Source organism: Lolium rigidum, chromosome 1 (assembly GCF_022539505.1).
Source record: "Lolium rigidum isolate FL_2022 chromosome 1, APGP_CSIRO_Lrig_0.1, whole genome shotgun sequence".
Classification (NCBI taxonomy): domain Eukaryota; kingdom Viridiplantae; phylum Streptophyta; class Magnoliopsida; order Poales; family Poaceae; genus Lolium; species Lolium rigidum.
In genome coordinates this window covers 25,674,896-25,745,718 of record NC_061508.1, presented here as the reverse complement: position 1 = coordinate 25,745,718, position 70,823 = coordinate 25,674,896, and the positions used below count along the sequence as shown (strand labels likewise).

General features: G+C 46.2%; 5 protein-coding genes and 2 pseudogenes across 6 annotated transcripts in view; 4 read left to right on the top strand and 3 right to left on the bottom strand.

The window, feature by feature from the left end:
• Window positions 1-4,785: 4,785 nt before the first annotated feature.
• On the top strand, window positions 4,786-8,934 carry LOC124705709 (probable cinnamyl alcohol dehydrogenase 8D). Its single transcript, XM_047237418.1, has 4 exons — window positions 4,786-4,868; window positions 4,957-5,070; window positions 5,167-5,176; window positions 8,044-8,934. The coding sequence occupies exons 1-4, from the start codon at window positions 4,786-4,788 to the stop codon at window positions 8,932-8,934; spliced, it is 1,098 nt and encodes a 365-aa protein (XP_047093374.1).
• Window positions 8,935-14,975: 6,041 nt separating this feature from the next.
• LOC124685097 (glycerol-3-phosphate dehydrogenase [NAD(+)], chloroplastic) lies at window positions 14,976-20,600 on the top strand. Of its 2 annotated transcripts, XM_047219405.1 has the most exons (9): window positions 14,976-15,271; window positions 15,353-15,489; window positions 17,227-17,332; window positions 17,412-17,613; window positions 17,813-17,900; window positions 18,660-18,807; window positions 18,950-19,099; window positions 19,178-19,327; window positions 20,136-20,600. In XM_047219405.1, the coding sequence occupies exons 1-9, from the start codon at window positions 15,017-15,019 to the stop codon at window positions 20,148-20,150; spliced, it is 1,251 nt and encodes a 416-aa protein (XP_047075361.1). In that variant the 5' UTR covers window positions 14,976-15,016; the 3' UTR covers window positions 20,151-20,600. The 2 variants fall into 2 exon arrangements, with proteins under 2 accessions (XP_047075361.1, XP_047075360.1); XM_047219404.1 differs by lacking the exons at window positions 14,976-15,271; window positions 20,136-20,600 and adding an exon at window positions 19,747-19,946 and having other exon boundaries at window positions 15,357-15,489.
• A 14,741-nt stretch (window positions 20,601-35,341) lies between these two features.
• On the top strand, window positions 35,342-39,607 carry LOC124669862 (putative receptor protein kinase ZmPK1). The gene is made up of 2 exons (XM_047206403.1): window positions 35,342-35,457; window positions 37,143-39,607. Exons 1-2 carry the CDS (start codon window positions 35,360-35,362, stop codon window positions 39,487-39,489), a joined length of 2,445 nt encoding a protein of 814 aa, XP_047062359.1. The 5' UTR covers window positions 35,342-35,359; the 3' UTR covers window positions 39,490-39,607.
• Window positions 39,608-48,150: 8,543 nt separating this feature from the next.
• Window positions 48,151-52,019, top strand: LOC124669851 (annotated as a pseudogene).
• A 308-nt stretch (window positions 52,020-52,327) lies between these two features.
• Window positions 52,328-54,113, bottom strand: LOC124705698 (protein ALP1-like). Its single transcript, XM_047237408.1, has 2 exons — window positions 54,106-54,113; window positions 52,328-53,718 (listed from the first exon to the last, which is right to left on the bottom strand). The coding sequence occupies exons 1-2, from the start codon at window positions 54,111-54,113 to the stop codon at window positions 52,479-52,481; spliced, it is 1,248 nt and encodes a 415-aa protein (XP_047093364.1). The 3' UTR covers window positions 52,328-52,478.
• A 4,558-nt stretch (window positions 54,114-58,671) lies between these two features.
• On the bottom strand, window positions 58,672-63,063 carry LOC124669843 (annotated as a pseudogene).
• Window positions 63,064-66,315: 3,252 nt separating this feature from the next.
• Window positions 66,316-70,823, bottom strand: part of LOC124669833 (sulfite exporter TauE/SafE family protein 3-like) — an 8,470-nt gene continuing 3,962 nt past the window's right edge. The window contains exons 8-12 of the mRNA XM_047206376.1: window positions 67,608-67,658; window positions 66,963-67,184; window positions 66,718-66,811; window positions 66,499-66,639; window positions 66,316-66,401 (exon numbers count right to left, since the gene is read on the bottom strand). Of these exons, the coding sequence (XP_047062332.1) occupies window positions 66,316-66,401; window positions 66,499-66,639; window positions 66,718-66,811; window positions 66,963-67,184; window positions 67,608-67,658 (594 nt within the window). The remainder of the gene's footprint in view (window positions 66,402-66,498; window positions 66,640-66,717; window positions 66,812-66,962; window positions 67,185-67,607; window positions 67,659-70,823) is intronic.

The window sequence follows — 70,823 nt, the reverse complement described above, 5'->3', positions numbered from 1 at the left end:
GAATTCAGGTTGAGCTTGAGATCGCATGAAAGCTTGTTGGGCACAATCATGTGCCACTCTGTTGATGTCCCTGGAAATGTGGTAGATGGTTGCCTCTAGCCGAGTTGAAAGATGGAAGAACTCAGCTATAGAAGCTCTTATGTCCCAGTTGAGATGGTTAAGCGAAGAGCAACGTACTGCTGCTGCCTTAGCAAGGAGCAGGCTATCCGTCATGAAGGTTGGCCGGCTAAGTTGGACAGAATCTGCAATGAGGGCAGCAAAGTGGAGAGCCTTTGCTTCCGCTTGCAATGGCGACGATGCCGTAGGAGTAGAGGCCTGCACCATCAGGTTATGGTCGACTCCACTTATGTTGAATTGCATGAAAACACCTATTCCCGTTGCCGGTTGTGCTGCAGCTCCTGATAACTTGGAAGTTTTCCATGATGCATCGACAAAGACTTTTGAACCTGCAATCAACATATCAGATTTAATTGTACAACCTGGTGCAGGGAGGTGGTGGTCTTGTTCCTGTTGTTCATTATGCTTCTCATTCGGGGTGATACAGTTGGTCACCCTGTCTTGAAGGGTCTGACCCTGAATAATTGCCTCCGCAGCGTGTTTAATCTGCAATGGTGAACCTGGTTTTCTGTTGAAGAGGCAATCATTTCTAGATTTCCATAAGCACCATAAAAAAGTAAAAATATTTTGCAAAGAAGCATGAGGGTGATTCATTGTGAGTAGAGACTCAATAATTTCTGTAATGGAAGTGATGTTACGGACAAGACCTTCGGATCTAATACACCACGGATCAGCAAACCAAGCAGCCCGGGCAAAAGGGCATAAAAAGAGCGAGATGAATGTCGTCTTCTTCAGCTCGACACCTACAGCAAAATTTTGAGATGTGTGTTGAATACCTGCCAGCTCTAGAACCCGAAGGAATGGCACGTCTCAGAATACGCCATGCAAAAGTCTGGACTCTAGGTGCCATAGTCTTGCACTTCCAAACCCGCATCAACATGTTTTTGGTTCTTGTGGAAACTTGATGAGGAGTCGGCTCTCCCTGATCCTGTAACTTTTGTAGACACAAAAAATATGCACTTTTGGTACTGCAATTACCCAAGGGTGAGAGATCCCAACATAAAATATCTGGTTCATCTGAAGGGATAATAGGAGTATTGACAATAATAGTAGCCATGTGGTGATCAAAGAGAGTGTGGATTAGATTGACATTCCATTTCTTTTGGTGTGGCAGCCACAAATCTTGAACAACAGCTGGGTAAATAAAATTTTGTTGTTGAATGACCATATGATCATAGATGTTGATCCAGTCAGGGCACCAAGGAGTGCTCCAGATAGAAACGTTTCCTTGAGTGAGCTGATAAAAGGAGTGTTGTACAACCAGAGGCATTACTTTGATGACAGAGGTCCAGAAGGCAGATTTGGGAACACTGGGTTTGGCTCGCCAAATCGAAGTGTCGTGGAAGTATTTGGATTTCAGAATGTTGTAAAGCTGACTATTTGGGTCTTGTGCTATTCTCCAGGCTGTTGAGAGTATGAGACTTTGGTTTGTGGCTTGGAGATTTCGGATACCTAGCCCCCTTCATTTTTTGGAGTACAAATATCCTTCCAAGCTCTAAGACAAAGAGCTTTGGTTGTAGGCTCCTCTCTAACACCTGTCCACCAAAAAGTTCGGATGATAGCAGTGAGCTTGGAAAGGAATTTTTTGGTGAAAATTATGTTAGACATATAATAGACTGGGATGGAGGCAAAAACAGATTTGATAAGCGTGAGCCTAGCAGCATGTGAAAGTTGCCCAGCCTTGTACGTACTGAGTTTTGACCTAAACTTGTCGAGTATAAAGTTGTAAGCCGAGGATCTGTCCTTGGAAGGCATAATGAGAGGGTGGCCGAGGTGAACTGAGTTACTGTCAATGTTAGACACCGGAAATATGTTTTTAATGTCAGCTATAACATTGGGTTGCACGTGAGAGCTAAACATAATGGCTGATTTTGCCCAATTTGGAGTCTGGCCAGATTTTATACAAAATTGTTGAATGATTTGGCTCATAAGCGTAGCTTCCTGAAATGTCGCCTGGCCGCAAACAAGCAGATCGTCAGCAAACATAACTGAATGAATTGGAGGGCAGTTTGGTCCAAGCTGGATACCTGTCAAGGTGGAGTTGCACATGACATCTTGGAGTGCTAATGAGAGTTCATTGATTGCAAGGACAAAAAGATATGGAGAGAGAGGACATCCTTGTCGAATTCCTCTATCGCCATGAAAGCGAGCAAAAGATTGACCATTAATGATGACCGAGAAAATTGGCGAAGAAATGCAAGCATGGATGAGATTAATGAAATGACCATGTAAACCTTGATGAGTGAGCGCGTCCGTGATGAAGTTCCATTCTAACCGATCGAAAGCCTTTGCGAGATCAATTTTTACCATAAAAGCTGGTTGGCGCCATGAATTGAGAACAAAAGAGTGAGTTATTTCCTGGGCAATGATGATGTTATTGTTGATCCTTCTACCTTCGATAAAAGCTTGTTGGGAGGGGTGGATATAATCGGGGAGGTGAGGCTTGAGTCTATTCGCAAGAGTTTTGGCGATGATTTTGTATATGACATTGCAAAGACTTATTGGTCTGTAGTCAGCCGGAATAGCAGGAACCAACTTTTTAGGTATTAAGGCAATGTTAGTATCGCTAATGTGGGGAGGGAGGATACCTGTTTCATAAAAATTCCTTACCAGCATGGCAACATCATCACCAATCCAGGACCATGTTGCAAGGTAAAATTCGACGTTAAAACCATCTGGTCCCGGGGAGGCTCTTTTTTTCATCCCCTTGAGTGTTTGCCATATCTCCTGTTTATCTGGGATAGAGTATGTGAAGTCCTGCTCCTGCGGGGGCATGTGTGTATTTATATATGGTCTGCCATTGTTAGCATTTGTAGAGGAAAAAAGATGGCGAAAATAATTCACGAAAGTATGAGCAATGCCATCAGGATTAAAGTGCATAACATTATGCTCGTCTCTAATAGAAACAATATTGTTTTTCCGTCTACGTTTGAGGACAGCTTGGTGAAAGAAAGTAGTGTTCCTGTCTCCATCTCCGGCCCAATGTTTTTTGGCTCTTTGAGAATAAAATTCGGTAAGCTTAGTCATACCTTCTTCATACCTGTTTACAAGAGCAGCTTCCTGTGCATGATCCTGCATGTGGAGTGGTTTCATCTGAATTTGTTTTATTTGTTCTTCGAGCGTGTTTATTTCCTGCTCGTATAGGTTTCTTCTTCCTGCACCACGTCTTAAGCGCCCTGCAAGGTTTTTAGTTCTAGCGATAAAAGGCCTATTGGCCGAGTTTGTCCAAACAGATTTAGCATGGGTATGAAAGTCAGATTCCATGAGCCACCAATTTTCAAACTTGAAACTTTGCTTAGGTTTCCTATAGGTGCCATCAGTAGAAATTAAGATTGGAGCATGATCACTTAAAATGATAGGCAAGTTGAAAACATTGGTATTTGGATAGATGGCACACCATTCTGGATTTACAAGACCACGATCTAGGCGTTCAAAAAGAGGATTAGAGGAGTATCGTCTATTCGTCCACGTATAGGCCGGACCACTAAAACCTAGATCAAAGAAACCACATTGCTTTACAAGGGAACGAAAAGCATGCAAACGGTGATAATTTATATAAGGGGAGCTTTTGTCCATATCATACAAGAGTTCATTCATGTCTCCCATACGAGCATAGGCTTACCCAAATTATCATACACAAAAGTGGCTACCTGATCCCATATCTCGTTTGTTTGCCGGTGATAGGGATCTCCATAGATGCAAATTAAACCAAACTCCTGACCAGAGGCAATATTTACCACCAACGCTAAGATAACATGAAAACTTTCTACATAGACAGTGACTCGGAGGTCGGCATTCCACATGAGCCAGAGGCCTCCCGACCGTCCCCGAGAAGGCACAATAATACTATCATGCATATCAAAGCGCTGAATTAAATCAGAAGATTTTACCTTTGAGGATTTGATTTCGGAAATGAAGATGATCTGAGCCTTTGTGGAGAAGACGAGGTTGGCAAGGTAGCACATCTTTGCGCTACCGAGGTCCCTTCCCTTGCCTTGGCAGTTCCATCCTATGGCCTTCATGCCGGCCCTGTCGCCGTTGCCGTCAGCGTCGGCCACGACACACCACCACTCAGTCTGCACTCACTTCCACATCCTTATCTCCCTCAACTCCTGTTCGAATAGTCCTTTCCACCGATGCCTTAATCCAGCCAATGAACCACCGTAACCTCCTCTAGAAGTTCGACTGGAAGGAAAAGCTGATAGTTGGGGCACTTTCTTGAATCAAAACAGGTCCCCAATCAACACCGAGCCGCAGGTCAGAGTCAAGGATCAGACAAACCAGAGAAATCCCGCCGGTCTTGGAGGTGTAGATCAAGGGTTCGAGGCGATCTGGGAGGAGGCTTGGCTGAAGGTGATGGATTTTGATAGGAAGAAGATGGAGAAGTCAAACGAGAATTGGAAGATTAGGATTGAGAAAAGAGAAAGGATTTGGGGATCACAAAGAGGAAAAGGGGATTAAACTTGGGGATATGAGTAGACCCTGGGGATGGATTGAGAAGGAGAAGAAGCTTCAAGAAAACGGATCTGGGGCATGGAGTAGAGGAGGCGGAAGATTGACGGGGAGAGGAGATCGGCATCACGCCATTCGCCGGCATATCGCCAAAGTCGCCATGGAGGCAGTCGCTCGGATATTGAACCTCTCACAGGACACTTAATTGAGTCACCCATGGAGAAAGAAGGGTTGCCAGCGCTGGGCTGGGCCGCGAGAGACACCTCCGGCCACCTCTCACCGTACAGCTTCTCGAGAAGGTCTGCATTATCATATTTTTTCCCCGATAAAAGAATAGCTAGTCCTGATAGTACATACAGTAGTGATGAATTCCCGTATGCACGATAGGGTTCAGGAGGACGACGATGTGACCATCAAGGTGCTCTTCTGCGGGATCTGCCACACCGACCTCCACATCGCCAAGAACGACTGGGGCAACACCCTGTACCCCGTCGTTCCCGGGTGAGTAGTAGACGAATTTATAAGCAATTAAGCACCCGTCGATCCGCGCGCACCTATGCAAACCAGTATGATACATCAGTCACTGCGCGCATGCAGGCACGAGATCGTCGGATCCTTAAAAAAGAGAAGGCTCGCTTATCAAATGTAATTGATGAGCTTGAGGCTGTTGCGGAGGTTAGACCGTTGTCTACGCAAGAGATTGAACTTAAAAATCAATCAAATGCGCAGATGGCGAGTCTTCTTCGCGAGGAGGAAATCAAATGGTATCAACGTTCCAAAGCTCAATTCATATTGGAAGGAGATTCAAATACGCGATATTTCCATGGCTTAGCCAATGGGAGACATCGGAAAAAACGTATTCATTCTCTTTTTCAAGATGAAGGGTTGATTGAAGGCCATGAGCAACTCAAATCTTACATTACTAATTATTATAAAGGTCTGTTTGGTCCTCCGGAGGAAAGCACCTTCTCTCTTAATGAGGACTTAACGGACGATATACCCCAAGTTTCTATGGAAGAAAATGGTCTACTAACCGCACCTTATACTGAGGAAGAGGTTCGAAGGCAATTTTCCAAATGGAATGCAACAAAGCACCGGGTCCCGATGGTTTTCCAAGCGGAGTTTTATCAAACTTTCCGGGATACGATTAAATCGGACCTTCTAGATTTGTTCGAGTGACCTACACATTGGACAACTAGAATTATTTCGTCTAAATTTTGGTGAAGTAATCTTGTTACCGAAAGTTAATGAGGCAGAAAGGATTCAACAATATAGACCTATTTGCCTCTTAAATGTAAGTTTCAAGATTTTCACGAAAGTGGCCACCATTAGACTTAATACGGTTGCGGATCATGTTGTCCAGCCATCACGAGACAGCCTTTATGCAAGGAAGGAACATCCTTGATGGAGTGGCGGTCTTGCATGAGACGGTACATGAGATGCATTCTAAGAAATTACATGGGGTTATTTTAAAACTAGATTTTGAAAAGGCGTATGATAAAGTTAAGTGGTCTTTCCTACGACGGACACCCATGATGAAAGGTTTTTCTCCAGAGTGGCGCGCTCTAATAAATGATTTTGTGTATGGAGGTAGTGTCGCAATCCGGGTTAATGATGACACCGGCCACTATTTCCAAACACGAAAAGGGTTACGCCAAGGGGATCCGTTATCACCGATGTTGTTTAACATTGTAGCGGATATGCTGGCTATACTCATAGAGCGGGCCAAGGCTGATGGCCAGATTGAAGGAGTGATTCCACATCCGGTTGATGGTGGTTTATCTATACTTCAATATGCCGACGATACAATTCTGTTTATGGATCATGATCTTGAAAAAGCTCAAAATCTGAAATTAATTTTGGCGGCTTTTGAGCAGTTGTCGGGATTGAAAATCAATTTCCATAAAAGCGAATTGTTCTCGTTTCGGTGATGCCCAAAACGATACGGCTCTGTATACAGAGTTGTTTGGTTGCAGGCAAGGCCAATTTCCTATTCATTATTTGGGTATTCCGATTCATTATCGGAGACTTACAATCGCGGAATGGAAATTAGTGGAAGAAAGATTACAAAAACGCCTTAGTAGTTGGAAGGGTAAATTGTTGTCCCTGGGAGGAAGATTGGTACTCATTAATTCGGTACTCACAAATATGGTACTGTATATGTTATCATTCTTCATCCTACCGAAAGGAATTCTACATAAACTCGATTACTATCGATCCGCATTCTTTTGGCAAGGGGACAACGAGAAAAGAAATATCGACTGGTTAAGTGGAGTATAGTTTGTAGTCCCAAAGATCAAGGATGGCTTGGAGTTCATGACCCGGAGGTCAAGAATTCAGCTCTTCTGGGTAAATGGTTGTTTAAGCTACTTACAGAGGATGGGACTTGGCAAACTATTCTTCGGAGAAAGTATATCGGTTCGAAGACATTATCCCAAGTGGTTTGGAAACCTGGGGATTCTCACTTCTGGGCTGGTCTTATGGCGACAAAAAATGTATTCTTTCGCCATGGTACTTTCTCAATCAGGAATGGAGCACAGATACGGTTCGGGAAGATGCTTGGCTAGACAATACACCCTTAAGTGAACAGTATCCCGCTCTGTATAGGATTGCTCGTCGCCAAGGTGATACCATTGCTACCGTAATGGCTACCTCACCTCCGAATGTGACGTTCGGACGGGTTTTACTTGGACAAAGACTTGTGGCATGGAATACCCTAATTCAACGGCTCGGAGATATTCATTTATCACTCGAACCGGACGAATTTAGATGGAACCTTCATGTAGATGGTACCTTTTCCGTAAAATCTTTCTACAATGTGATCCTTCTTTCTGACTTACCAGTTGACAACAATAAGAAGATTTGGAAGATGAAGATACCATTAAAAATTAAATTTTTTGGATGGTATCTTCGTTGTGGGGTTATTCTCACCAAAGACAATCTTGTTAAGCGGAATTGGCATGGAAGTACACGGTGTGTTTTTTGTCATCAGGACGAAACAATCAAACACTTATTCTTCCAGTGCCGTTCGCGAGATCTATATGGTCTGTCATCCAAGTAGCGTCTACCTTGTATCCTCCGACTAGTGTCGCCAATGTCTTTGGCAATTGGCTTCATGGTATAGATTCAAGGTTTAAGTTGCTTCTTAGGGTGGGGGCGCTAGCAGTTATCTGGGCGTTTTGGCTATGTAGAAATGACAAGATCTTTAATGACAAAAATTGTTCTTTGTTGCAGGTCATCTACAGATGTACAAGTATTCTCCGTTCATGGTTACCTCTACAACGAGTGGAGAACCGACAGCTATTTACGGAGGTCTGTACACGGTTGGAGGCTACGGCGAGGGATACTTTTTCCCTACATGGGTGGCAGCATAGTCTACGGATAGATGCCCCACCTACACTTTAGGCGTTATATGATTCATCGTTCCGATATGTATCTCGCCTAGTTTTTATTATTTATCCTTTTGGACTTGAGACAACAAAACGGCTCGTCGGCGTCGTCACCGACATTGGCCGCGGCGTCGACGGCTTCAAGATCGGCGAGACGGTGGGCGTGGGGTACTTCGTCGGCTCCTGCCGAACGCGCATCAGCTGCAGCAAAGGCTACGAGAACTACTGCGCCAAGCTGGAGATCACCTCCAACGGCGTGGGCCGCGACGGCGAAAACACACGCGGTGGGTTCTCTGACGTCCTCGTCGTCAACCAGGACTACGTCCTCCGCGTGCCGGACACCCTGCCCATGGACGGGGCGGCGCCTCTGCTCTGCGCCGGCGTCACGATGTATACCCCGATGATGCGGCACGGGCTCAACGCTCCCGGCAAGCACCTCGGCGTCGTCGGCCTCGGCGGCCTCGGCCACCTGGCCATCAAGTTTGGGAAGGCGTTTGGGATGACCGTCACAGTGATAAGCTCATCGCCCGCAAAGCGCCAAGAGGCGCTCGACCGCCTCGGCGCCGACGCCTTCCTGCTCAGCAGCGACCCCGAGGAGATGAAGGCTGCGGCCGGCACCATGGACGGCATCATCGACACGGTGTCGGCGGGGCACCCCATCGTGCCGCTGCTGGACGTGCTGAGCCCGATGGGGCAGATAGTGCTGGTGGGCGGGCCTAGCGAGCCGCTGGAGCTGCCGGCCTATGCCATCGTGCCGGGCGGGAAGGGCATCGTCGGGAACCTCGTCGGCAGCATCAGGGACTGCCAGGCCATGCTGGACTTCGCGGGGAAGCACGGCATCACGGCCGACGTCGAGGTCGTCAAGATGGACTACGTCAACACGGCCGTCCAGCGGCTCCAGAGGAACGACGTCAGGTACCGCTTCGTCATCGACGTCGCCGGAAGCCAGCCGCCGCGTCGGTTATCTCGTGTGTGAACCTCTAGCGTATGTCTTCGATTCATTTTGTTCTTATTTACTTGGCATTTGGGTTGCTGTAAAAAAAAATAGCATTTGGGTTTTGTTAAAGTTTTTTTAGAAGGTAGACTTAAGATGAGTCCAGCTTTAAATTAATAAAGTCACAACATGGCAGAGTTCATACAAACCAAACGACATACAAAAAGATAGTACTCAACACTTGAAGAGACCACTGTTAGTCCAAGCAACACACGATAGACGCCTTGGGTCCCCCAACACCAGGCGACACACACTCACAAACAAAGGATACACCGCGTATGACTAGCTCTCTCGCTGCTCTGCATGAAGCACCCGGATTCGGCAAATCGTCACGTCCAACACCACATAATCTCCACACCTACAAATACATGGATAGTTTATAGAGAATATCAACTGGTTGGGAAGGGAATTTTCTTTCAATCGTGAATTTATTTCGGATGTTCCATAGAGTCCAAAGGAGGGAAGCACAACAGACCAAAATAACCTGTTTCTATTGGCTAGATTGCCTATCAAGAAATCTAAACACACCGGCAGTGCATGTGGAATTCCAAGCACGCCCAAGTAGCTCTCGAACAACACTCCACATGAACTTGGCCAAAGGGCAAAAAAAGAAGATATGAGTTGTGTCCTCCCACTCGTCACACAAGGAGCATCTCCGCGAAGATGGACCATGACGGTTACGAATGTTGTCATTGGACGAAAGACGCTTCCGAACAAGTTACCAGAGGAACACCCGGATCTTCAAAGGGACAGAAACCATCCATAAATCGATAAAGTGCCTTCTAGGGGTTCCCTAGCAAAGCTTCTTGCAGAGAGAACCAACAAGGAACTTTCCCGAAGGTTCTAGCATCCATGTAATATAATCTAGCTCTGGCGTAAGCTGGCAGACCCTAATCTCTCGCAGTAGATCCCGTCACACCACCAACTCCCCACACCCAAGGGGCCATCGCACGAGCGATCGAGCACTCGGGTTTAACCACGAGCGTAAAGATGGAGGGGAACCGGTCCTTCAAAGGACCAGATCCCTGCCACCGGTTCAACTAGAACCGGGTAGACCTCCCGCATCGCACCTGATGTTTCTCCCATAGGCAAAATATCGATTTAACCTTTTGGACGACATTTCAGAACTGAGATCCATTGCGGTGTGAATCCACCGAGATCTTTGGACCTCAAGAATAAAAAAAAATTCGGAGGAAAGAGAAATCAGGTTTCGTTAAAGTTAGAACTAGGACATTTGCCCGTGCGTTGCCACGGGAGAACGATATGCTATGTAAATTGTTTTTTTTTTTTGAAACACGGTAACGCCCACACAGTCGCCCCTATGAACACATTGTAATCTTATGAGCACCTCTGAGAAACTGAGTTCAAGAAACTAATCTGGCTGATCTTAAGATTGACAGTCAATACAGACGCCCTATTGTCAATGAAAACATCGCTTCCCACAGAAAAATATTCCGCCTTTTTAATGAGACACCACAGTGTCAAATCTAAAATAATATATCCAAATATACAGTCAATATTTGATCCAGTAGTAAAAAGACAAATAAAAAGTCTGGTGAATATTCGGAAAACGCATAATAGAGCACACTTTGATGGTGTCCGGCCAGACATTCAAACCTGGAAGAGACAACTTTCCCAAGACCAGACCATTCTCAGCTGCAGAGTTAAATAAAACCTCCATTCACCCTAGGACCTGATCGCTCTTAAACTGTGTAGCACTCCTCCCTTTTCTACCGTGTACAACACGGGTTTTCCAACAAGCCGTGCAAGGAGCTCTAGGAACTCTGAATAGTTGTTTGAATATCGAGTTACATTTCCATACGATTCGTGCTAATATTGGCATTCTCGGGTCCATGTAATGGAAGAGATAATTAAATTAATTAGGCTTTGAGTTTCTACTTTTGTTTAGAATTTAGGCAAGTGTTGACAAAAAGGTCGTTTCTCTTCCTGTTTGGATATGACTTGTGAGCTACTTTAAAACATTTAAGAAGTTATGCTACATCGTACCATGTTAAGCAAATCATGTGTCACATTTTACCCCTTCTATTTTCCCCCATCCTTGCACGGGACACCATCCCAGCTTCCACTTCTAAAGATATTTCTGGAGCAAGTTAATGATAGATAGGCTGATTCACTGCCTCAAGTGTTCAAGAAGCTTCAGTTGCTATCAAAATGTTACTCCCTCGTTCAAACAATTACTTCCTTCTTTAGACCATTAAAACTATATTGCATCTCAGTGTGCGGAAATAAAATGAAATAACATGAGGCAGATCAAAGTCACCAGTTAATTGAGTTAGATAGTTTTTCACTAAACTTCAACAGAGAATTCGGTTTAGAATTTACATACAAAATTTTGAGACTTCACAACCAGACTACATGAATTATGCAAAACCTAGTCCATAAAGAAATCCAAAGTTTCCAAATCGAAGGCACTACAGAAAGTGGAGTAAGGGTTTTATCCTACTCTTGTTGGTGTCATAAGGTATTAACAATCATTACCAAGGAAATTTGATCGAACAGGAGAAATGCATAGAGATGGATTCCCAATGATGAAACTTAGATAACCCGGCTTGCTCATAGATCATTATCCAAGAAACAACAAACATGAGATGATGTTTGCAATTGAACATCAGATGCGTGCACATGGCCCTAGATCATGGGGATAGATAACAAAAATGAAATCCAGTCTTTAGCACACAACTAAAATCATAGGATAATGTGCGACTCAAATCGTATACAAAGCTTGAGTAACAACAAAGAAGCGGTGACTGCATATTATGTCTAATTGGGAAAGATCTAAGAAACAACCCGAACTGCCAAAACAATAGTAAAATGATCTGTAGCAAAGATGGAAGCATGAATGAAAAAGAATGATGTCAATGTCTACATGCAATCCAAATGATAAATTAACTATTGAAGAAAAACTGTCATTGTATATCTGAAGAATAAACTGAATAATCCTACAATATCATCACATAAACATCATGTAAGTTCCACTTAAGTACATACAGATCATCAACTTTGATTCTATTGTGCAGCACTACTCATTATAACACTTGGCAATGTAGAGATAAACGAAAATAAAGTAATTGTGCAGCCGCATTTAAATGCTAATTTTATACTCCGGTATTCTGGGCTCCTAATGAAAATCTATTTGTTCCAAAATACCTAAAGAATAAGGCTCACTTTTATTTAATTACCTAATTAATGGCCTTCTATAATTACTCCTAGCCATACCGCATGGCGCTCTCTCTCCTTCTCTTTAGGCTGTGTGAAACCGTCTCATGCATGTGAAAAGGAAACCATGCTTTTTTTCCCTGTTTCCTGCGCATGCAAACCAACCGGAGATGCGTGTTCGTTGCCCATCTTAATACCCAGCCTTGACTAAAAAATTGAAACAACCAGCTGATTGGTGGATAGGTACAAGATGAGGAGCCAGTAGTTTCGTGCCTTGGTCGCGCTGCAATTTCTAGTAAGCCAGAATACCGGACCGGAGGGAGTACCTAAAGATAAGATTCTGACATGGTGTGTCAAACTATCAAGTGTGAAGAAACAAATAATTAGCAGTAACCAACCAGTGGGCGCGCACTTATAGTGGACTACTTGCAGTAGAGGATGGCATCGTCAGCGGACCTGCCGCATCGCCCTAGCCTTCCAGTACATCGAAAAGAAGAATCATAGTGGGTTGAGCAACTCCTTTGACCCTCCATTGCTTTGCTGCAGTGTTATTGTACTCCACTCCACATTGATTTGCCATGCAGCAAAAAGATACATCTTCTCACAATTAAGCAATGATGATTAGTAACTATGACATGATTGTTGCAATCAAAATCGAATACAAATGGACACATTGAAGGAATTACCACTATGAGAGCTGTATTTTTTACCCTCCAAATATCTACAATCACCTCTCAGATTATCCACCCCCTCCGGTGCTCTGCTCCCGTGTTATTCTACTCCACTTCATTGATTCAACCAGCAACAAAAAGATGCATCTTCTCACAATTAAGTAATAATTATTAGTAAACCACTATGACATGCTTGCATCTACCAAAATGGAATAAATATCAACAAAATGAAGGAAAACGGAGAACATCAACAAAAGAAAAGTAAATACTATTGTTTTATGTAGGTTTACTGTAACGTAAATCCTGCATAAGTCTCCATCACTCAAAAATGACAGTTCTGACTTCTAATAACCTGAACTAATCATGGGGGAGGCCTAAATTTATAGACCCTGCAGTTGCACGAAGAAGAATACTCAAATAACTTGTGACCATCTAAAGGCCTGCATTTAAATGGTCTTGGATGCACTCTATAAAATTGTTGAGTGGCACAGAAAGGGCCTAATGGAACCTGATGATGAGCATATACAAGTGCGCCATAGCGAGTTATGCAGCTCAATTAAATGTAAAATGGAACAAATATTCAGCTAATTGAACACAGAAATAGGAGAATGCTCTTTTGCTAAAATTTTCAGTGATGTTAACCATTACCATCGCAGACATACATGTATAGAGGCCATAGAAAGGTGCAACAAAAGAGAACACACATTCGAAGCCTGCACAAAACTGTTATGACGGATGCAACATTCTGCTCAAAGGTGGTTGTTTCTAACTTCCTCTACCCGCATAGTCGTTGCTCTAACGGGGGTAATCAACCACCACAAGTATACATGCTATAGAATAATCGAAAAAGGATAGGTAAAATACCTTGGCTGAATATGTATGACAGGCCTTTGCTAAATACATCAACACAGATTCTATGCGCTCAAAGCCACCTACCTAGATACACAAAATGTTTGGCATATTAGCATCAGCTCATCATTGTTGGCAAGCAATAATGTTATAACTTAGGCAGGATAAAGGAATAAATAAGAGTGACGTAAAAGGCTACAGCAAGATCGTTTGGCCATTTCTTCAAGCAGATGGTGCGCATCAGGGGTGTGAGCTGATGACAAGCGGATTTTGGTTGCGTCTACAATGCTACTTCTCCAGAGCACACCATCGACTGCCCTTGCTGCTGCAGTCACCAATAGATACAGGTCGCTGCCCAGCATGCTGATTTGGTCCAAGCATCCATGGCCTAAGGTGACCTTGCGTTTAGAAAGTAGTGCGAGCACGGTAAGGAAGGGTGAAGCCCGATTACCTTGGAGATGAGCTGCTGCAGCTGGAGCTCGAGGTTTATCTCACTTTCGATGTCGACGCGTCGATGTGTTCTGCGTGACCAGCGTGAGCGGGCCTATGGAGCCCTCTGTCTCCATGAATGGCTGTTTCTCCGCGTCCTCCTGTCCTCCAGCCGGAAATCTAGAGCCCCAGCGCCGGTAGACGAATTTTTTGAGGTAGCGCGCCGCGCTGGGGACTCCACTGGCGCGCCACCACCACCCTCCGTGTAGCCACCCTCCCGCCGGACGCGCTCCTGCAGTGCCTCCTCTACCACCGACCACCACGACCGCCCCGTCCGGCTCCGTCCGCCGCTCACCTCCACGCCACCGCCCGCCAACGCAGCCATCCCGTGCTGCTCTGGAAGCTCGTCATGCAACGTCGCGTTGAAGCCGGCCGTTCCTGCTCCGTCGTGCTGCCACTGCCGCGTCGGGCGCTCATCCTGCTGGCGCCGCCGCGTCGGGCGGTCAACCTACTGGCGCCGCCGCGTCGGGCGCTCAACCTGCTGCTGCCGCTGCAGGACGTGGTTGGCGGCTGCGAGGGGTGGGAAGGAGGAAGCGAGGGGCTCAAGCATGGGAAGGGGATTGGGGATAGGGTTTTCACCATCGCAACCAAAGAGGTAGGTGGGTTTCGTTGGGCTTTGGCCCATGTGCGCGCTCGCGCGGCGAAGCAAAAGGGTCGGAGGAAGTCGGACGACGAAAGATTCGGACGTATTGTGGAGGTGGAGGTAGGCAGAATAAGGAACGCATTCGTTCTTTTTATAAGTAGTGTAGATTTATAAATCTATTTTTTCGGAGGAAAGAGAAATCTGGTTTCCGTTTCAAAGAAGAAAGAATTGAGAAACAGGTGGGAACGGATAAGATAACAAAACACCTTCCATTCCTTTGCCCACTTCTCTTCCCATGGCCACCGCCGCCTTCATTCCCCCAGTCCCAACCCCTCGCTCTCGCATCACCACCGCTCGCCACTGCCTCCTGCCCATCTGCACTGCAGCCACCGGCGCGCCACCTCCAGATGCCGAGACGGATGAGGATGCCCCGCGGAGCGCCCGGAAGGACCGGCGCCGCATTGTGCGGATCGCGTGGGAGAAGCTCGTCCGGTGGTCTCGCTCCTGGCGCCGGCGCAACCGCAGCGACGTCCTCGAGACAACGCGGAAGGTGATGGGCGGACTGTTTGTTTTACTACCAAGGACGCTTGCTGTCTTCCTTGTGGGATCTCATCGTCGGAGGAAATTGCAGGTGGTGGTTCTCGGAGGCGGCTCGTTCGGGACTGCGATGGCGGCGCAGGTGGCAGCCAAGAAGCCCGACCTAGAGGTGGCCATGCTGCTCCGTGACGACCTTGTCTGCCGCTCCATCAACCACCACCATGTCAATTGGTGGGCACCGTCGTTCGACTCCTTACTTTTTTTTTACTCACTCCCTCTCAGTTTACTAGTGTTCCTCGTATTACTAGGTCACCAATTTGACCTATATAATTTAAATTATATAATGCAAAAATTATATCATTAGAAAATAGAACATCTAAACTTTGTAATGATATAATTTTTATAACATATAACTAATGCTAACTTGATCAAATTTGCGACATAGGGATACGCGCACGCCTAATAAACTGTGAGAGAGGGAGTAAGAAAATTCCGCCAATCTATTAATAATCATCAATAGCAGTACAAGCATATCCAAAAGTAATAAAAATTACAAGTAGATCTTTGGACTCCTTACTATCTGCCTATCTTTTTTTTAGATTCACATGGGTTCTCTATATCTGCCCTACATATGAGGAAAGTTTATAGCTAGTTCAGGATGGTTGCATCAAATTCTGCTATTCACCCGTACCCGTGTTGCTCCTGAAAGTTCAGAGCTGCGCAGCCGTAGCAAATACTCCCTCCGTCCCTATTTAGGTGGCACACACTTTTTTTAAGATTTACATTGAACATACATTTAACCCCAACGAAATAAAAAGTTTATGTCACAAAAGTTACACGATTGAGTTCCTATTCGAATGAACTTCTCAATGGCGATGCCAGGTGGCTCCACTGTCTTCTTCCCCTGCCGGCGCAAAGGTGCTCGGGTTTATATAATATTGACTTGCATACACTTCCATAACGGATGTTTTTCCCGGGATGTAATCCCCTAGATATGCAAAATTGGACTTCTGTAATTTCAACGGGATGACTTTTGCATCCTGATGATATCGGATCGGATCAATATTTGGAATAAGGGGGTAGTGGGTGCGGCGATGATCTACTGAGGCTGTTGGGGCGGCGTCAGCAGGGAAGTCGTGTGCTCTGCGGATATGGTGCCCGCCCAGATCCATCTTCGGCACGGCTTGAACTGCCAAAGGCGCAAGGAGGGGGCGGCCAGGGACGGTGGTGTCCCGCTGTCGGCGGGTACGGTGACTTCGCCATCATCGCGGTTTCGGCCTTCTTCGATGGTAACCGGTGGTTTTACCGTCATCGGTGTTATGCATCGATGGGTCGTGGAGGTCATGGCTGCTATGGAGAGGTCGTGCTTCTTGCTCGTCGGCTGGGTCCGGCCCAATCCGTTCCGGTCCATCGATTGCTAGTGGCAAGGGGAGGTGTGGCTGCCAGAGAAATCTGAGCCCTGGTCATGGCAGGCGATGGTGGTGTCTGCGCCATTCCCTTGTTGAAGGCATCGCCGCTGCAGTCTTCGTCTACCCACTAATGCTGCTCCGGGGGAAACCCTAGATTTGGGACTCCCAGATCGGACGACCTTTGTTGAATAAATTAATAAAAAAGGCAGTATCTTTTCGATGCAGAGGCCGGAGGCCCACCCTCCATTTCGGAAAAAAATGGCTGTCGTTGTATGGCACGAATGATGATATGCCAAGAGTTCAGTCATTCATGTACGTGAGCATGTTTGGCTCAAAGTTCGAAGTGGTCATTTTACTGACAACATGGTTGATCTGAGGATAAATTTGTTCTGTACTGAAACTTCTTAAATGATCATAATTCATTGATGGTAGGTAGAATATATTTCATGCTGAGTATTCAGATACTTTTCTGTGATATGAGCCAATGGCCAATTCTGCAAGGAAAATATCACCAAGCAAACTTTGTATGTAACTTACAGTTCCTCTCACTTCACTGCAGCAAATACTTATCAGAGTACAGGTTGCCAGGAAACATTGTTGCAACAACTAGTGCTAGTGATGCTTTAGCAGGAGCTGATTTCTGTTTCCATGCTGTCCCTGTTCAGGTATTAACAGTTCTTTATGAAGCATTGTGGTTTGCAGTAGGGGTTTCTTCTCTTCATAGTCTGATATTTTTCGTGGCAGTTCAGTTCATCCTTTCTTGGGAGTATTTCAACACATGTTGATCCGAAGTTGCCATTCATATCACTTAGCAAAGGGCTGGAACTTAACACCCTTCGTACAATGTCTCAAATCATTCCTCGAGCATTGGGAAATCCTCGCCAACCATTTGTTGTTTTGTCAGGACCTTCTTTTGCGGTAGAACTGATGGACAGACTGCCAACAGGTTAGCAAACATCATATTGTCATATTCTTGATTTTCATGTCATACTCTCATGCTTGTGAAACTAAGTTATTTGGACAGTATTTCATGTTGCTTATGTTTAAGAACTCTTAGCTTTCTAGTTTCCTTAATTCTTTTATGTAACACTTTCTCGGGTCTTTCTTTAAATAGAACTTTACAGTTTTCCAACTTAAAATTGCAGCTATGGTGGTCGCATCCAAAGACAAAAAGCTGGCAAGTGCTGTTCAGCAGCTCTTGGCGTCTTCAAATTTGAGGATAAGCACATCAAGGTAATGCCTAGTACCTAGCACATTAGATGCTATGATAATCATCAGCTGCAAAATGTGCATGCCATGACCAAATTTGTTGTTTGTTGGTTCCGTGGTATTCTCTTTTTCCGTGAGTGATATGGAGAAATAATTTTCATTCCCTTAAACTAGTTTACTACCAGTCTACCACATGGTTAAATAGTAGGATACTATGATGGACAGTTTTGAAAGTTATTTTGCATATAATGTTCTATATTGCCCACTGGACAAATGCTTTAGGTATCCATGTAGAAACCACATGTCATGTTAGTGAAGCCATTAACTTAAGATATACAGATGTTGTATTCAATTAATTCGTGTCGGTTCAGCCTCGAGAACTCCTTTTCTGAGTATGGTGGTCAGATGTATGTTTGCTTTGCTTCAGGTAGTTAGAGATTAGGCTTTTCTTATTTTGTAGAGCAGTTCCTTGTGTTCATTTGCGACTGTATTAGAATTTGTAGAGCCATAAGATGACGGTGTAAATTTTCTTTCTTGGAATGGAATGATACGAAGATCTGATTTGTATTCACGAAAAGGAAATGAGGCCGATGTGCGTTAGAGTGCCATCCAGCTTCTCTTCAGATTTCTGGACCCATCTGTTAGCTACTATCCATTAAAATGGTGGGTTTGAACTGATGTATCATACACTGGAAAAAATTAATTCTAATACATTTGCCTTTGTTCATTGATTTTGGACTTAATATTACAAACAATATTTGAATGTGACATGTGATGCTTCAGTGACGTTACAGGGGTAGAAATTGCGGGCGCACTTAAGAATGTTCTTGCAATAGCAGCAGGTATAGTAGAAGGTATGCATCTGGGAAATAATTGTATGGCTGCCCTTGTTGCTCAAGGCTGTTCTGAAATTCGGTGGTTGGCGACAAAGGTGTGCAGTAGTTGTTTATCTCGTGTATTGTATTTTTTTAATACTATCTCGTGTATTGTATTATTATCAATTCTGAAAAAAGTACTGGTTAAAAGGATCATCTATGAAGTACACTGTTTCTTTTTCTTTCCTTTTTTTGAAGATGGGAGCAAAGCCAACAACCCTTGCTGGTCTATCTGGCTCGGGTGATATCATGCTTACATGTTTTGTCAGTCTTTCACGGAATAGAAACGTGGGATTGCGTCTTGGTTCAGGCGAAAAACTTGATGAAATCTTAAATTCGATGAATCAGGTTTGTAGTATTCCTTCCACTGCTTAAGGTTAGTAAGAAACAGTGCAATGTAATTTATATATTTTTCTCTCACTTTAGGTTGCTGAAGGTGTGTCAACTGCTGGTGCTGTCATCGCATTGGCTCAGAAGTACAATGTAAAACTACCAGTCTTGACAGCAGTAGCTCGGATAATTGACAATGAGTTAACTCCAAAGAAGGCTGTTATGGAGTTAATGAATCTTCCACAGGTCGGCCATTCTATTTTGTGTTTGATCCAGTTCTCCAACGAAGTGTTCTATTTTTCAAAACCAGTTTGGAAGTGTTGTGCAAACTTGTCCTGATGATGTCTTTTTCACAGTGAATAACTTACCAAATCTGGTTTCTTTCATTTCGCATGGTGATGATTGGCATTTTGTTAACAAAGATTTAAGAAGCGTATAGCATAATTTCCAATAAGGGTCTCCACGTGTTAGTCAGGGTTCTTTGTTACTGTGGGGCATTAGCAGTTGTTTTTCAGCAACCTTTTGATAATGACAAATAGTTAAGCTTATTTTGAATTTAACAAGATCGGTATTTATGTTCACCATTTTATTTAATTTTACACACCAGGTGGAATAATTGAACTCTAAAATTGACAAATAATTCACCTTTAATATTGTATTTACAGGTGGAGGAAGTCTGACAGGAATCAGTCCAACTGAATCGATCTGTTGAACCTGTTGCACCGCCAGATCTGTCTTTTTATATTGTGCATAACTTACCAAATCTGGTTTCTTTAATTTTGCATGGTGATGATTGGCATTTTGTTAACAAGATTTAAAAAGTGTATAGCATATTTTCCAATTATGGGACTCCACGTGTTAGTCAGGGTTCTTTGTTACTGTGGGGCATTAGCAGTTGTTTTTCAGCAACCTATTGATAATGACAAAATTAAGTGAATTTTGAACTCAACAAGATCTGTATTTATGTTCAACGTTTTATTTAATTTTACACACCAGGTGGAATAATTGAACTCTAAAATTGAAAAATCATTCACCTTCAAAATTGTATTTACAGGTGGAGGAAGTCTGACAAGAATCAGTCCAAATGAATCGACCCACTGAACCTGTTGCTCCGCCAGACTCCCTCCACATATGTATCTCCTACATCGGATCATCTATATTTTCAAGGGAAGCTCTCCTTCAGTCCATTGCTTTCAGAGATATCAACAGAATTTTGCACTCATACGAAGCTGTTATGCGCTCTGGTGCATGCTTGTGCACAAGTACAGAGAAAGGATATACATTACAGATTTACAGGGAAGAAATTAAATAGGGACATTGTAGCATGTTTCGTTGTAGTTTGCACTGCTTTTAGAATGAGTTGATCAAGGGATGCGGATCAGTTGTTCTTTTCTTGTGCATGGCATGGATTGGTTGTTCATATTCATGTCATGACCTGAGTTTTTTCTTTTGATGAAACTTTGAAAGTAGGCAAATATAGTTAAACAATAACATTTTGAGGAAATTGCATTACCAGTTATGAGGTAGATGTGCCTGTTTACTCACATTGCACACATTATTATATTCTTGCCTTATGTTGGTGCACTGGAGAAAATGATCCATATGGATTTCCATGTTGCTTGCTTTGATTGTGGTAAAGTGGAGCATGAAGGTGGAAGATGTGAGGGAGATGCAAACACTAGAGTGAAACAATGGGTTGAGTGGCTCCGTGCACCGCTGGGGAGATCTCGCAGGCCGGAGCAGAAGACGGTGCCACCTCCATGCCCTTCTGTCTCGGCTAGCAGTTTTGGGGGCAGGTCCATGGATTTGGGATCGTCGATGAGGGTCATGGGCTCAAGGCTGGGGTTAGATATCTCCCAACAAAGCGGATCCGTAATTATTCTGGTTCCGAGGATTTCAGCACTGCAGGGATCATCGGGCAGGAGATCAGGTGGCGAATAGCCCCAACCGACACCAGAAGGTGCAATCGGAGACTAGAGCAGGGTGCCATGAGGGACAGACCAACCGCAGAAAAACCTTGCCCACCTACGTGAGGAGGACTAGAGCAGGGTACAATAATCAAGCAACAAAGGAGCAGAGGAAGCCTCAAAGCCCGAAAGATCGCAAGCGAAGAAATAGCAATTTTCAGCAGAAGGCGTGGAGGGTCTGAGGAGGTGAAAGCTATGTTGTGCATCTCTATCTCTACTACTTATAAAGACACGAAGTGCCGTTGGAGCAGAAGAAGCGGCCGGCGGCAGGGGAGATCGGAAGCCAGCAGCCAGGGAGCAGGGCCAGCACGCCGATCGGGAGTAGAAGAAGTGGCCGATCGGGAGCGGGAGCGCAGCGCGCCGATCGTCGGGGAGCGGCCGGCGATAGGGAGATCGGGCCGAGCGGAAGATCGGGCCGAGCGGGATCAACAGCAAATCAGATCGGGAGCCTGGCGACGAAATCAAATCAGACCGGGAGGAGGTCTCCAGATCGAGCAGGTCGGGAGGAAGAGCAGCACATTGGAGCGGACGGACGGGCGACGGAAGGAGATGAACAAGCAAAGTCGGCCGGGAGAAACTAGAGGATCAATTTTTGCTCTGATACCATGTTATGATAATATGCTTGTTGTATTACCAGGGGGCCAAAGACCACAATATATAGTACATGTACAGGTGCACATATGCAGAAAGCCTCCTAACATATGGGGAAACTAAAATAGACAGATATATACATCTAACACCATCTACTTAGATCACATGGTTCACGATCGTTTGCTCTCCCCACCCGGCACGCCCCACACTCCCCGCCCTGATTTAGCGATCAATCCAACAGAATCATGTTACGTCATTAATGCTAACTAGCAAATGAAGGCGCGGCGGCACGCCGCGCGAACTTTATAATATGAAGGTTGTAATAATTTTAAGAATACACTTCAGACAATCGAAATAGTGAATCATGTATACATAATAATAGGTAAGCTTGAGAGAGTAGTAGCATATTGAGAACAATTGTCCTTTCGAGAACTGTTTGAAATTGTTTTCATATAACCTAGGTAATAGTTAGTTGTGTTGGATACAGTGAGTAGAAGCAGGTTTCTGAAATATTGATATAAAGGTTTATAATTCTTGTAAAAAGGATGTCCACAATTTGGAGCCATATAGAATTTATATAGAGAATGAGGCCTGTCGGCGCGGCACTTAATTTTCTTGATGGATTCTACTTCCTAAATCTGTTTGCTGTAGAAAATATCCAGTAGATTGCTCTGCATGAGCAAAGCACTTGCGGGCCGGAGTGTGATAATTGTGAGGCTAATGTTATTTAGTAGTATTGCTTGAAGTTGTTTGATTAGGGCTTGGTGATAGAGTGGATCGTGTTGTTAAGCGCTGGTATCACATGGGTATTGGCTGTTTGCGTCGATAGTTGCTGGATGGCGTATAGTCCTTGTTTGAACGGTGCATGCAGGTTGTATCTGGCAGTCTCTGTGGTTTTTATATGGCTGGAGCATTGCTTGTTTTGATGTCTGGTGGGGTGCAGTGATACCGCTTGGTGTGGTGGTCCGATGGTACTATGGCTGTGAGTTATTGTTGGATGGGATAAGTGGGTCATCTAGTGCAGCGCTGGGGACTTCTTGGTTCTATAAATAGGGTGTACCATGAGTTTTCGTCAGTGAGTGTTGTTATTTGGAGAACTCTCTTCTTTGTGGTCTCCTTCACTTTTTGCTTGAGGCAACAATGGCAGGTCATGTTGTTGAGTTCTTGGCTCCTCCTCCTTTTGTAGGTGGTAGTATGTTACAGTTTTGGGTGAGGGGAGGCGATGTTTCTCTGGAGAACGCTGCTCGCGCCTTCTTGGAGACCTATTTTGATGATCGTCGCCTGTTTTCTATTAAGCATGGTGTTGTTGGTGGATGTGTCTTCGGTCATATGTGGAACCGAAGTGACACATTTAATCTACATGGTAGCGCTGCTTATGTTGGCCCATACACGTGCTCTGATTATTCCTTCCACTTGCAGGTTCAGCGCTCACCAGCATTGTCTGCATTGTCAGACGACCACAGGGCTGATGGATGGCGCTGCTGCATCGTCGTCGACGACTACCCAGGAATCAGTTGTTTCTTCTCCTGTGTCAAAGGCCATGGTTCTTCGTCGGTGGTGTCATCCGGGTCTGACTGGATTGAATCTTTGATTGCACGCCAGATGTGCATCTCCTTCTTTTTCCTTAGTCTCAGGCCTCAGACTCCGGTTCAATGTGACCTTTGCTATTGAGTTTAAAAGAAAAATCCAGTTCTTGGATAACTTGATAAGAGTTACAGGAGCACTAAATTGTCACAATCCTGAAACTCTATCTATGTCATACTGGCAGAGATATTGAACTGATGAAATAAAAACTATCTATATTAAAACACCTCATTGGACTTATCCTAAGCCGTAACTGAATCGAGCGAGACTTCTGAACCTATTTGTCACTAATGGTTGGAGATCAATTGAAAAGAAAAAAGGAATAGAACTAAGCAATTAAAAAAAGAACAGGAGTTCCTTGACAGAAGCAATATTATACCTGACTTCATTTCCCCAAACTATTAAAAACATGAGATAAAGTAGTAGTGATGAGTCGCGGAAACATGGAGCAGACAAAACATCATATTAGTCACTAAACAAATGAAGTTCATCAACACTACAGCGAGGATTGTCTTCCTTTGCACCAATGCTGGTAATTATGCAAACTTCTCTAATATAAGTCAAGGGCTGAAACAAAGGCGATCAATTATTAAGTGCAAAATGTACCATATGCAATACCGTACAGTAAAGCTAAAATATTAAGCTCTTTAGAAAAAGAGAACAAAAATATTTCGACCTTCTGAACTGTAATATCGGCATGCGAGCATAAGCTGCAGCATCTAAGCATACAAACCCTTCACTATTCATGCATGACAACGACTTAGCTGGTACTTTCAGCTAATTATTACTACATGCATCTTATTCAATATCTTAATCTCTATGAAAACTGTCATATACACCGACATGGCTGAACTCTTCAGATTATATAACATAATGAAACTAAATGTGTCCAAGATTGAAAATTACGAAAAAAGAACCTTCAATATGCTGATTACACAAGAACAAAAAGGCATCAATGCCATTGTTAGTCTAGTGTAAATAATAAGAGCAGCAATATATAGAAGATTTTTATCCAATGATATATTTACAGGAAGTATCTAAGAGATGATGATAAGCACCTGTTGAAAACTAAAAATCGTGAACAGTGGTCTGTTTGAACCTAGCGAGATCCAAGAAAGCTCGGCTGTTGATAAACTCGACAAAAGTACTCATCAGATAGAAATACCACTTTGTTGCTAGCTATTCACAAATGCCAACAATAAAAGTTACACTGTGATGGGCTCAGGAATCATAGTCAACTTATAGAGTGCACTGGCTGGTACTTCTATTCAAGATTTAACTTGCCCACGAAAAAAATAGTGATGGATTTTTTGGTATACAATAGTAAGAATATACTACTTAAATTAAGTTAACATGGATGACATATTAGTAACAATAATTGCAATGTTGAATGCACTTATTAGTGGATAAAAATGGGGGACAATTAACACAGGAGTGTGCGTTGGCCTTACATCAGTCGTACAACAACCAAGCATAAATGCAGTAAAAATTGCATGCTTGATTTCTTTTTAAATAAATCCAGAGAAGAGAACTTGTTCAAAAAAATGAAGGTTGTAAGTATAAAACTAACATGAAACAATTCAAACATAGAACAGTGTATCGAAGTTTTACTGCTTTGCCCTAGTTTCATTCTCAGTACTATATGTAAGGCAGATTTTGATGTAACATTGTGGCAGACTTTTTTTTCCGTTTCCATATTTACCAAACAGTTGAGTGTCTACTGTTCAAACTACAAAAATATTTTAAGGTTTACCTTCAGATATATTACTTACGGGCAGAATCCCTAAAATCATGCTTGATGTTAACTTCTGCAAGAGTTACTCCATGGGTACCAAAGATCTCCAAAATTTGACAACCGTTTCTTCTTCCACGCGACAATAGATCTCAACAACCCTGAGATGCTTCGGCACCAGGAAATGTTCAGCTTTCACCCATTTCAATGTCACAGCGCTGTTAGAAACATAAAACTTTACTCAAATGAATTAGATGTACATGGCACTTATGAGTAGATGGGTCACCGAACCAAGAGTTTCCACGGAGGAGAAATTGATGGCACAAATTACAATATTTTGTAAGACTTGGTGTAAAATCCAGCATTGTGTAAAATCACATATTGGTTTAACTGCCTGAGCAATCGCTGGGCTGGTCAACCAAGATGCAGTGCCCCAATACAGAGTGGCCCGAAATCTTCTTAGAAACTCAGCCAAGAAAACAGCCACACTGAAAATTGTAGGCAAAATTGAATCTTGCCAGCTCCCAGTCAACCTCAATCAAGAACTCAGCGGTACCGTTGCACAACCTACCACATTAAATCATAAATTAGGGGATCTCTATCCAAATGGGGGGAAGTTGCAAGCATAGCTGGGGAAGATATAAAAAAACACATGAAAGACAACGCACATTAAACTCCAAAATCAGAAGAATAGTATAATGGATGCATGCAGAGTTCAGACACTATATAGCATAGTTTTGCATGCTTCTTTGACATGTATTTAAAAATCTTTTGAAAAATGTAGTAAAAAGCACTAATCTCAATATAACAACAAAAAAGTTCACATTCTTCTTATCAGCCAGTTAGATCCTTTGTGGGGAATGGTTGTGGGCTCAAAACGACTTTTGCTAGTCTATCAACCTTCTTGACATGATTAAAACAATCAAATTTGGCAGAATCAATTGCATCTTCAATATTAAATAATTGGTAGGCAGAACGTGCAGATGAGAATCCATGCCAAATACCCATTTTCAGTGGGAATAGAAACACTTCCATCGTTTGGCAGCAAAAATCACTGGTATGTGCAAATACTACTTTCGAAACCTACACTACCAACACTTCTAGATATGAAGGACAATGCTAAAAGGAGAAAACTTTATTGTTGTACTAACAGCAACTGCATCTCATACATATCAGCAGATGTGAAATTGGTGCCTTCATCGAAAACTTAATTGTTGTACTAACAGCAACTGCGTCTCATACATATCAGCAGATGTGAAATTGGTGCCTTCATCGGCCACAACACGTAGCAGTACATTAATCAGGAAGAAACCCGCAACCTGAAAAAATTGCAGCGGCACAATGCATGGTTTCAGTACAAAAAAACAGAGAATCGCAGCAGTTGGAGATATAAAACTCCCGATCCAATCCTCTGTGAACACTGTAAAGAGCAAACCAAGGGGAAAACAGGAAAATACCTTGGATTCAGGTTGTAAGATTTAGATTTCAGAGAGGATTTAGATTGAAAGAGAAAGCGGCGGAGAGGAATCAGGACATCATGCCGGGGCGGCCGGACTTCGGAGCTGCTCTTCACGGGGGATGGCGCTGGATCAAACATGGGACTGGTAGGTGGAATTGGGTCGGGGCGCACAGGCTAGGGAGAGAACGCTGACCTACCCTTCTCCCAAAAAAATTAAGAAAAACCATAGAGAAAACACTGTAATCAACTTGTACCTGTGATGCACACCTTGGTGGTTGCTGCGCGTGGTTGGAGACCTCCTTCTCGTGTTGCTGCTGCATCAGGATTACAGGGAAGGGCTCAGGTTATAGGCATCGCCGTTGTTGGACCCCGGCCACGGCGCCAGTGGTGGTGACCACGCCACATAAGCCGGTGACCACTACCGCGAGGGCGAGGGCGGCAGGGACCGCGACTTCGAGGGGGAAGGCGAGGGCGAGAGGGAACGATGGCGGCTGCTCCTCGCGCACATGGGGATGGCCTCCGCGTTGGTCAGCGCCTTCCCGGCGTGCTTCGCTCCGCTCCCGCTTGTGGTGCTCATCGCTGGCGCCGCCGTGCTGGGAGTACGTTCCTGCAGGGCGAGGCGGCGAGCCGACGAAGCAGATCAAAACTTGGATCAACACCCTCCATGAATGGAGCTGAGGAAATCGGAGTAAAGTAGATTACCTGGATCTGAAGACGACGGGTCAGGGGCCGGTGGCGACCACCAGTAGGCGGAGGAGGAGGGCGGTGAGCTGAAGAGGGATGTGGCTAGCGAGGAGAAAAGAGGAGCAACGCGTGGAGGAGAACAGAGGACCTAAGGTGCGGGAGTCGGCACGAATGCCAGACGCGGACCAAAAACTTGGGGATGATTGATTCCGATTGTCACAGATGTGGCCACGGCCGGCGACCACGAAGAAGACCATGGCAGCGGGTCGGCACCACATCCTCTTTACCTACCGCTGCTCCCACTGCATCCCCGTGGCCGCAGTGCTCCCGATGTAGAGTAGGGCCGCCGGCGTTACTTCGGGAGGAAGAGTGGGGCGCCGAGCTCCTCACCGCCGCCAGCCAGGGCCATAGAGAGGTGGGTGCTAGCCTATCGGGATAGAATCAAGGAGATGAGAGACAAAGCGGTGGGTCAAAGCGGTGCCGCATGACCAAATTCATGACACAAGAATTGAGAAGATCAGTGGTCCCACAATAAATGGCAAAAGCCACACGAACGCAGCACCAAAGAAGAAGAGAAGAGAACGGGTGAAAACATGAAATTTCTTAGAGGGCACCAAAACTGCACACGAAAACCCCCAGTGGTAATTAAATTATCTAAACACATACGTGTAACCACACCGTTAATCCCAAAAAAAATCCAAAACTCTGAGAAAAATCGAAGTTGATCATCTTTAGTATAGTAGTTATTTTTCCTTCCTTTCCTATCATCACACGATGCTCTTCTTTCCGATCCTCCCATCGCGCTGCCTCGACCACCATATCTTATCACGTTATGTGCATCGCGATCTGCAGTCGCAGGAGGCGATGGATCGCCGAGGTCGGCAAAGACCACATGCAATAGATCGCTGACGTCGGCAGAGCGCACACGGTGGACAAGGCGGCGACGGTGATGCAGAAGGTAGGCATGGAACAGAGGAAGGTAAGGTGCTGACTGCGGATATCGGCGCGCCCCGGCGCGAGTTCGGCGCTGTGGGGCACGGTAGTGCACACGGCCTCCAGCCCCGAGCAGGCCACGTTCTGCGACCACCAGCTCGCGCACACGAGGGTTCCATGGGTGTACCTGATGGTGAAGGATTTCCGATCATGCCTTACATGGCTGGAGACAATCCTGGTGAAGCTCACGCTGCTCTTTGAAAATATTATTCATCTCACCGATGCAAGGCAAGCTACTATTTCTGGCATTGATATGTGATCTATAATACATTAATACGTAACACACAAATATTTCCTTTTTGATATCTTCATAAAACACATGTGTGCCACACATCCTCCTATATCAGCTTTGGGTGCCGGACAACAGCCATCCATTTTATGTTTATGCAGACTAGCCAACTAGGTTCACGAAATTATGTCAGTGTTATTATCCTGCAAAAATACATGATGCATTTGTGTACATTTTATTATCCCTAAAAAGTACCAAAGTTTATCTTGACCTTGTACATTTCGTTCTAACTTCTTCTTTCTTGACCTTGTATATAGATTAACGAAGGAAGAGCAAACAAGGCCAGAAGTACAAACTGATTACAAGACTAGACACAAAAGAACAACCCTACTGACGACCTACGACCATCGTCTTACAGAGAGACAACGAAAAATTACAATGGGAGATGAAAACGACCGACACTAATAGAGGCCCAAAGGTGCGTATCTGCTTTCCGGTGGCGGTGGTCTACTACCAGCTGTATGTGATGGGTTTGGAAACTTTGTCAAACAATCTCCGGTTCCTCTCACACCAAACAGTCCAAAGTGTCAGGATGAACAAATAATTGAATCTTTTCTTGTTATCGCCCTTTAGGATTTCTCTTGCTTGATTCCACCAGCCGGTCAGCTGCAAGTTCACTGATGGAACGACCTGGTTGAGACGAGCCAAAACAAACTTTGTTCTAGGAAGTGAATATGCAGTCTCTGAATGATCACTTTTCTGTGAAAGAGAAAGACGGACACCATTTTATGAAAAATAAAAAATACTTTCGAGAGTTTAAATAACTAAAACTGTGAGAATATATGAAATGCGTTCACGATTTAACTTATTTGTATATGCTGACGTAATATGATTTGAGATTTTTTTGTGGCCAAATATACAAGTTTTCATTTTGGAATGATTAGCCATGCATGAGTCTTTCTTCTGCAGCGTGATAGACCATGGGAGGAGTTTCCACTAGCACTTCTAATACAGGCTTCATGTTTCTTCAATGGAACAATCTCAGGTGTTGAGAAAAGGTGCACAACCCAGCTTCTGTTGGTCCCTATATTGTTCTTTCTTGATTTGCCTTGTAGAAAACATAATTACTATTTTTGTAAAAAGGTGAGAGATCTTCATCTGTAAATGGTTAACTTGGTCCCTAGGACCTAGCAAATGACAACACACTTTTTACAATATTGTGTTTCTCATGAAGGATATGAAGAATGGTACCCCTTCTGATTTTTCATCAATGCACGTGTCCATGAAATGTTTTTAGGCCTTTGATTAGTATAAGCAATTCTATTGAACTTTTTTAATTAATTAAAATAGAGTTATCATGAATTTGTTTTTCATATTTCACTTGGAATTTTCGACCTACGAATAAATGTTGAAACTAAAATAGAATAGAGGACACGGGTTTTTAAATTTACCAAGGAGTTTGCCTAATATATTACAAATTTAGAACTTCTTTTACAGATTGATCTCAATAATACTATTGTTCTCGGTCTGCAGGAGTATAAACTCTTGCATGTTGCCCTCTATCAGATTTGATGCTCTTGCAAGATGACAGGGTTATGCAAGTTTATCTCCCTATGGTCCAAAATATAAGGTGCCCTTAAATTCGCGGGTCAATGGCTTACAACTTTGACTATAATTTATACTTATAGTGTATCCACAATTTTTTTATAAATATATATGAAATGAAAGAGAACTGTATGACGAATGCAACGATACAATATTTACATGCTCAATCCATATACTTTAGTATATATTACTGGTTCAAGTTGTGCATCAAAGACCGTGTGAAAAACCGTGCCTTTTATTTTTGGGCGGAGGGAGTAGAAAAGTAGATATATGTGCTAATGTATACTTTTGGTAATACTATGAGATTTTTTATTTTTTTTTGTAATAGATGTATGTCCTTGGCAACTCTATGTCGCAGATGAATTAACTAGGAATTTTGGAAGTTGTAGATAGCGCAATTCAAGCATACAGTTATGAGCAGGGTATATATTTTAATTACCGGAGGACATATAATTGAGAAAATTGTTGAGATTTTTCTTTTTTGCTTTTATCAGGGTGATGCCCACATTTATTTGGAGAAAGTAGAGACCTAGGTTTGATGATGTCTTGGAACTACATACAAATTAGACTGTAGTTCTTTTTTATCATAGAGTCACAAACTTTACTGCTCAATCCGTGCATACAGGACTTTCAAAAGATTGTACATGCATTCTTGACATTATGTTATTCACTCTGAATATTCCAAGAAATAAATTCTATGTTTGAATGAGATTTGTTGATTAATATGACTTAGCAGTATTATGACATTTATATGTTAGAGATATGTGCATGTTAGAAACAGTATTATGATGACTGCAATGGAATAGTGACACAGTGGAACATCCCAATCATGGCTTCAATAGTGGAAGCTATGGAGCGGTGCTTCGTGATTGGAATGGACATGTAATGCTTCTAGATCTGGGGCCGCAATTTTTTTAATTTTTGTTTGAAATTTCTCTGGGAAGGTCTCCGGAGGTGGGTGGGTGGGTGGGGTGGGTGGAGGAGGAGGAGGAGGCCGGCCGGAGGAGGTGGTGGTGGAGTAGGAGGAGGAGGAGGAGGAGGAGGAGGAGGAGGAGGTGGTGGTGGTGGTGGTGGTGGTGGTGGTGGAGGTGGAGGTGGAGGTGGTGGTGGTGGTGGTGGTGGTGGAGGAGGTGGTGGTGGTGGTGGAGGAGGAGGAGAGGTGGTGGTGGTGGAGGAGGAGGAGGAGAGGTGGTGGTGGTGGTGGTGGTGGTGGAGGAGGAGGAGAGGTGGTGGTTGCCGGAGGAGGTGGTCGCCGGAGTAGGAGGAGGCCGGCCGGAGGAGGTGGTCGTCGGAGTAGGAGGAGGCCGGCCGGAGAAGGTGGTCGCCGGAGTAGGAGGAGGAGGAGGAGGCCGGCCGGCCGGATGAGGTGGTGGTGGTGGTGGTGGTGGTGGAGGAGAGGAGGAGGAGAAGTTTGCATCCAGGGAGAAGTGGAGGAGAGGAGAAGTGAGGAGAAGTGGAGGAGAAGTGGAGGAGGGCGGCATGGAATTTAAATTTCGGAGCTTAATTTTGTGGCGCATGGACCTTGGTGCGCCACATAATTTTCTTTTAAATTTTCTATTTTACAGCAAAAAATCTTTATTTTGCCGTAACTTTTTACTCTTTTCGAATTTGGGGATTCAAAAAAAAATTCTTTGGAACATTTTGATATATTATACGTTTTTTTCGAGTTCGTATGCAACCAGAAATCCAGTTTGATGATTTTGCCACGCAATTTTGCAAAAAAAAGTAGAAATTCATTTTTGTTAATTTTCAGTGGTGCTAGATGACATAATACATGGGCAACTCGAAAGATTTTATTTTTTGAATTTTCTATCTATTTCTTTTATTTTTTACAGAGGTCAAAAAGGCGATCGGGGGGGGGGAGGGGTGGAGTTGCGTGGGGAGCAAAAAAATGTTCTGTGGCGCATGGAGCTCATATGCGCCACAGAAACTGGCGCACCACGCACCAGAACCAGTGCGCCACAGAATACCTTATTTCTGTGGTGCACCGAGGCCAGTGCGCCACAGAATTAGCGAAACCAATGATTGGAGGTGGCAGGGTGTGGGCCCCACAACTTTTCTGTGGCGCACCAGATTCTTGCTGCGCCACAAAATTAAGCTATTTTTGTGGCGCATCGTGCCTGGTGCACCACAAAACAACTTTCTGTGGCGCATTTTTGGTGGTGCGCCACAAAACTAAGATCTCACCTATAAGGGTTTTCCTACTAGTGCGCGTCTGGCGGACGTTTCGTCGGGCTCACCTGGCAGCGACCCTGCGTCGATGTGTCTTCTCAAACGCGCCAGCGACTGCGCCGCTGCGTCGCTTCGGTACTCTGCGCCACGTTAATGGCGATGTCTCGGCTGCCGAGCGGCCGCCCACCTCCGTCAACCACGTTAATGGCGACGCCACGCGTCCCGCGGCCACCGCATGCCTCCGGCCTATATAAAGAGGGCGCGTTCTTCTTCCTCATCCACTCCTCCAAAGAAACCCTAGCCGCTGATACGTCTCAAACGTATCTATAATTTCTTATGTTCCATGCTACTTTATTGATGATACTCACATGTTTTATACACATTATATGTCATATTTATGCGTTTTCCAGAACTAACCTATTGACGAGATGCCGAAGGGCCACTTGCTGTTTTCTGCTGTTTTTGGTTTCAGAAATCCTAGTAAGGAAATATTCTCGGAATCGGACGAAATCAACGCCCAGCATCTTAGAATTGCACGAAGCTTCCGGAACACTCGAGAGCCACCGAGGAGGAGCCACGGGGGCCCACACATGGGGCTGGCGCGGCCGAGCTAGCGCCGCGCCCCCTGTTGTGTGGCGGCTCCGTACCCCCTCCGACTCCGCCTCTTCGCCTATAAAAAGGTCCACGACCTAAATCTTCGATACGGAAAAGCCACGGTACGAGAAACCTTCCGGAGCCGCCGCCATCGCGAAGCCAAGATCCGGGGGACAGGAGTCTCTGTTCCGGCACGCCGCCGGGACGGGGAAGTGCCCCCGGAAGGTTCCTCCATCGACACCACCGCCATCTTCATCAACGCTGTTGTCTCCCATGAGGAGGAAGTAGTTCTCCATCGAGGCTAAGGGTTGTACCGGTAGCTATGTGGTTCATCTCTCTCTCTATGTACTTCAATACAATGATCTCATGAGGTGCTTTACATGATTGAGATCCATATGATGAGTTTGTAATCTAGATGTCATTATGCTATTCAAATGGATTTTACTTATGTGATCTCCGGAGACTCCTTGTCCCACGTGTGTAAAGGTGACAGTGTGTGCACCGTGTGGGTCTCTTAGGCTATATTTCACAGAATACTTATTCAACGAGTTATGATTTGAGTTGGATGTCTCTATGAAATTGTGGTGTGTTAGTACCTCCTATGAATGCTCAAAGTGACGGCGTGGGGTGTTCATTAGTACTTGGGAATACATTTTTAAGGTTTGCCTACATGATGAATTAGTGTTCGTTATCTTGCCAGAGTAATTCAGAGTAGCGTAGTGAAGTGCTTATTTATATCCCTTTATGATTACAATGTTGAGAGTGTCCACTAGTGAAAGTATGATCCCTAGGCCTTGTTTCTAAGCATCGAAACTCCGTTTATTTACTGTTCTCTTGCATTACTCGCTGCCATATTTTTTTCAGATTGCTATTACCACTCATATACATCCATACTTGTATTTCACTATCTCTTCGCCGAACTAGTGCACCTATACATCTGACAATTGTATTAGGTGTGTTGGGGACACAAGAGACTTCTTGTATCGTGATTGCAGGGTTGCTTGAGAGGGATATCTTTGACCTCTTCCTCCCTGAGTTCGATAAACCTTGGGTGATCCACTTAAGGGAAACTTGCTGATGTTCTACAAACCTCTGCTCTTGGAGGCCCAACACTGTCTACAAGAATAGAAGCACCCGTAGACATCAGCCGCCACAAAAAGCTTGACCGTAGCGCCGCCTAGGTGTTCCTGCGACGCATCCAGGCCCGCGAGGTAGTCCATGGCCGGTCATGGTGGCCGGCGAGGCGGTCGAGGCCGCGGCCACAGGCGCCCCGTGGCCGGGGCAGGGCCACCGTGGTGGAGCAGCTACGGCCCCACGCTCGCCGTCGCCTGCGCCCTCCTCGTCCTCGCAGGAGGACCGCTGCTTCGAGTTCCTCCTCCGCATCGACGACGACCCACTCGGCATCAAGCGGCTCCCGGACAAGTTCGCCGAGTTCGTCGACGGCGTCGAGCCGGCACAGTTGCAGCTACGGGAGGCCGAGTGCAGCCTGCCGCGGGCGGACCGTGGAGGTCTGTTCGACGGGCGAGGGCAAGATGTACCCGCACACGGGGTGGGACAAGTTCGCCCATGACCTCGCGCTCGAGCCCGGCTGCCGGCTCGGCTTCCTCTACGAGGGGGACGGCGAGATGATCGTCAAGGTGTTCGACGACACGGCTGCCGCGAGCACTACCACACCGGCGAATCCGGCTCGGACACCGATAGTTAGAACTTAGAGTGTTCTTTCTTTGCAGCGAATCTGGCTACGGGCCAGACAAAGCCAGTAGTCGAGGTTTCTGGATGTTCTTCCTCGGTAGAACCAACAAGGACACCGTCTCCTCCCGCTGGATTTTCCAGTTTGGGTGATTGGGTGCCCTCGAATGTTCTTTCTTGGCAGCAAACATACGAAAATCAACACAATTGGCTTCTTTAAAAAAAAATTTATATTTGTGTCGACCATGGTTCAAACTATTTGTTAGTTTGTGTAAACCATGTTCCAAACTATGTGTTAGTTTGTGTAAAATCTGTTTCAAAATGTAATATTTGAAACTATGTTTAAATGGAGAAGAGGAAAAAAAAGAAAAAAATGTGTCGCCCCGCTGGAGCAGCCCCCAGACGCAAACGGATGTAAGGACAAAAACGATCATTTTAGCGTCCGCAGCGTGACGCAAACGGACGCTCGCGTACATTAAAATCGTCGGGCCGCTGGAGATGCCCTTAGCGCCCGCTCAAGCTACCGATCGAGCATCGCCTGCCGTACTAGACAAGACAGATTGGAGTAACTGTACAGATAGCAACATGATCTCGATCGGTCAGTGACTCGGTGTGTCCGGGCCTACAGCAGCACAACACCTACCTAGCGTTTACTGCAGAAAACAACATGATCTCGATCGTGTCCACCTTTGCTCCACGAAATGCAGAGAAGACGAAGCAAGAACCTGGCATGACCTCGCCGATGCTGTCTCAAATCTAATCAAATCGCCGTGCTTGACGGGCTAGATGACTTGCCGTCCAGTTCCTTTCAAATCCAATCAGGGGAGTACTTGCTATAGCAACTTACCAGTGGAATTATGGAAACTGCGTACGTGAACCTCAGGCATTTCACCAGTACACGCAGCATATATGTCTGACAATATATACACGCCTGTAGCACGCACGCACGCACTGCTTCCTCCTGTGCGTAAGTGTTCAGATGATTGCCATTGCGCCCATGGGAGGTGCCTACATCTTCACCACATCCATCTCCTTCCTTCTCATGCTCATGTCCATTGCTGCTACCAAGGACCATGGCAGCAGCTGTTAGTAATAATCTTGCCTAGTCTGTGTTGGAGTCTAATTAGTCAAGTTAGTAATATGAGTTTGCTAGTTAGTAGAGCGTGAGCGTATGTTAGATCAGATTAGAGTCCTAATCGAGTTATGGTCAATTTGGTAGTAGTCTATGTACTATACTAGTCCTAGTTGGAGTTGGCTTGCATGCCATGGTCTGTGTAGGTTGTGTAAACGGAAGTACTAGTCCGGGTACTAGTTGCTCTAGTGCTAGGTTCTAGTACGACTAGGTTTAGGAGTTTAAGGTCGGTTGAGTCTGGTTCTATATATACATGAGTATATACGTTGTGAGTTGTACTGTGGAAAAATAGAAAAAATAAATAAAGAGAGGAAAATTTAGAGGGTGCGACACGCACCCTTGGCGATAAATTTTGTATTTGCGTGTGTTCGTTTAGTTTGATGTGATCGATCTGTGGGCAAATTCCAACAATTGGTATCAGAGCGTCGAAGATTTGAAGCTACGCTTGCCCCGGGGAGGCGACCCGTACTAGCGCCTCGGGGCGGGCGATCGTCGTTCGGCGGAACGACAAGGAGGAGACGGCGGAGAGTTGTCGTCACAAGGTGGTGGAGCTGCGGATGATCGTTGATGGGACAGGTGGTGCCGTGGTGCGATGCCGGGAGTCTCGTCAAGATCGTCTTCAGAGGAGTCGGATGAGTCAAAGAGTCAAGTGTGTGCACGTCTACACGTGCAGTCGTCGTCGTGTCAGTGAGTCGTTTTTGTGTCTAAGTGCTCGTCTCCGTGAAGATTTGTTGCAGTTGAAGCGCGTCAAGTGTGTGAGCTGTGCACGGTGTTCCGTGAGTTATGTCCATGTCCTCGTGGAGCGTCCTGGTTGCAGCCAGCAGGGTTCGGTGCGATGCCGAAGGCGGACGGTGGTAGGAAAAGCTACCGTAAAGCGAGGAGGTGTGTGCGCAGTAGGAGGAGAAACTAATGTAAACAAGTACAAGAGGAGTATGGTGCGAACCGAGTGTGAGGATGCCAGCAATAGCGGTGGCACATAGGTGCGAACCGAGTGCGGCAGGGGCCGATCAATGGCGGTGGCAAAGCATAGCAGAGTAGAGGTGCGCTGCATGTTTCCTGCGTGGTCATACTGACTGTACGGACATGACACTAAAGATGATGAAGACATGTGAAGCTGTGGCAGTTAAAATTGGGAGGAGTACAAGAAGATGACAAGTCAAGATTAGGAGGAGATTGTTAGTAATAATCTTGCCTAGTCTGTGTTGGAGTCTAATTAGTCAAGTTAGTAATATGAGTTTGCTAGTTAGTAGAGCGTGAGCGTATGTTAGATCAGATTAGAGTCCTAATCGAGTTATGGTCAATTTGGTAGTAGTCTATGTACTATACTAGTCCTAGTTGGAGTTGGCTTGCATGCCATGGTCTGTGTAGGTTGTGTAAACGGAAGTACTAGTCCGGGTACTAGTTGCTCTAGTGCTAGGTTCTAGTACGACTAGGTTTAGGAGTTTAAGGTCGGTTGAGTCTGGTTCTATATATACATGAGTATATACGTTGTGAGTTGTACTGTGGAAAAATAGAAAAAAGAAATAAAGAGAGGAAAATTTAGAGGGTGCGACATGCACCCTTTGCGATAAATTTTGTATTTGCGTGTGTTCGTTTAGTTTGATGTGATCGATCTGTGGGCAAATTCCAACAGCAGCTACCTCGCGAGAGGTTCCTCGGTCTCCATCGACGACGGCACCAGTACCACCACCCCCGTCCTCATCTCGCCGAACGGCGAGTTCGCATGTGGCTTCTACAGGGTGGCTACAAACGCCTTTACCTTCTCCGTCTGGTTCACCGGCTCGTCGGGGAAGACCGTCGCTTGGACGGCCAACCGCGACGCACCGGTGAATGGCAGAGGGTCTAGGCTCGCCTTCCGGAGGGACGGGGGTTTGGACCTGCTCGATTACAATGGCGCCGCCGTCTGGAGCACCAACACGACCGCGACTCGTGCCAGCCGTGCTGAGCTTCTGGACTCCGGCAACCTTGTCGTCGTGGATCCGGACGGTCGGCAACTCTGGAGAAGCTTCGACTCGCCGACAGACACGCTTCTGCCGTCGCAGCCGATGACTCGGAACATACGACTGGTATCTGCATCTTCGAGGGGTTTGTTCTACTCAGGGCTCTACTCATTGTTCTTTGATAATGACAACCAGCTAAAACTCATGTACAATGGCCCTGAGGTTAGTAGCATATATTGGCCCGATCCTTTCAACGATGAGTGGACAAATGGCAGGACTATTTACAACAGTAGCCGTCATGCAATTCTTGAACAGACTGGCCATTTTATCTCGAGTGACGAATTTGAATTTGAAGCTTCTGATCTTGGTGATAAGGTTGTGAGGAGGTTGACTCTGGATTACGATGGCAACCTTAGGCTGTATAGCCTAAACACGACAACCGGTAATTGGTCAGTCACTTGGATGGCATTCCATCGAGTCTGCAACATACATGGACTGTGTGGCAAAAACAGCATCTGCAAATATAACATACCGAACCTTTTACCTCAAAAAACATATATACCGAACCTTGAGTGCTCTTGCCTTGAAGGATTCGAGGTGGTTGATTCAAGCAACTGGAGCAAAGGGTGCAGGCACAAGCCAAACATCACGGCCACCCATGGTTTCTCATTCAGAAAGCTCGCCAACACTGACTTCTATGGGTATGACTTGGACTACATCGATCAGGTGTCAATTTCGAAGTGCAAACACATGTGCTTGGACAATGCTGATTGCCAAGCTTTTGCATACCGCCAGGGAAATGGTGAATGTTATCCAAAGGTCTTTCTTTTGAATGGCAAGAACTTCCCAAAGCCTCGGAATGACCTTTATCTGAAAGTTCCCAAGGGAGTCTTCACTTCGTCAAAATTGGCTTCTTCAGTAGCCCATGCATGCAAAGTTCATGAAAAAGAGGTCAATGTCTCGTCGCAAATGTTAAAGGATGGCTCTTCAAAGTTCAAGTTTGGCTACTTCCTCTCTTCTGCATTAACACTGCTTTTCATTGAAGCAACTTTAATCATCGCCGGTTTTTGGGTTGTTAATAAATGGGAGAGAAGACCGGAGATCGAAGATGAAGGCTACACAATAATTTCCAGCCAGTTCCGAATGTTCAGCTACAAGGAGTTACAGAAGGCAACCAATTGCTTCAAAGAAGAGCTAGGAAGCGGTGGATCAGGAGCAGTTTACAAGGGAATCCTGGATGATGAAAGGAAGGTCGCGGTGAAGAAGCTAAATGATGTGATCCAAGGAGATCAGGAGTTCAGGTCTGAGCTAAGTGTCATCGGAAGAATTTATCATATGAATCTGGTCAGAATTTGGGGGTTTTGTGTCGAGAAGACACACAAGCTCTTGGTTTCCGAGTTCATTGAGAATGGTTCTTTAGCCACAGTTCTGTTTGATCACCAGAGTCTATCTCCTGCGCTCCAATGGGGCCAAAGGTACAATATTTCTCTTGGGTTGGCGAAAGGACTGGCCTATCTCCACCATGAGTGCCTTGAATGGATTGTGCATTGTGATGTCAAACCAGAGAACATATTGTTGGATAAAGACTTTGAGCCCAAGATTGCAGATTTTGGACTGGTGAAGCTACTAAAACGAGGGACAGTGGCTCAATTGTTGTCAAGAGTGCATGGGACCAGAGGATATATTGCACCAGAGTGGGCTCTAAATCTTCCAATCACAGGTAAGGCTGATGTTTACAGCTACGGTGTAGTGCTTCTTGAGTTGGTGAAGGGGGTTCGTGTTTCCAGTTGGGTGGTTGAGGGCGAGGAGGAGGTTGAAATGGCTATCAGATGCTCTACTGAAATTCTGAAGAAGAAACTAGTAGGCGAAGATCAGTCATGGCTTCTGGATTTTGTTGACTACAGGCTGGAAGGAGATTTCAACTATTCAGAAGCGATTGTGATGCTTCAGATAGCAGTATCATGTTTGGAAGAAGAAAGGAGCAGAAGGCCAAGCATGAGCCATGTTGTCGAAACTCTGCTTTCACTGGCGGAATGAAGTTCAGTACTATCATTACAACTAATACAGCCAGATGATGGTGTGTAATGTATAAAAAGTAATGTTTCTGTGGTATTGCATAGAAAATTTTCTATAAGCCTTTTCCTATCATATGTAGAGAATATATGGATTTGTATGGCCATCTATATTTTATATTTTTAAGATGGAGTACTAAGCTAGCAAGTACTGTCTTTGTTTTAAATTATAGATGTTTTGAGGTTACCATAAGGTTTTATAATTTGGAACAGAGTAGCCGTATTTCTTTTTGTCTATCTGCTTGGATGTTTTGTTCTATATCGCTAGTGACGTATGGTACCTTTCCTATATCGCCATTGTATAAGAGGTTTTCTACATATTGACAAACATATACATGTATTGGCATTTTCCCCATGTAAATAGAAATTGGTTATTCCCAACATGGTATCATATACCAGGTATATTGGACGCTAGAACTCCGTGTTTGCTCCACCACCTTGCCGCTGTTGCAATCTCTGTCCGGTGTGCTTCTCCTTCTCTATGTTCCGGCCGCCCGAGCCCTGCTGCTAGTCTGGTTGGCCATCTTCTTCTTCACTTTCTAGAAGGTGCAAGGCTGCAGCTTGAGTCGGCCGATTTGGCCGGATTTCGGCCGGCCGCCACCCTCGTCTTGGCTGACCTGGCCAGATCCCTGCCCGATTAACATGACTTACATTTCTAATGTGCCATCTCCTGCACCTAAGCCGACTCATAATCTTCGTGCCCGGCCTCGTTCCCCACCTATTCCCCTACTTGCTATGATCTTTTCGCTGTCCTTGAGCTGATTACTTATCATGATGTGGTTGCTCATCTCGAATGGCAGCAAGGGATGGCAAAGGAAATTGCTGCACTATAGGGCAGTGGCTCTTGGGATGTGGTTCCATTTCCTCCTTTTGTTCGTCTCATCACTGTAAGTGGGTCTATTAGTCAAGACTCGTTCCGATGGTTCTTTTGAGTGTTATAAAGCTCGTCTTGTGGCTCGCGATTTTCACCAGGAGTAAGGCTACGATTACGATGAGACATTTATTCTTGTGGCTCATATGATAATTATTCGCGCTCGCGTGTTGTCATTCGGTTTGTTATTGCCCTGTCTCTCAACTCTCAACTCAGAATGCATTTCTTAATGGCAAATTACGTGAGGTGTGTATATAGCCACAACCAGGGTCCTCCATTCTTCATAGCATGGTATGTTGTCTTCGACACTCCCTATATGGTCTTAAGCAAGGCCCCCGAGCCTAGTTTAAAAGTTTCGTCTCAGTGGTTACTGTCACTGGCTGCTCACCCAATGCACATGATCTAGCATTGTTTGTGCACACTCCTTCTCGTGATCGAACTCTTCTTCTACTATTTGTAGATGACATGATCATCATCGGTGATAACTTTTGAGTACATTGCTTTTGTTGATGACCATCCCCATGAGCAGTTTTTTATGATTGATCATGATCCTCTTCGCTACTTTCTTGGGGTTGAGGTTTACTCTACGTCCGATGGCTTCTATAGGTCTTAGGAGAAGTATATCCATCGAGGACTCCTTGCTCATGCCGCTCTTGGTGATGAGTGCACTATCGAGACTCTTATGGAGCTCAATGTTCACCTTCGTCCCTCTGACGGTGATCCCCTATATGATCGACGCGCTATCTTCACCTATTTGGGAGCCTTGTCTACATGGTTGTCACTCGCTCGGATATTTCTTATCGTGTCCATATTCTGACACAGTTCGTGTCCGCTCCCACCTTGGTTCACTATAGTCAACGCCTTCGTGTTCTATGATATCTTCATAGCACGATCTCTCATCGTCTCTTCTTTCCTTGTTCCCGCTCCTTACAGCTCTAGGCCTACTTAGATGCTACGACATGGGCTACTGTGTTTCTTGGTTCCATCATTTCTTGGGAGATGAAGAGGAGACAGTCCGTGGTTTCCCGTTCAAGTGGAGAGGCTAAGTTACAAGCTATGGCTCTATTAACAACAGAGGTGACCTAGTTAGGCTGGTTATTGGAGGACTTTGTGTTTCTGCTATCGCAATGACTCCTCTCATGTTACATTGCGCGTGACCTGGTAAAGCATGATCTCATCAAACACATGTGTTGATGCCTCTTTTGTGCGCACTGATGTGCAAGATCAGGTTATCTCTCTTTATTATGTGTCTTTCGAGTTATTGTTAAAGTTCTTTCTCTCCAAACTCACCGTTGTTGACCCACTAAGAGTTATATAGTACATTTTCATGTACATCCCCATCTATAAGGGGTTTTCTGCATATTGTCACACCGGTACATGTATTGACATCTGGCCCTCTGTGAATAGTAGTTGCCTGCCAACATATATATCTACTAATTGAAGAAGAAGCCTTTATCTTACTGAGTTAGATTAATAGCAAATGTAAATACATGAATCTAACACAACAGTAAGTTGGATCAATCTAATCACGGGTTCCTTGCTAGTCAACACCAGATTAGTCTCTCTCCGGTCAAGGGCAGAGGCAATTCAAGTACACGACGATAACAACGGAAGTTACGTGAGGGTCCTTTCAATTCAGTGATGTGATTCTAGCGCCGGTCAAGCTAGCCGGCCTTGGAGAGTAGAGACCTCAGGGCATCTCCAACCGGGCGACCCATCCCGCGCCCGCGCGTCCGGATGGGTCGAAATGGACAAAACCGCGGCCCAGCGCGCGGACCCATCCCTAAAACGGATGGCCGCGGCGTCCGGGACGACCCAAACCCGGCCCAAATCTTGGACGAGTTTGCGTGGCCGCGGACGCGAAAGGCTGGTCGCTCGCGTCCTCCCTTGTCCGCCCATGGCCCGCCTGTCTGCCTCCCAAAACGAGAAAACACTCCACCTGTACTCCCAAAACCTAGAGATGGCCGACGAAGCGACTGCCGCCGCCACCGCCACCACCGCCACCATCGGAGAGGAGGCACCCGCGGCCGTTGCCGCTCCTGCCGTGGAGGCGGCTCCTGAACTGGCGGTGGCCGAGCTCCCCCCCGGGCCACCGACGAAGAAGGCGAAGGCCGACCTCACCCCGGAGCAGAGGAAGCTCGAGAGCAAGAAGAGGGCCGACCGCCGCAGGGCGCTCGACCAACGGAAGAGGGAAACCGCTGCCGAGGTGGAGCGGCGGCGGGCGGCGGAGCAGCTTCTCCAACTCAAGACGGAGGCGAAGAGCACTCTCCTTCAAGAGCGAGCGAGGCCATGCTATTTTACGGCCACCCGGCGCTCGGCCGGCACATGATCATCCCCGGCACCGGCGCGGCCTCGGTGGGGAGCTCGGCCTCCTCCGTGACCCGACCCCTTCCTCCAAGGTCAAGCGCCCCACCGACCGCCCTATTTGGGCACGAAATGGGGGCGCATGGGCGGCGGGCGTACCGGTCACGGGATGGGTCACCGGAGGTGGGCGAGTCCATGACGGGGCCGTCACCTTCGTCCATTGACCCGAACCGTGCGCCGGCAAACTCCAAAGGCCCGAAGAACACCGGGAGCAGGCTGCGACATCCGGTGCACGCAACTCTGTTCGACGATCCGTCGGCCGCACGCGCGCGATCACCGTCCACCGTGCGAGGCCCCTCCGTCTTTCGCGCGGACAATGCCGACGACCCTGCCATATCCTTCGACACGGCGAGCTCCCCGGCCACCTCCCATTGACACATAGGAGGGCACAACGCACTGTCCCGGCAGCATAAACATTGAGGAGCCGTTGTTCGGTGAGGGCCTCACACAAGCCGCAGCTGCACAAGCTCGAGGTCGCCGGGTAAGCAAACGAACCGCCAACTACACGGAGAAGGAGGACAAGGTGCTCGTCGATGGATGGTTGACCATCGGGCAAGATGCGTTGACGGGTGCCGAGCGAGAAGGGTCCGCGATGCAGCGCCGGATCTATGAATACTTCCATGAACATCGCAAATATGGACGAAGCCATTTGAGAGCGACCGCAGCGAAATATCGCTCCAAAAGAGGTGGGGAGCAATTCAAACGGAATGCAACAAGTTCCACGCGGCGTATGAGCACGCGAGGCGGCTCCCCGTTAGTGGCATGGGTGTGAAGGACTTGGTATGATTCATAACCTCAACTTATTCTTCCGATGTTTGCACATATGTTTATCGTTGTTGTTTCGCTTTGCTCTAGGTGTGGCGAGCTTTGGAATTCTACAAAGCCAACAATGGAGAGAAGACCTTTGCCTTCCCTCATTGTTGGAAGGAACTCCACGGCACCCCCAAGTTCCGGGAGGGGTACGAGGGCTACATGGCGACCTTGGTCGGCAACAATCCTGCCAAAGATGCCACGGTCATTGACCTTGATGGTGGGCAGCCTTGCGGTAGCTCCGCTTCTCGTGCAAGTCGTCCACGCGGCCACAAGTCAACCAAAGCCGACATGAAGCGTGATGCGTCGTCCATGCTATTGTATGGCACTTTGAAGGAGATGCATGCGGACGAGAGAGGTGTCCACGGACAAGAGGGATGAGAGGAGGCGCCGGGAGAAAGAAGAGGACAGGAAGAAATTCTTTGATGTCCAGCAGAAGAAGCTTGAGATTGAAGAGGTCAAGGCCAAGACCAAAGCTAAAGAACTTGAGCTCAAAGAGAGAGAACTTGAGCTCATAGCAATGGCAAGGGCCAAAGAGGTGGAGCTGAAGGCGAAGGAAGTTGAGCTCAAACGCCAAGCCGAGGACAACCTCATCATGAACGCCGACTTGACCAACATGAGCGAGGCGAAGAGAGCTTGGTTCGAGAAGAGACGAAGGAGATCCTCGAGCGCCCAAATTGAGTTAGACAATCTCAATTGTAATTTTTATATTTTTCTCAAACTATGGCACATTTTATTTGATTTATCATGGTACATTTGATAATATTTTATGGTATTTGATAATATTTTATGTTTATTATATATTATTCTATGTTTACGAGATATTATTATATATCAAACTAAGGATCTAGAGGACCTATTTTCCAAAGAAATAGGCCAAATGGCCAAATGGGTGGCCGCTGCGTTGGGCGCAGCACGCGACCCAAACGGACGCGCGGACGCGGGGCTCCGTCCACGCGTCCGCTCGGGCACGCAAACGGCCTAAAACGAACGACCCAGCGCGTCCGTTTGGGTCGCCCGGTTGGAGATGCCCTCAGCATCGCCCGCCGTGCTTGACCGGACTGGAGCACAGTACAGATAACAAGATGAGCTTGATCAGTCAGTCGGTGTGCCCAAGCTACAGGCCTACAGCGTAGAACCGATAGCAGCAGTGTAGCACGTAGCCCGCGGAGAGTGGAGTTTCAGAACCTGGAGACATTTGCTCCTGTGGGAACTCCAAAGTCTATTGGTCCACGTCATGAGTGGGACCAGTATGATGACAGGTATTTCTTTCAGTAAATTGAATAATTATTACCGTATGGTACGTACATGGCCCCACGCAGGAAGATGGTCCCAAGCCACTCAGTAGAGCCTCAGGACTGATTTAGTCAGTACGAAAACGACCGCACAGATCCAGGTCAGGTGAGATGGTCTTCGTCTATCTAAACGTCGGCCTGTTGCTCTGCTCATCCCCTTGGCGCCATGAGTCCAGGAAAACAGCGTTGATCGCTGGCGACCTTCCTGCCGTCCAGAGCATGTCGACCGACGCCGTACAACTGTCACATCAGGTCGTGCCCCCGCACCGGATCAGAACCAACCGTCGCCGCATCATCTCGCCTCATGTCACGCCGGCGGCCACATAGCATCTGCCGTCGCATCAGCTCCCGGGTGCTTGCACCGCACCTCAGATCCCGCTCATCTCCTACTGGATCAGTTCACAGCGCCCCAGCTTCCGCTGACCCGCAGTGGCGGCGTTCCCGCAGATCCAGGACAGGTTCTTCCGCAGCTGGGCGAGTTCCCAGGCTCAGCAGCCTCGGCGTCAAGACCGGCTCCAACAGCGAGGTCCGGCAGCTGTTGTTCTGCATCCACAATTTCTGGACTGCTATACGTGATGTTGGAGATGAACTAGACCTGATAGTGATAGATGAAGGCTGCCCATGATCCCTCAAAGGGCCGAAACCTTGCTGTCTGCAGGCTGCAGCTCATCCGACCCTCCGGCGCTCCGGCTGGATCAGTATTTCCATCGTCGTTCATGGCGCACCATGAGATGCGAGAATGAACAGAAATCAGGTGAGAAACGAGGGGTTTTATTTCCATCATAAACATTACACTCTGTTGCGTGAGCACAAGGAGTGATTCCTGGCGTAACCGATCGATTTCTATCCTATCCTCTGCGAGACCCAAGCTTGAAGACAATAAACAGTGCTGAGCGTGGTGTACTAGTGCGGAGCGTGGTCTACCATGGTCACCGGTCATTTATTTTCTGGCGCGTGCGGCCGTGTCGTCAGAGCATGTCTGCCATGGACCATCTTACGCACCCTGTACCTCTGCTCTGATACGCGATTGATACCTTCTATCCATGTGTGAATACGCTGCCCACCCCTACTCAATGCCCGAATCTCCTGCTGCTGTCATCCGTCGATGCGGCCGGTTCATATGCCGCGCGGTTCAACTAAGAGTTTTCCGTAGCCCGCGTCTCCGGTACTATCGAAAACAACATTGCTAAACCATCGGGCCTCCCTGCTCGATGAACTTGCACAGTAGACGAAGCAAGAAACTGGCATGACCTGACCGAGGTCGTCTTCATCGCCGTGCTCGACGGGTTAGGGCATCTCCAACCGCACGATCCAAACGGACGCGCTGGACCGTCCGTTTTGGGTCGTTTGCGTGGCCGAACGGACACCCGGACAGCGCCCCGCGTCCGCGTGTCCGTTTGGGTCGCACGCTACGCCCAACGCGCGGACGCAGCGCATTGGTAATAAAATAAAACAAAAATGAAAATAAAAAAGGAAAAGAACAAAACATAAATTTAAACTAGTTGGTCATTAAACTTAGCCCTATTTTGGGCAAATTTTACACAAAAGAAAGCCATATATGGCTTTAAACTAAAAAAAAGCAAACCCTAGCCGGGGTTTGCGAGCACGCGGTGGCCGCCGGCGATACTACCCCCGGTAGTACTCGTCATCGTCGGCGTCGATGACGACGACGCCCCCGGCGGCGACGCGCCGTTCGGCTCGACACGCCGGAGGGCACCGGGGACTCCGGCCGGGGGTCCCAGCTGCGCCTCTTCCCGAGGCGGAGTGCGCGTTCGGCGGGCTCGCCGGCCTGCGCGGCCGTGCCCTCCGCGCGGACTCTCGTCGGAGCCGCTCCTCCGCTCGCGTGGCCGGGCGCTCCCGCTCCGCCGGGCGCGCGGCCGGCGGCTCCTCCTCCCGGAGCGCCGCCGACGCGTAGCCTCCACCCCGACGGCGCGCCGGCTCGAGGAAGGCCCACGCGTCCGCCCGGGCGTCCTCCCGGGCCTTCCCGGCCGCCTCCTCCGGCGCGGAGGTGCGCGGCGTCTCGGCGAGGAGCGGCCATTTGGCCAGCTCGTCGAGGTCCTCGTCGCTCGCGGGACGCCGCGAGCGCCGCCCTGCGGCTCCGGTCGTTCTCCTCCTCCTGGGGCTGCGGGCCGGGGCCGGGGCGCGGGCTCGTTGATGTAGAGGCCGCCGGGGCGGCGGCCAGCCCGCCAGCGGCCTGTGCTCGGCGCGCGCGCGAGGCCGCGCCGTCGCGGATGTGAAGCACGTGCGCCGCCGCGCATCGTGCTCCAGCCTCGAACCACAAGTCCCGGTTGGGACTTGCGTCGCCGTACGCGGGGTCCTGCCGGAGGTCCGCCGGCGGTCGAGCGCGGCGCCTCCGGATCTCGGCGTAGCGGGCGCGGCTCGACGCCGGGATGGGCGGCACCGGAACCCGATCCGGGCTCGGGTGCCGGCCGTGGGGAGGTGCACGTCCCCCACGGCATTGGGACGCCGGCGTCCCGAACATCCGCGCCACCGCTACGGTGACGTAGATCCGCTCGCGTCCGGGAGGCGCCGGCGGCCCCATTGCGAACGCCGGCGGCGCGACTTGCCGCGGCTGCCGCCGGCCTCGTGGTCGTTGGCGGAAGGCTCGAACTCGCGTCCGGGGCCATGGCGGCGCGGAAGCTTCGAGCTCGCGCGTGCGGCCGGAGTGGAAAGTGGGGACTGGATAGGGACCGTCCCCTTCCCCAGTCCACATTTAATAGGACTAGGGCACCGACAGGTGGGCCAGCCACGCGGACAGGGCGGACACGCGAGGACGCCGCGTGTCATCCGCGGCCACGCAAACCCGGCCCAGATTTGGGCCGGGTTTGCGTCGTTCCGGACGCCGCGGCCATCCGCTTTTGCGGTGCGTCCCCGCGTTGGGCCGGGTTTTTGTCCGGCTGGACCCATCCGGACGCGGGATGGGTCGCCCGTTGGAGATGCCCTTAATGACTAGCCGTCGTCCAGTCCCTTTCCGACCTACAGCAGCAGAAAGTACAGTACATGCTACAGCTAGCAATGGATTATTGGTAGGGTGTCAAGGTGGGATCCCGGTGGGATGTCATTTTGTACTATGTAGTTCAAATTTTGATATCAAAATTTGTACTAAAAAAATCAAATTATACTACAAGTGGGACAAAAGTGGGATCCCACTTGACACCCTTAATTATTGGGTTTACGCAAGCCATGTGAACCCTGGGGCCCTGAACACTCAGATGCGCGATATATACATGGCTGTACCACTGGATGTATCATTGGGAAGTACGTAGACTGAACCAGATTGATTGCCATGGCAGCCACCAGAGGTGCCTGCATCTTCACCAGATCCATCACATTCCTTCTCTTGCTGATCTCCGTTGCTCTTGCCAAGGATCATGATCATGGCAGCAGCTACCTCGCGAGAGGTTCCTCGGTCTCCATCGAGAACAACACAGCATCCACCACCACGATCCTCGTCTCGCCCAACGGCACCTTCGCGTGTGGCTTCTACAGGGTGGCCACCAACGCCTTCACCTTCTCCATCTGGTTCAACGGCTCGGCGGCCAAGACCGTCGCTTGGACGGCCAACCGAGACGAGCCGGTGAACGGCAGAGGGTCCAGGCTCGCCTTCCGCAAGGACGGGAGCTTGGCCCTCCTTGACTACAATGGCACGGCCGTCTGGAGCACCAACACGACCGCGACTTCTGCAAGCCGTGCACACCTTCTGGACAACGGCAACCTTGTCGTCAAGGATCAACATGATCGGAGCCTTTGGGGAAACTTCGACTCGCCGACAGACACACTTCTTCCATGGCAGTCGATGACTCGGACCATACGACTGGTATCTGCATCTGCCAGGGGTTTGTTCTACTCAGGGCTCTATTCACTGTATTTTGACAGTGACAATCAGCTAAAACTCATCTACAATGGCCCTGAGGTTAGTAGCATATATTGGCCCGAACCGGAGTGCTGGATGATGAAAGGAAGGTCGCAGTAAAGAAGCTAAATGATGTGATCCAAGGAGAGCAGGAGTTCAGGTCTGAGCTCAGTGTCATAGGCAGAATCTATCATATGAACCTGGTCAGAATTTGGGGGTTCTGTGCCGAGAAGACATGCAAGCTCTTGGTTTCTGAGTTCATTGAGAATGGTTCTTTAGCGTCAGTTTTGTTTGATTACCAGAGCCTATCTCCTGTACTGCAATGGGGCCAAAGGTACAACATTGCACTTGGGGTGGCGAAAGGACTGGCATATCTCCACCATGAGTGCCTTGAATGGATTGTACATTGCGATGTCAAACCAGAGAACATACTGTTGGATAAAGACTTTGAGCCCAAGATTGCAGATTTTGGACTGGTGAAGCTACTAAAACGAGGGTCAAACACACAAATGTTGTCAAAAGTGCATGGGACCAGAGGGTATATTGCACCAGAATGGGCTCTAAATCTTCCAATCACTGGTAAGGCAGATGTTTACAGCTACGGAGTAGTGCTTCTCGAGTTAGTGAAGGGGATTCGGGTTTCAAGTTGGATAGTTGAGGGTGAGGAGGAGGTGGAAATGGCTGTTAGATGCTCTACTGAAAATCTTAAAGAGAATCTAGCAGGTGAAGATCAGTCATGGCTTCTGGATTTTGTTGACCACAGATTGGATGGAGATTTCAACTATTCAGAAGCAATCGTGATGCTTAAGATAGCAGTATCATGTGTCGAAGAGGAGAGGGCCAGAAGACCAAGCATGAGCCATGTGGTTGAAACTCTGAATTCACTTGTAGAATAATAATGTTATGTACTGTAGTCACTATCGCTACATCTAGTTGCTTGTGTGCCATGTATAAGAATAATAGTCTGTCTGATGTTGCACAGATCCCTATCATACGTAGCGACTGTACGGGTTTGCGTGAACACCTAGTTTCCTAAGATGGAGTCTAAACTAGCAAGAAGTATTTCATTTCATCTATCTGTTTGGATGTTTTGGCCTATATATCTACTTCTAGTTATTTGAAGACGAAATCCTTGATCCAAATGAGCTAGATCAATAGCAAACAGAAGTACTACCTCTGTCCATAAAAGGATGTCTTAGATTTGTCTACATTCAGATGTATGTAGACACTATTTAGTGTATAGATCTAAGACATCCTTTTATGGACGGAGTATATCAGATCTAACACGCGAATAGTAGGTTGGGATTATCTGTAGTCAGTTTGGCAGTTGATTTATTGAGCGGCCAACAGATTAAACAACAGAATGTAATAGAATACTCACGGCTACACAAACTATATGATCCAAAAGAATGAACAATGACAAATGTTAGACAATCACCGGTCTAGATAGGCGTCCACTAGACAGATGAAGCTGGTGTCTGCATCTGCCAGGGGTTTGCTCTATTCAGTATTCTGTACATTGTACTTTGACAGCGACATTCAGTTAAAACTCATCTAGCCCTGAGATTAGTAGCATTTACTAGCTTGATCCTTTCAACAAAGAGTTGGTAAATCAGGGGACTACTTACAACAATATCCATTATTGCTGTTCTCAAACAGACAGGCCAGTTTGTCGCCAGCGACAACTATGAATTTGAAGGTTTGTTGACTCTGGATTATGATTTTGGTGATAAGGACATGACGAGGTTGACTCTGGATTATGATGGCAACCTTAGGTTGTATAGCCTAATCGCGACAAGTAGCAATCGGTTGGTCACTTGGATGGCATTCCGTCGAGTCTGCGATATACATGAACTGTGTGGAAAAAATAGCCTCTGTAAATACATACTGAAGCTCGAGTGCTCTTGCCTTGAGGGCTTCCAGGTGGTTGATGCAAGCAATTGGAGCAAAGGGTGCAGGCGCAAGGCAAACATCATGCCCACCCAGGATTTCGCATTCAGAAAGCTCGCCAGAACTGATTTCTATGGGTATGACAGTATGACTTTGCCTACGCCGAGCATGTGCCAATTCTGGAGTGCAGACATGTGTGCTTGGACAATGCTGATTGCCAAGCTTTACCGTCAGGGAGAAGGCAAATGTTCCCAAGGGAGCATTGTCTTCGTCAGAATTAGCTCCTACAGTAACACATGTATGCAATGTTCATGTAAAAGAGGCCAACACTTCATCGCAAATGTTCAAGGATGGCTCGTACAAGTTCAACTTTGGTTAGTTCCTTTCTTCTGCATTAACCCAGCTTTTCATTGAAGTGGTCTAAATCATTGCCAGGTGTTTGGTTATTTACAAATGGGAGAGAAGAGTGAAGATCACAGATAAAGTTTACATCATAATTTCGAGGCAGGTCAGAATATTTAGCTACAATGAGCTACAGAAGGCAACCGATTGCTTCAAAGAAGAGCTGGGAAGTGGTGGATCAGGAGCAGTTTAAAATGGAGTCTTTGATGATGAAAGGAAGGTCGCAATGAATAAGCTAAATGATGTGATCCAAGGAGATCAGGAATTCAGGTCAGAGCTAAGTGTGGTCGGAAGAATTTATCAGATGAATCTGGTCAGAATTTGAGGGTTTTTTGTCGAGAAGACACACAAGCTCTTGGTTTCCGAGTTCACTGAGAATGGTTCTTTAGCCACTATGCTGTTTGATTCCCAGAGCCTGTCTCCTGTGCTCCAATGGGGGCATGGGGCCAAAGGTATAATAGTGGACTTGGGGTGACGAAAGGACTAGCCTATCTCCACCAAGAGTGTCTTGGATGGATTGTGCATTGTGAATTCAAACCAGACAACATATTGTTAGATAAGGACTTTGAGCCTCCACAGACTTTGGACTGGTGAAGTTACTACAATGATGATCAACCGCACAAATGTTGTCAAGATTGCATGGGACCAGAGGTTACATTGCACCAGAATGGGCTCTAAATCTTCTAATCACTGGTATGGCGGATGTTCACAGCTACAGAGTAGTACTTCTTGAATTGGTGAAGGGGATTCAGGATTCCAGTTGGATGGTTGAGGGCGAGGAGGAGGTGGAAATGGCTGTTAGATACTCTACTGAAATTCTTAAAGAGGAACTGGCAGGCAAAGATCGGGCATGGCTTCTGGAGTTTGTTGACTACAGACTGGATGGAGAATTCAACCATTCAGAAGCAATCATGCTGCTTAAGATATCAGTAGCATGTGTGGAAGAGGAGAGGAGCAGAAGGCCAAGCATGCGCCATGTGGTCGAAACTCTGCTCTCACTAGTGGAATAATGTTATGTATTGTGGTTGATATTCCTACATCTAGCTGAAGCTGTAATGTATAAGAACAATATTCTGTGATGTTGCATAGAAAAGTTGCTACAAGCCTTACCCCTATCAAATGTAGTGATTCTATGGATTTGCATGAACACCTAGTTTAAGAGATGGAGCGCTAAGCTAGCAAGTAATATTTCATTTTGTCTATCTGTAATCTGTTTGGATGCTTTGGTCTATATATCTACTTCTAGTTATTTGAAGGAAAAATCATTGATCAAAATGAGCTAGATCAATGGCAACCAAAAAATAACCTGAACAATAGGTTGGATGAATCGATAGTTAACTTTATTACTTGATTTATTGAGCAGCCAACAGACTAAAGAACCGAATGTAACAGAACAACTCACCACTACACAAACAATATGATCCAAAAGAATGAACAATGACAGGGACTGTTAGACAATCACCAGTGCGCTAGGCATGCGTCCGCCAGTCGCTCACCGTCGCCGCCAATGCACTCCGTAGCGCCACCGCCCGCTCATCAACCACTGCGGCGCCATCTCCCCGGCTCTGCATTGCCCCAGAAGAAATGTCGGCTTCATCCCCCTCCTCCTCAGGCGCCAATGCAGAGTAATCCTCCCTGGCCAGCAGCACATTGTGAAGCATGGCGCAGGTCCCAATGCACGTGACGGCGGCCCGCGGACTCTCCTCCTCGTGGAGCCTTGCGACGGCCCCCCACCCCATCAGGCTCCTTACGGCGCGCCTCGCCGGGCGGCACATTGCCTTGTGCGCGGCGTTGAACTCCGCCTCGGGGGAGCCGGGCGCCATTGGTCCCTGGAACGGCACCATGAGCCAGGGGAGGAGCGGGTACCCGGTTCCATCCGCGACCAGGTACTGCGCGGGGTCGAGCAGCCTCCCCTGCTCGACCTCGTGGTAGAGAGAGGACAGCTTGAGGACCTCGAGATCGGCGCGGTCGCCGCGGAAGCCCGCGGCGAGGGAGAGGATGCGGGAGGAGGCGCCGGCCACGAGCTGCGCCGCGAGGGGGCCGGATGGGCCGGCGAACCGCGCGCAGGCGAGCGCGCCGCGGCAGGAGGGGGTGGTGGTGGTGGGGGCGGTGGGGAAGGCGAGCCAGAAGCGGAAATTGGCGAGGAGGACGCGGCGGAGGCGGCGGGAGGCGGCCCGCGGCGCGGAGGGCGGCACGCGGAAGCGGGCGGCGAGCGCGGGGTAGGGCAGGCCGGAGGCGAGGCGCGCGAGGGCGAGCGCGAGGAGGGTCGCGGGCTGGAGGGAGGGGTGGGAGAGGAGCGGGTCGAGCAGGCCTGAGAGGTAGTGGAAGGTGGGCGCGGAGACGCGGAAGGCCAGCGGGTAGTGGTCCGGGCTCGTCGGCGGCAGCGGCGGCGCGAGAGGAGGAGGAGGAGGGACGTCGAGGACGGGGTCGTCGGGATCGTCGGGGTCGTCGCTGCGGTTGCGCTTGCGGTTGCGGGCGTGGGAGGTGGGGTCGGGGTGGAGGAGGTCGAGGATGAGCACGGAGACGGCGGCGGTGGCGGTGGTGAGGTGGTGGGTGAGCAGGAGGAGCGGCGGGGGCTGGGGCGGCGTCATCGGCGGGAGAGCATGGTGGTGGTGGTGGTTGCGCTGTCGATGCTTGGAAGGATTTTGTATGGATCGGGGTGACGCGAGCAGGGACAGTGAGGCCGTCCGGACGTTTCCGTGCACGGCCCTAGTACCGTTTTCATACCCCCACTAGGCTAGGGTCTCCATTTTCCTCTCACCTCACACTGCTTTGGGAAGAAGACCCCACCAACGTTCGATAAACATTGGAGGCAAAATTAGCTACTCCGTAATTCACTTTTGATTTCCCTTTTCCTCCGCAAGCCCCTATGGCTTTATGCCTGGTGCAGTGCCTCCGCCTTGATTTAAAGCTCCTTATCCTCCTTACCCTCTACATCAGTTTGGGATGTAGACAAATCGAGGATGGAGAGATCAGCAGAGAAGATTGGTCCTGGCAGATTAGGGAACTAGGAGATTGGTCTTAATTACCTGGTAAAATTTCCTCCTCATATCCCAGTTGAGCAGGTGATTGGCTACCTGTGGTGACCCAGCATACCACTGCATGGTATAGTACGCAAGTCATTGACATAACACAAGTGAAACATTGTTCCACTCATATTACATCTATCTGAGTGGTACAACAGAAACATATGCGAGTCCAAGGCATGTCTATTGAAGGATACATGAACTGTTTACAGAAGATCAACACAGCCTCCTACTTTACAGTGAGGTAAAACTTCAAATAAAGCTTCAGAAGAACGACTCGTTGTCTAACTTATTGCTAATTCTAGCTTTAGAGATTTGGGACTAGCTAAGGAGGGAGTCACTGTGTCTGTAGTTAAATGGCTTGATGATTTTGAACCTGTGGAGACACTGGTGGAAACTTGGGTTCAAATTAGGGGTTTGCTCCCACCTTGGTGTGAACGGAACATAATTAACCAAGTTGTGTCAGTCTGTGGCCTACTGAAGAAGGTGGATCGGCAGAGTGTTTTCAGGAATTGTGTTGAGGTAGTTAGAATGGAAATCTTCTGCACATATACTACTAAAATCCTTGCTGGTAGGTTGTCGATTTTCATGGCAAGCTCTTCCAGTTGCCCTTCACTGCTTAGGTAGCTAGTGGATCTGGGACACAAAGAGATGCTTCAAATGCAGGGAAGGATGGTGGAAGTGCATGTGGTGGTGTTGGCTTTGGATCCAATGGAAGAAGCTGCTGATGAAGAACACTTGCAATTGCCAGAAGATATCATGCCAGCTTTTGAAGGTCTGCTGAGAGGAGAATCACAAGGACTGGGAAAGAAACAGAAGCTGGAATGGGGGCATGTGCAACCAGTGAGACAAAGTGGGAGGATTGATAGGTCAAAGAATATGATGGACAAAGCTATAAAGTTAAAGGAGATGAAGAATACTCGGGTGTTGCTACCAAAATTTCAGGTATAATTAGATCAAATCCTTTCCATGTGTTGCAAGTAGATGAATTTAGTGATATGGCTGAAAATTTTGGTGTGCATATCCATGAAAAAATTATAGATGTTGATGATTTAGCTGATCCTACTAAGGATTTTACCATTGTGGATTCTTCTAGTTCTGATTATAGTTTCCTAGTAGTTGCTAGTCTAGTGTTAGATCAGGGGGATACTTTAGAAACTATAGTAGACTCCAATGGTGAATGTCCTAGAACTCCTGATCAGTATAATATAGATCAAGAGTTTGATGATAGGGAAGAAAATGTGTGGGTTTATGTGACTAGAAAAAAACGAGGCAAGCACCCCAGGAAGATGTCTAGATGAAGTATGGCTTTTGAAATGGTAGGGGCATTCAGGCTCTGGGTAGACAAAAGTACATAGATGATAATATTGTTCCTTTACAATTAGATTACATTGGTTTTCAAGAGACAAAAAAGCAGAAGTTTAGTAATACATATTTGAAGCGTGTGTTAGGGAACAAAAAATTTGCCTGGAATCACCTTCCTTCTGTTGGTTCTGTAGGTGGAATTTTTTGTAGGTATTAACCTTGATTTGTTTGATGTTTTAGCTTGGTAAATTAAGAATTTCTCTGTTAGTGTTGTAGCTAGAAATAAAATAGCAGATCTAGGGGTTAGGATCACCACTGTATATGGCTCTCCTTACGAGGAGAAGAAAGATGAATTCATCTCAGAATTACATGAACTTTTCCTTCATTGGGAAGGGTCTGCTATCATTGGTGGTGATTTTAATTTGGTTAGATCTCAGTTAGATAAGAATAATGGTATTATAGACCATAGATGGGCTGACAAATTAAATGCTTGGATTTAATTATGGGCTCTAGTAGAAATTGGTCTCACTAGAATGGCCTTTACTTGGGCCAATAGCCAGAAGAATTTGATTATGAGTAGAATTCATAGAATTTTTTTGCACTACTGAGTTTGATGAGAAATTTCCTCTAGCACATGTTAGGACTTTAATCATACACCTATCACATGGGAATCTGGTGTGGGTAAACTTCTAAAATGGAGTAGTTTTAAATTTGAAAAATGGTGGCTTACTAGACCTGAGTTTAGTAACTTAGTTGCTAAGGCTTGGGCCTTGCCTAGAGGAAATAAACCTACCATATAGTTGGCATGATAAAACTAAGTACTTTAGGAAGTTAGCTAGAGGGTGGAATGCAAATTTAGATTCGGATATTAGGAAACAAAAAAAAGAACTCATGGAGGAATATGATTCTAGAGACATCACGTAAGAATCTCAGCCTTTGGATGAGGTGAGTAGAAATAAATTAGATGACATCCTCAAGGAGCTAAATTCCTATTGGATAATAGAAGAAGCAAAAGCTAGACATAGGTCTAGAGATAGACAGATCCTAGAGGAAGATAGGAATACTGCTTATTTTCATGTTGTTGCAAATCAGAGAAGGAGGAAGAAAGGGATTAATTTGTTAGAGGGCCATGATGGTCCTGTAACTGAACAAAAGGATATGCTCAAAGTTGCAACAAACTAGTACAAAGATCTCTTTAAGAAATAAGATAGGACAAATATTAGACTAAGGGAGGATTTCTTCTCCCATGAGGAAAAAGTCTCTCTTCAACAAAATATAGAATTAGAGAAGAATTTTAAAAAAAATGAAGTCAGAGAGGCTGTCTTTGGCTCTTATGCGGAAGGATCCCCAGACCCTGATGGCTTGTCTTACTTGTTTTTCCGAACATATGTTAAATGGATCCGTCAATTTTTGGCAAAGTGACAAATAGGGCAGACATATTATAGAGTTTGTTAAATGGAAGCCGAGCTATGTGTAGGTTCTTTATTTCAAAATCATATTTATAAGTTAAAAAGTATTTTGAAATAAATTAACTTTAGTTGAAAATGTATCTTACAGCAAATTCTTAGCGTAAAATTATTAATATTACAGTCTACACAAAAAGATGATAGAACTAGCAAATTTAAATGTGGACTGTTCACTATAATTAAATTATTTTTTAAAAGATGGATCATGGAAAGACATATCGTTTGCATAGAAAAATAACCAAGAGCCCAGTATTCATCGTGATATGGCACATACACTAGAAGCATAAACACACGCCGCCGTAAAAGGTAGCAACACACGTGCTACTACTGGAGGAATCTGCACTTGGCCAGTGATGCTAGCACGCCTCAAACAATTCTCCAGTGTGTCAAAGCTCAGGATCATCGGACATCTACTTAACCACCACAACTATCGCCTCTCGAAATTGGTGTCCAGTTGCGGTATCCAGTGCAGTTTGCCGCGTCAATGCATGCAAGTTACACATACCTCACGGGAAAGGACGCACCCCGTCACGAGATGGTCTAAAGTCGTTTGATTTAAAGGATTTTTTTTAGAATTCCTTCAAAGTATTCTTTTACACTCTAGTTTGGAGTAAAAATTTCATCCAGGCCTACCTCTTTTTGCAATTTCTTTAGTTTTTCTGTGCAATCAAACACTACTTGATCAAAAATCTTGTAGTTTTCTAAGCCTATAGGATTCAAGTGGACATGGCACTTCAATCCTGCAATTTTTCCTTTTCCTACATTTTGAAAATCCTACGAATCAAACGAGACTTAAGAATGCATAGCAATTTTTCCTACAGGTTTGCATTGCAACTATATTGTGGAGGAAAATTTTCATCCACTCAAACCTCATGTTACAATTCCTTTGATTTTCCAGTGAAACAAACGCTACTTGAAAAAATTCCTACATATTCCAAAAATCCTATAGAATTCAACATAACGTTGTAATCCTGCGTATTTCCTACTTCTGCAAATTTCCTATTTCGCAAAAAAAAAAAAATCCTACATATCAAACAGGCACTTACTGTATCTTGATGACGTGTGGTGGGTGGCACGCACCACAACTCCACTACTGCGAATCTGGATGCTATGTATGGGCGATTTCGGAGACACTACTACACTGACCATGATCATACTCCGCAAAAGTATGTGCACTACAATGCCCTGAAACTTGTTTTTTACCAATGGCAATTGTCTGAACGATTCAAGTTCGTGGGAAATCTGCAGAGAATACAGTGTCAATAGGGAAATATTCATCTCAAACTTGCCCTTCAAATTCAAGTCTAGTGCGACGTGGATCCGAAACCAGACATGTAGAGTTCCGCAGTAGGATCCGAATCCATCGCTCCATTCGTATCTGCTGCTGATTGGCAGTTCCTGAAAACAGATCATATCGCAACATTGCTCGACCAAAAATAGGAGACCGTGCAGAATTTCCTTCCGTCTCAAAAAGGTTTTCCGCAGGTTATATTATGAACCTCTGATCTAGATTGGCACGACTGCTACATGTGGCCTCATATGAAGGGGGAAGTTGCTTACATGCAGCATGGTAGCCAGTGCTGCTTCAGAAAACATTCCATGGCAGACTAGTCTCATTACCTGCTAGCCTCCAAATGGACTGGAAAGGAGCATCTGATGGCAATATTACACGGTTCTTCTCTCTAGCTACTAGGTGAAGCGCTCAGGCCGCTTCAAGAATAACAGTACTATAGCAGTGATGGAGGTCAACGATTCGCAAAGCTTGACTGTCGGACTTGGCGGTTAGATTACTGAACTAGGTCATGTCATCCTGCCTTCGCTACCCACTTCAGTGTTACTAGTAACCACTTCCTAAGCTGTCAAAAACAAACTGTGGTTAGTATTTGTCGATATACTTTTTAAGATACATGAGAACGGAGACAAAAAGAAAGTCTGCATTAAAAAATAATATAAAAGTTGGATGTAGGTCAGAAAGTGAGTTTTTTCCGAAAAGGAGGCTATGCCCCAGCCTACACGGCTTTCTTTATTATTGAAAGTGAGTTACATAGTTGATTACTTCTTCAATTTAACTTAGCAATTCTAGCAGCCACTAGCATGGGAAGAGCAGTTGATGATGTTATGAAGCACTAGTAACATATTGGGCTAGGTTGGTTAGCTCACCTGCCTGAAGGAATATGCTCATTAATGCTATGAGCCTATGACTGAAGTCATAGAACCGATTAAATTAGGCCAAAATCTTTTTAGTCAATCTATTGTATTCCTAGACCACATCTCTATTTCATAACCGACTGCAGTATTTTCATTTACAGGAAGTCAATACTCAATAGTTAAAACTTGAAGTATCAAGGATTTTTCACATTGTGATGTCCATGTTTTAAGCACATCGTAGATAACATGTTCAAACAAAGACTTTTTTTTCTCTAGCATCAGCTTGAATCACAATCCAACTCCTTAAGCTAGTTTGCGGTTGCTGAATTGTGTTGTACTCAACTTATTTTACAATCTATTGTGAGAAAATAGCCACAAAAGAAAGAAAAATCTGGTTAGCCAAATGGAAAAAATAAGTAAAAACCTGGTCAGAACAGTTGGATTACCACATCATCTACCACAATATCAAATGCACCCTTAACCTAAAAGAAGGAGTATTTGCTATCTGAGTATCCATCCAAATGTGTGCTCGACATGGGTGATTTTTTCCCTAGTCAGTTCAACTTATTCCCTTCAAGGGGATGAAGAGGTATGCATCAAAAATGGAAAGATTTGCTGTCCACAAGACAAATGAAGATGCTGGCAACAATAGCTAGTTACATAAATTCTCACAAACCTGGTGGATTAGCTCTTTCCTGAGCTGGTGTTAGGTGATGCTTCGGCATTATCTCCCCACGAAACATCATCTTTAAAACAGAAGAATGCATGTTTTAAGAAAAATGCCCCCTGAAACTGAAATCTCATATTTACCGAAAGTAGTGTACTAGTCTGTTTTCCTCTATTACCTCAGAGGATTCAGGCAACTGAAATGATCGAAGGTGGGACTGTGATGCCCCCAAGTGAAACGAAGGCTCGGGAATAGTTGTGTTAGGACAACTTGGCAAAGCAACAGGTTGTGGTTGACTTTGAGGTGGGGGGTTCATTGGGTCGAATGAATGATGAGCTCCTGAACTTTGGTTTACAGAATTCGGCGCTGCCACATTTCTTCCACCAACACCGAGGGCTGCAAACATCTGCGAGGCTTGAACAGGCTCAAGTGATCCAGATAAATATGATGGGTTCAAGTAAACGCCATTTCTCATAGACAACATCTGCAATAAGATATGAGAGCAAAAATTCCATATTAGTAATTGCAATCTCAGAATTAAAGTCTTTACGTGCAGTTGAACTATTGCAGCTACCAACTGAATATAGCTAGCTGGCATACATATCAATTGGCACAGGATTTGTCAAAGTGCATTCGCACAGCAAAACTAGCCCTAACATAACAAGATTTTGTTCAGCAGTGTAAAATGGCATGCCGGGAAATATGACAATTAGTCCAAGGAAACCAACAAGCTCTATATATATGTCATAAAAAGTTGATCTGGCTATACACACTCAACGTCAACATATAGTAGTTGGCACTGGTGTGCTATGTGAAAAGAGAATCTCCCAGCATTAGAACTTCACTATCGATTGGGTTAATAATCAATAGGGCCAGCCAGATACTATCACTGTAACTCTGATGTTGATGTTGGCGGTTTGCAGTTTGGATCAGTCAAAAGTTATTGCATTCGAAAATGCTTCACACACGACAATTCGTGTCCGATCTGTGTACGATACTGCTTTCTCCTATGCTAATTACTTCTCTTCACAATGCACAAGTCCAGCCCCAAACCGCAGTACTGCCGAGCCTAGTAAGAGCATCTCCACCGGCGGGCGCCGGCAGGGACGTCGGCACTGCCGTATGGGGGTGCCAGCAGAGCATTCTCTATTCCGTTAGGATTCGAAAGTTAAAATCATATTTTTAAAACGATATTCATACGAAATTTGAACGAAATTTATACAAAAGTAACGCGAATTTAAACTAAAAAAACTAAAAAAAACATCTAGCGGCACCGTGAGTCGAAGGGGCTGAAGTCCAGGTCGTCGCTGTCGTAGCTGGATGGCCCGAAGGACCAGCTGTTGTCCTCGTCGGCCTCATCCTCCTTTGGCGCCTGCAACTCCGATGGTCCGGTGAGGTCGACGAAGTTGGTGCCGTGGTCCCTGGCGGACCATACCGCCGCCTGCCGCGGGTCCATCACGATCTGCCGGTAGTCCTCGTCGACGGAGTGGCCGACGATGAAGTTCTGGCCGGGGAACTCCTCCGGATCGTCGTCGCCACGGAGGGCCGCCTCCGCCTCCATCTCCCACCATTGCTTCTTCTTCCACGGTGGAAGCGGTGGCGAGGCCGCGGCGTCCTCCTCCTTGACGCGGCGGTGGCGGCCCGACCCCGTTGTCCGATGGGCCGGAGCAGAGGTTGCGCACCTTGCCTCGTGTCGGATGACGACGCCTCCGGAAGGAGGCGCGGGCGCGGCCGAGCGCGTGCGGGCGACGGCTGACGACGATCCGGTGCGCGAGCTTCCGGACGCCGCGGTCCTTTCCGGCGCCCTCTGCAGAGTCGGCGCCGCCGGCGCCATGCACGCCGCCTGCGGGAAGTACAGCGGGTCGCATGGCATGTCCCCGCGGACGCGCTGGCGCAAGCCGTACTGGCGCAGCGTGGTAATCGACGTCGCGGCCGTACCACCAGGCATGGCGGCCGACGGTGTTGAAGCGGCCGCGCGAGCTCGACGGTGTGCTCATCGTCGGTGGGTGCGTGGGAGGTTCGCGCGGCAGTTGGACGGCGGCGGCTAGGGTTGGAAGGCGGGGAAAAAAGAAATGCGCGACGGTGGGGTTTTAAGGGAGATGGTGGACGCCGCGTGGCCACAGTTCTCAAGTAAAAATACGATTATATGTAGCTAACACAAAAATAAAAATTTGAAATTTGTATTTCTTTAAATAGTACAAATTCAATCCTTATAGTGTCATTTGCATATTTTTAATTTTATATAAGTCAGATACGATCATATGTTTTCTTGGGAATTGGCACGTGAAAGTATCAAGATAATATGTACATGTAAATATTTATTTCATGTTTTTAAGTACTTTTAAATATAACATTTTTTCTAATTTTAAATAAACCCTACACCTACTTTTCACTAGCTATTTTCGGAAAGCCTACAGCAATTTGAGATATGTTCAGTTAGTGGACCAGGTCATCCCTTCCCGATCCCAAGTCACGGACCAAAGCCAAACCGCTCGTTGCCCGCGTGTGGTAAATTTGATCGTACACAAATCGGATAGAATTTGTCGTGTGTATAGCAGCACTCTATTGCATTAGCATGCTAACATCTACTATATCATCCAAATAAATGCGTCTGCTGACCTGCACTTGGAGCTGCAGCTGCTTGAGATACTCGATGGCCTCGTCGAGCATGGACGCCTTGTCAGTCTGCAAACCACGCAAATAGTAAGCCGTTAATTTCCATCACAAACCCGAGCTGAGCATCCCCGAATTCAGGGGCAAGGAAATAAAAGTCAAGGGCTTTGTTGGTTTTGTCCTGCTGACCTTGTTGGAATTTGGTATGAGGCTCTGCAACGCCTTCATCTTCTCGTTGATCTTGCTCCTCCTCCTCTGCGCCGAACCAAAGAAGAGACCTTTAGCATCTGGAAATGAGCAAGAAAAGCGGAGCAGGGCGAAGGAAAGAACGGTTTCACGAGCGGCCAAGTCCAGCACCTTCTCGGAGAGGTTGTGCACCTCGGCGGCGCGGGTGCGCTTGCCGCCGGAGACCCCGCGCGGGCGGTCCTCGGAGCCGTGCGGCTCGGGCTCCGACGACCCGCCCGCCTCGCTCTCGTAGAACCCGCCGCCGGCCGCCAGCTCTGCATACTCCACGGCCTGCTGGTGGGGGTGCTGCTGCTGATGCTGGCCCATGGCAGCCGCCGCCTGGAACGCGGCGCGGCCGAACATCTGGCGCCGCACCTCCTCCTCCTCCTCCTCCCGCCGCCGCCTCCGCTCCTGCTGCATCAGCACCAGCTCCCGCACCGCCCCGCTCCCGCTCCCGCCAGCACCGCCGATTCCGAACCCGCCGTCCTGCTCCTCCATGAATCAAGCACACACTGCCGCCCGCGGTTCGCCAGGCGCAGCGCGATGCCACTGTTCTCCGCACGGAAGAGGGGAGAAGAGATGCTACAGAGGGGGAGCGGAGGAGAGAGAGAGGGAGAGTTTGGGGGGAGGTAGCTTCCCTTCTTTTTAGTGTTGCGCCCATGCCGAGCTGCTGCTGGGAAGCGCGCTGGTGGTGGCCTCGCTTGCTTGCGCCCGCCCGCTGCTCGCCCGCTTTGGGTTTCCTTCTTTTTTGGCCAATTTTTCTTTCCCGGCATCGCAAGCTTTTCTCGTCGGGCGGGCGCGGCCGTGCGCACAGCACAGCACGTCAGCAGCCAGCGGAGGGTGGCGTGTCAGCTTGCGGGTTGGACTGTTTGTTTTTCCTCTTCTGCCTCTGCGTCTGTGCGGCGGGTTGCATTTATGACGGCTTTCGGTTGTGTGTGGGCTTGGGATACCTCCGACTTGCGTTCACTTCGTCAGGGCATCTCCAATGGGTTCTACACATTTCACTTATCATCCGTTTGCGTCGGTATACGGACACGGAAATGGTTAAAGGTTGTTCACGGTATTCAGCGGGCCGATGATTTTGTCCGTCCGGGCTATTTTTTAAAATCTCTCAAAAAACAAAAAAAAGTAAATTTGATCAAAATATAATCATCACATTGGCTCAAATTAGGTCTCAAATATAAGTTCATCATATTGTGCACATGGTACGGTACAAAATGTAGTCCAAAAGGGGAACAATATGACCATGATCAGCAAAAAATAGTCCACAAGGAGGCTATGGTGCTTGATATGGGCAGTGCAGATCAGGTGTCACGCGTGCGGATTTCGGCGCGCTTCTTCAGATACCAAGCCTTGATGTCATCATCCATGGTGGCAAAGTTGGTCATCATGATCCTTGTGTCCTCTGTCTGAATCTTCACCTTGGCATCGAGCCTTCTAGCCTCAGCGTCCATCTTTTTGGCCTCGAAGTCCATCATTTGGACCTTAATGGACTCTTTGGTGAGATTGAGGTATATGGCAGTAGAGGCCTCTTTTTCGAGGCGCATCTTCTTGTCCCTTCTTGCATGGGCGACTTGAGAATGGCCACGATCTTCTACAAGGGCCGATGTCTCCCGGGCAAGATCGGCTTTGGTACACTTATGGCCCTCGGGACGAGGTGGAAGGGCATTCTGCCCAGGTTCGTCGTCTTCGACGTCAACGACCACCGTGGTTGTGCCATTCTTGACTGCTTCTTGGTAGGCCGCATAGCCAACAATCCACTCCATCGCCTCCTTCCCAACAATGGACCATATGAAATCCTTTCTTATGTGTTGCCTTGAACTTCTCCAAGCATGATCTTCTCTATATGGTATCTTGAATTTGGGATTTCATTTGGATTGTTGGCTATGAAGATCATGCTTGGAGAAGCACTCAAGGATGTCATCCTCTCACGGGCTATATATCAAATGGACGTCAAGATTCAAGCATGATCTTCTCTATATGCTTATCTTGAATTTTATCTTCTCAACCTTGACGACGATCACCATTTGATGACATCCTCTCATGGGCTATATGAAATCTTTAATTTTGGTACATTCCCATGGAAAAATAACCCACATAGACAACATAAATGCATATATATAATGGGTTAGTTCATGAAGCATAATTGGAAAACCTTACCCTACCAAAAGATCACATGATCCAATGTACCCTCTAAGCCTTGGTCAACCATATCTCAACTTATGAGTCTATCAAGACGCCTACTTAGAGCCATATCTTAAATTCTTATCTTGAAATCAAACTCTCAAGATCTTGATCATCCATTACTTAACACATAAGCTAGAGAATGGCCAAATTGAGTTCCACACTACAACTCCATCATCATTTCTTATTCTTGATTATATCATATTCTTCTCTTCAAATCGGTGATCTTGATGATAATACTCAAGGTATATCTTTATATTCATGGCATCCACACTTGAGTCCAACACATGGACTACAAGCGTTACCTATTGAATATTCCTTTATATAAACTCAAGGAAAACATTAGTCCATAGGAATTATCATTAATTACCAAAACCACACATAGGGGTATAATATACCCTTACGCATGTGAAGACGAATCTGAGATTAGAGCTACAGAGAAACAGAAAAGCCACGAAACCTCACCTCCAAAAGGAATTTGGAGGGGGAACCTACCGAAGGGGATCCATCATGCAGTTGCTTGGATCTTGTAGGCTTGGGCGATCATCTTCATCATCTCCATCAACACCATCACAACCATCATTTTATCCACGGGGAAGGGTACCAACAGATACCATATCCGTATGGGCAATGGTATGGACACATTTTTATAAACATAGGTATTACCCATACTCTACGCGTTAATTCACAGGAAGGGCAGATGTATAGACTTGTACCCATGGGTATACCGATACAATATCCATTTATTCTGAATTTTGGACATATGTAGTCAAATAGCCTAGTTATTCAGTTTGTGAATGTTATTTTGATCCAAATTCATAAAGCTAACTTCTAACGAGCGGAGCAAGACCCGTCGTCGGGAGGCTTGGTCCGAAGTGGAGCCGAGTCTGAAGTTAGCCCACAATGTGCCCAACAGGGACGTCTGGGGGTGCGGGGTGTGTGTGAGGGGGGGGGGCGTATGGATTTTCGCCACCGTCTATATATACCTATTGTAAGCCATCGGCTAGGGTTTATCACTTTATAAGATAACCACAATGTTTGTGAACACTACTCGATATAGTGAATTTTTGCTCGCTGACGTCCTTGGTTTTTTTCCTTCTATGTTGGTGGAGTTTTCATAGTGAACCTATCTAAGTTGACATCAATTGTCAGTATGTCGTGTGAGTTGTGTACTCTTATTGACTTATGAGTTATGGGTATGTGATTGTAATTTTTTAAATTTTGATAGTTGTCATATACTCAATTATCGATTATTGAGTTAAGATATCAAATATGCCATCGATGAATGTACAATTGTGAATAAATTGTATACTATTTAATCTAACGGTTGGGTATCGGGTATGGATGTAGGTAAAGTATCATACCCGCGGGTACGGGGATAGGTAGAATTTTCTACCTGCCGACTATACATATATGAGTATGGTATTGCTCTACCCTATCTATACCTTACCCATTTCCATCCTTAATCAAGAACCATATTAGTTCGGCATTTGCATATCCATCTGCAATTATATGACATCTAATCATTGATTACATTGGTTAATTGCTACTTCCTGAAATTCTGATATCGTAGCCCTCCGGTAACCTGAGATCTGCAAATCCGTGTTCGATCCACTGGAACTGCACAATACGTCACGCGGTAGTTGCATGCGTGCAGGCTAGCTGCATCTTTCTATGCATCATATTCGCAAATGTTGCCGAATCCCATGTACTTGTGCTGCGCCATCTTGTGAATGATGTTGGAGATGCCGACTTCACCTACACAGAGAGCAGATTTAAGAGGTTGTGCTGGGTTTGAAACCACATGACGCCGCGAATTTGTTGCAGTGAGGGTACCAAGGACAGAAAACGGTACCTAGAGAAATCGCGCTGACAAAGATCATGAAGGACAATATGAAGATGATAAATGATGCCCGCCCTAATAAATTAATCACCTTCCTCGCAACCCGCTGGCCAACAATCGCAGCAAAAAATGCCAGACTGCTGAAGAAGAGAGCTGCACAAAATTCAGACAAAAATCATTAGTCCCACGTGGTTACCGTAGGAGAAGAAGAGAAAAAAAAAGAGACAGTACCGTATGGTACAGGGAACCGTTTCAGGAGGTAGTATTCTACGACGGCTATGGAGGAAGAGTACATCATTACATAGGTGGCTGTAGCACTTGAGACCTGCAGCAGTTTAAGGGAATACAAACAGGTCAAATATGGGATGGAGATATGCAAGTAAAAAAAGGAATACAATCAAATCATTGGCCAGTTAAAGAGTGAGAAACCAAGATTGAAGCATTTGATTCTTGCAATGAACAAACAAAGATTTTACCTGCGGAGGGATACCGAGCTCCAGGAAGAGAGGCCCCATGACGGTGCCACCACCGACGCCAAGCATACCAGCGAGGATACCAGCAGTGACGCCAAAGAAGCAGTATACCATTAGCTGATGAGCTTTGGGGCTGCCTTGCTTATTTTCCCTTGATGATATCACTCTCTTCCCCTTCAGCAGACCTACTGCTTGGTACATGGACACTCCAACGGAGACTGGGATCTGCTTACATTTCGAACAGGTATAGGAACTGTGTTAGTAATGATAGTAATATGGACTATTGATAATACTGGAAGGTCGAATCTCAGTTCTTGATGGTACAAGATGGCAACACTATGTATGTTTTTGTTCCAGCCAAAATGCAAATTGAAAGAAACTGAAGACAAAAGGGCCCAAATTTCTTTTGTTACAAATAGGGGATATGTAGTTAAGCTATAATAGATAGTGGTATGTTCCCTTCACAAAAAAACAACAAAAAAAAGTTAATGGTATGTTCGGGCAGTTCAATCAGTGGCATGGAAATTTCCTTGAACCATAACCATCTCAATTTCGTAACTACAGATCATTTTTTGCACAAATATTCTGGTTAAATAATGAGGTGACTTGTTCCAGCAAAAAGAAGGGTGAAGAAAGGAAGTAAAGTACCTGGAGTAAGCTCAATACCCAGTACCAGGTGGAGCAAATTGCATTATAGTTCTGCAAACATGAATATCGACATAAGCCAGATGTTACTGTCAGTGTTATAGTTTATAGGGATGTCAGGGTGTTATCCAATCAGCGTGCTAATTTGGGTTCTAAATAAATGTAATGTAAAAGTATGGACCAGAATTTTTTGGTGATCTTTCTTGACAAAAGTTATTATTAATTACCTTGTTATATGAACTATACGCTCTTTAGAAAATGAGCCGCTAACTGGAGAAGGCAAAAGCCATTCTTCTCATTAGGCCGAATTATAAAGGAAAATGATCCAATTCCTACCGAGCATAACACAACGCCATCCTCCGGGTCTCCAAGGCAGGTCGGTCGGTCTCCACGCCCAGGAGGTCCTTATTCGTGCTACCATGTGGGGGCCATACTACCTTATCTTCTCACCGTTTATCCTGCACCACTCGTTCCCTTTTCATCTATTCCCCTTCTTCAATCTCTTTTCCTACGTGTTTGAAATGGCTTACTTCGACCAAATCATGCCGCTGCTCCATCATCTCCACCTCCGGTCGCCGCAAGCCAGCGTCACCGTGGATGGGGTGGTGGAGCTCCAGACAACGGCCTATGAGGACTACAAGCTGACGCGACGGCCGCATGGATGCGGAGCCCTAGTGGTCGATGCTACAACAAGGGGAGGCAGTGGTGCTGCGAGGCGGAAGCCATCATTGCTGCAATTAGTTGTTGGGAAAGATGCATACATTGTGAGGGGTTCTACAAAAGAATGGAGACTCTGCTACTGTCCGTCATCGGTGGTGCTACCGGGCTTCAACTATTGTGCTACCAACATATTTTGTTGGATGGTGCAACCAATGATGGTGATGCTACTACCGTCAGTGGTTGGTGCTGCCAGCTGAACACTGGGATGCTGCAAGGGTTGTGGTGGTGTGGCAAGTTTGTGAGTTGTAGCCGGAGCTCTCCATCGGTGCTACGCGATCGACGGGAGCTGCCAATAGTTTTGTGTTGTGCTAGAAGTAGCATATACCTACTGCCAGTGTTGGTTGCCGATGCTTCGACGACTCAGCACCGGGGCGGAAAGCGGCTCGGTCAGCATCGTTACCGGTGGCGCTACCGGCGGTGGAGGCGTGGCCAGGGTGGAGACCCGGATGGGATTTTTGGCACTTGCAAGAGAGAGAGGTGTGCTTGCAGGAGAGAGCTAGGAGAAGGTAAATTAGAACAATGTGGTGGGGAATCAAACAATCTCAACACTCACATCTATGATCGCACATGGGCACCACCGGCCCCATCGATGAAAATATCACCTCTCACTATAGTATTCTGCATTTATGAGACACCAAAGTGGCAAACCCAGAGTTTAATCTCTCATAACCATGAAAGTGGGTCCCTTCTAACCAACCAATCACATGCTGGCTCTCACAAAAGTTTGTACCTTCTTATTAAAAAAACAAAGCATACCCCTCTCATCAAGTTTGTAGGTGCTGCAACTGGTAGTGAGGCTTTAGGTTGATATTTTAATTTTCTTTGTAAAACTCAGAAATTAATTTCGGCTTCCGGGTGTAAAAAAGACAAAACATGCCTCACAAAAGTTTAGCACCTAATTTTGTCATTTTAACACAGCCTATACGACAAGTCGATTTTTCATGGAAAAACTTCATGTGCACGTAGCATGTAAAACTGTAAACATGAATATTTTTGTTTAGATTTTTTGATATTTTAAAGTGTATTAAATATGCATTTTTACATAGAAGAAACATATTCACCCAAGAGCCAATACATCACTTCCTCTGTTAGAAAATCCAAAATAAAAAAGGCTAACTAACATCATCATTTTGATGTAGAGGCAACCTCCTTTTGAAAAAAAAGATCTAAACTAGGAAATAAAAGTATCAAATCGTACGAATGACAAACTAACATGTGGCGGAACTATACCCTCACCGTTACATTATTATTATTGTTTTTGCCCGACAAAACAAAGAGCCGCAGCAATCTCCACTCTCTAATCTCTTTTTCCCTAAATCTTTGTACTCTTAGTTTTATGAAAGATGTCAGAGACTTTGTTAAAATTCAGATATATCAGATACTATTTGGTGTTTAAATACATTTAAAACAAACAAAAATCTCAGATATATTTTATGTAATGAAAGGAATAAGTGCACATTGATCCCACTAAATACATCATCGCCTCCCTCTCGCCCAAAACCATCCATTGCGTAGGGGTATCGGCCTGTTCCACGCAAACAACAAACTTGCGGTAGGTTTTTTATTTGGTTTTGCCAGTTCTGAACGAGTAATAATTAACTTACACTTGGAGCTAACATTGATTTTTTTGCGCATGATATTGCTAGTGTAACCGATTTTTTTTAGTTGCACGTGACTTACAACTAAAATTAAGTGATGCTATTAATTTAAAATTAAGTTAATTCTTGCCCGGATCGAGAATGAGTTAATCCTCGTGTCCTTTCTAGTTTATCTATTTGGGATTTTGTTCTCATGTTTGTTCCAATTTGATTCAATTTTCTGAGTAAAACAAATGTATGTTCGATAAAAAAACAATTGTCAAGCATATTGTTGGGGCTGTGTCATAAGAGTCCACGAGTATCCACAAAATGCCCTCGGCGTATCCACATGAATCAACATTACATAGGTACACCGAGGGTGACTATCAACATATATAATAGAAATGGAAAAAAAATTATGCAAGGGAGATGAAATATTTCCGAATGACCATTGTTTGTCATCCCAATATGCACACATATGGACAATATAGGGTCATTTGAACAATCTATGTTATGATAGTGCTCATGACCTAGCTCATTTGGCTTTAAAGCCATAAAACTTGGTACATGGTATCTCATTTGTGAGGAGGATTTTATATCGTATTAGAAGTTTTTTATCTTTTCCCATTCAACTAGGTCACGTAAAATACATTATGTGAAGGTTTTCATTTTAAAAAAAATTCTCATGCTCTACAATTATTGTCAAAATGGTGGGCTTGACCGTCTTTAGCTAAGGGTTGCGTCTTGTAGAATTGTTAGCGTATCTCTGATGAAATGATATCTTGTGTACCTAAAAATTATTTTAGGAAAAAAAGATGATCAAGCTATGAATCATCTATAGTTTAAATTTCACTCACTTCATGCTGAATTGGAAAAAAAAATCGGTAAGAGATGGCTGCGAAGCTTTTGAGATTCAACCAGT

Excerpts from the sequence above, each read along its gene's own strand:
- LOC124685097 (XM_047219405.1), top strand. The coding sequence starts at position 15,017 with ATGGCCACCGCCGCCTTCATTCCCCCAGTCCCAACCCCTCGCTCTCGC. Across the intron at positions 15,490-17,226 it reads AACCACCACCATGTCAATTG|CAAATACTTATCAGAGTACA; the intron begins GTGGGCACCGTC and ends ACTTCACTGCAG. Across the intron at positions 17,901-18,659 it reads TTGAGGATAAGCACATCAAG|TGACGTTACAGGGGTAGAAA; the intron begins GTAATGCCTAGT and ends GTGATGCTTCAG.
- LOC124705709 (XM_047237418.1), top strand. The coding sequence starts at position 4,786 with ATGGAGAAAGAAGGGTTGCCAGCGCTGGGCTGGGCCGCGAGAGACACC. Across the intron at positions 4,869-4,956 it reads CCGTACAGCTTCTCGAGAAG|GGTTCAGGAGGACGACGATG; the intron begins GTCTGCATTATC and ends TATGCACGATAG.
- LOC124669862 (XM_047206403.1), top strand. The coding sequence starts at position 35,360 with ATGATTGCCATTGCGCCCATGGGAGGTGCCTACATCTTCACCACATCC. Across the intron at positions 35,458-37,142 it reads GCTGCTACCAAGGACCATGG|CAGCAGCTACCTCGCGAGAG; the intron begins CAGCAGCTGTTA and ends GGCAAATTCCAA.